Consider the following 70,753-nt stretch of genomic DNA (forward strand, 5'->3'; position numbering starts at 1 on the left):
TTGTCAAAGTCAAACTCTGAAGGAGTCAAAGCCAAAAACTGAAGTCTCAATGACTTAAAGCCAAATCAAGAATTCAATTAGATGGGCTTAAGTCAAAAGCCCACAAAGCTTAATTTTATCCTCAAGAAGGGGAAATTAGGTAATTGGTGTCCTATATAAACCAAAGAGATGTAAAGAATTAGTTATCCAAAGTAGTTAGGATCCAAACCAATTTTGGTTTGTATTTATTTTTCATACCCTATAATTAATATTTAGATTAACATGTTTTAATTAAAAAGTTTATTTATTTGCTTGTTTTCCATTTCATGTTCTCAAGTTTAGTTAATGAATTAAGTTTTGATTGTCTTCAATACAAAGTTTTCATTACTTCTTTTTAGTCTTGCATCAAACCTCAAAACACTAGTTATACTCATTTGACAAGTTCAAATGAGTATAATTTTGTGAGCAAGTTTTTCTTACCAACCCTTTCCATACATGTTTTCTTATTTCAATCTATGGTTTTAATTTTGTTTCCACCATTAACATCAAGAACAAGTTAAAGAAAGATTAGAAAAGTTTAGTAAGAGATTTTTCCAACCATCAAAACTATTCCTTCCTAACAAATGATCTAAGATGAACAACAAAACCCAATCCCACTTTCTCAACTTATGTTATATACATTCTTCAAACATTACTAGCTAATTCAATTGGTAATGGCAGAAAGTAGGACCAAAACCTAATTAACCTACTTACAGTAAAAGGTAATATATAACTTGTGTCATAGTCTATAAAACTGAAATTAAACAAACGTGTGAGATGCACGTGTATGGGTATTCTAGGTATGTATTAAGCTAAAATTGGACAGTTTGATCACAATCAATGTGTTTGACTAGAAGAAATAGGATTAAAATCTAATTTCCAACTATGAATGGACCAAGGCCTAATATCACTGCTATAAATAGGACCAAAGCCCTAAATGCCCCTATTATTAGACAATTAACGCTCTTAGAGCAAGTCCAATGAGGTGCTATATATATGGAGTGCTAAAGGGCCATATAACACTCCAAACACCAAAATGTCATTCCAATGGGGTTGTTAGAACGGTCTTAAATTTGGCTGGTGTGATAAACTCAGCTAAATTTGTGGCCTTATCTAGCAGCTGCCAAAATAAGTTGTCAGGGGATGGACGACATAGTTTCTACCGCACGTTTTAATTAAATGGGGACGGACGACAAAAACTCTGCCATCTGTACCTTACAGACGCAAAAACTGAAAGCACTTGTTCTTCTTTTCATATACAAATTCATTCCAATCATTCCACAACTCACCAATTCATTCCATTAAATCCACAATTCATTCCATTCATTCCAGAACTCAACAATCCACACATCCATTTAACTAAAGAAAATCCATTCATTAAACAAACATAATTCAATTAATTCATTAAATATAATCCATACAAACATCAATTAATACAACTATAAAAAAAATTCTAAACTAACTTCGGCTTGAACCCTCACCAGGTTGCCTCTTTTTTATTTACTCCCTTGTCGTGATTATCGCAATGTTATTTCTATCAACTGCGCTTCTAATTAACTCCGCGGCTCTATCCTATGACTTTTTCTTCTCTTCTCGCTCGGCCACCAAATAATGATAGTACTTGTCGATTGTAGTCATAAATGAGTCACACATCCCATGCATCATTATTTGTGACTTGGCATATCGAGCCCTAAGTGTAGTTTACAAAAAAATCAATAACTTTAAGAAAAATCATCACTATAAAACCAAATATAATTCAAGTTTCAAAATAAACCAAATACTAACCTCATCTAGAGTGTCAAAATCCGGGACAAGGTTCGAAGATAACTTTGATCAACGTGAGGTATAAGTATGGCGACATGGATTTCCTGAGATGTAACCATGCAACCATAACTCCATGTTGGGTTACCCAGATCGAAAGGAGGTGGAGCAAAAACCTCATAAGGACCTTGAGATAAAGAGTAGGGCTCATCGGGGTGGGATTTGCAGATGATCACTTCTAATAGCCTTTATGTCACAAAGTCCATGTTAGCAACTCTATACATGTTAGCAGACAATATAAGACATTTTGAGATGTGATCCCAATAATTGTCGTAGTCACCATTCAAATCTAAATATAGTGAAACCTGTGGCACAAGTTTTCATTATTTCTAAGGTAGAACCTCCACTGACTAGCTTTTTCTAATGGGCACATATTCTTCGGAGGAGGGTGTGGGATGAAAGGTGTTCCAACGATTTTGTGCCAACACCTATCTCCCAGGTACCACATGATGATACCACCAAACTCAAAGATGACTCGGCGCATTGTAAGATCATATGAACGACGTACCCACGAATCACCTTACGTATCTAACCATCATCCATAGTATCCCCTAACTACATCCTCAACATTTAATTACAAATACTTTGTAGTATACTATGGTGTCCACTATATCACCAATGTCGATCTAGTCTCGAGTTAGTTATGGTCTAAGTAAATGTTGTGGGGACCTTGACCAGATTGGCATTCTCTATAGTCATTCATCCATGCTTTAATCCATGGGATGATATCACAGTCCATGTTCGTTCTCAGAAGTGGAGCCATTGTAGGTACTTACTCATGCCCACCAATACTATAATAAAATAAATATAAAAACAAACTTGTAATTTAATATAAAATTATAATACTAAAAATTTAAAACTTACATGTAAAAGAGGGGTGAAGCCACCACATTGACCATTTGCAACATTATTATTAATTCGACACGCTTGATCCATTACGTAAATTAAAGCTCCAAACATAGCACCACTCCAATCAAACTCATGAATGTATTCTAACCATGACAAACACATTATCTAACCTAATCTTAGTGAACTATCACCCGTGGTGAAGAAACACTGCGAGATTAAGTAAAAATATAAAGTTCGCAAGTATCTCTTTCGATCTGTACCCGTTGGGCACCAACCTTTGTCACTCTCTTTAGTCTTGCCCATGAACTCATTCACAAAAAAAGAAGGTTTGATACCCCCTTTAGACCAATGCTCTGCCCTTTTATTGGGCTAACACTCCTCTGTGTAATCAAAAGTCGAGTATCGACATTCTCCAAACCTGACTACCTTTCCTTTTCCTACGCTCATTCTTGTGAGCATAGTGACATCCATTGGAGTGATGCTTAGCTATCTTGCCTTGCAGAAAGTAGAAAGTGTGAGTTGTGTCCCACCACCACTCGATCAAAATATATATTAAACCACGTTCAGCGTTTTGATAACCATATCGAAATAATTACTCAAATGGAGACTGTAAATTTTCATTTCATATGTCTGCAAAACAATCTCCTTTGACAACCATTATTTTCCACCAAGTGTTCATGGATGTCCAACAACACCGTAATTTCATATTCCCGCCACCTAAACATTTATTCAAAACACTTCATTCAAATAAAAGAAAACACAAATTAGGATGTTAAAAAAAAATCAAATTTAATGATCAAATGTTTACCAATTTACACTAACACGATAAGAGATGTGTGTTTCCGGGTTTCTAGCCAATATAGGATGTGTTAGTGGATCGATTAGGTCCGGAAATGGAAGAACTTGATGATTTTACAAATTATAGACTTTGTTTTCATCTTCATCATCGTTTAGTGTTGACGTTGACTCTTTTGTTAATCTACTAACTGATTTTGACCGAAAAATCGTTTACCCTTGTTACCAAGGGGGGCCTAGCGCAAAGTGATCAATGACGATAAGGTCAACAAATTAATAGAAAAACAACCATTACAAAATACACAATCAATAAATATTAGTATATGTTGTTGCATTTACATTAGTAATTAGTAGGATTTCTTATAGTTTTAAGTAATGTAATTTTGAGTAGATAAGTAGAATGGTCAATGGAGAAATTCTCATGATCTTGTTCACAGAAAGTTTAAGGAGTTAGATTTGGATAGTCTCATAGAGATTCTGGCCTAGTGCCTATTTCAATTTAAGTAAAAGATGTGATTTAACAAAAAAATAAAAAATAAAATATTATAAAATAATGCATTAATAAAAAAATTACCCAATTAACAAAAATAAGTATAGATTGTATGCATGTAAATAATCTACCTAGGTGGGCATCATTATTAACTAATATACTATTTGATTTTCCTCACAAAGTGTGGTTAATTTGTGGGCCTAAAAAAACATATACAGTACTACTATTTTTTCTTTTAACACAAATTAAGGGGAGGCCTATGCCCTACCTAGTCTGTACATAGTTATTTTGAGTGACACCTGCAATTCAATCAACATCCTTCTATTACTTCAAACAACAATTAAACAAAACACAACACTTCAAACGCATTTTAACGTCAACGTCACTAGTCACTACTTTAAACATATTTCAACATCAAACCATTTAAAAAATCACTACTTCAACCAATTATAGTATTAACATCAATCCAACAATTTCAACATTTATAATCAATTCATTTCACAAAACACCACAAAATTAAATAAATAATACAATTGAAACAAACAATATAAACACCACAAATTCCATTTCAATTTAACTACAAACAAACAATTTCAACATTTTAACACTCTTTAAATTAAATTTAACTGCAAACAAACTAATCAAAATAATCTTTACAATCAAAACAACTCAAAATCAATCAAATAAAATAACCTCAATAAAATTGAATTTCAATAGATAGAGAGAGAGAAAAACTTACTAGTATGGTGCAAAAAGTGGAAATTGAGAAGTGAAAGAGTGAGGAGATCGAGATAAGAGAAGAAAAAAATTGCGTTTTAGCGGGACTATATAGACAACACACTTTCTGCTGTCTGTTGCAACTTAACAAACGACAGAGTTTTCGTTCGTCTGTCTCCTGAATTTAACAACTGCTAAAAAATATTATTGGAATCCTATGTAACACGTTTTTAGCAGCCCAATTTAATAGCTCTCTATTAGACTTGCTCTTAGATAATTTTTGAGGTGATTTTCATATATGTCACGGGAGTGAGGGTCTTTTTTCGAGGTTTTGCATAAAGACAAATATGCTAGGTGCTGTCCACATTGATAATTCATATGAAAAGTGGTCCAGTCCTAAATACCACCATTTGCTCTTGTTCACGGAAAGGAGTGAGTCGTGATACGTGAGTGCTCTTCCAGCCTTTTTTTAAATGAGTGATAAGTGATGAACTGATGATGCCTTTTTCGATTATTACTTAATAAAATAATAATATCCAGCTCCACTAGAATCCGTTTTGCAGGTTCTAACAGAAAATAATATCAGCTAATTTTCGGAGCACAAACAAACGAGAGAGAAAGATGTGGCAAAGGCGGATTTTGTCGCCAAACGTGAGAATTGCAAAGCAAAATATAAATTTGCCACTAGTGTTTGATGGAGATATGCATGGTCTATTATCCACGTGGCAATTGTTATTTAGTTTGTGTGAGATGTAGTGTAACTCCGTGTGTTACGGTAGAACGTCTCTGTGTGTGGGCCACACATAGTTTGTTGAATGGAAAAGAGCGCCAGCTCTACACTTGTCAAACGCTTACGTAGGATTTGGAGGGAGCGCGCGTATATAAATACAATAATAATAGAGATCCATTCTTCTTCTTATTGTGATCTCAATTTGATTTAGAGATATAGAACATTATTTGATAGTTTTGAGGATACAGCAATGTTTGGAAATGGAGTTATTGGAATCCTATGTGAGTCTGGAAACAAGTGGGAAAGAAGAGCTCCTCTCACCCCTTCACACTGTGCTCGCCTTCTACACGGAGGAAGGGGTAAAGCTGGTGTCACACGCATAATCGTCCAGCCATCCACTAAGCGCATCCATCACGACTCTCTTTATCAGGATGTTGGCTGTCATTTATCACATGATCTATCAGAATGCGGTCTTATTTTGGGTATCAAACACCCAAAGGTGCATACTTCAATTCTTCATTTGTCATCAACAGATAGTCATCCACTACGTAATATATATAATTTTTTCTTTCATCTGGCTTCAGTTAGAGATGATTCTTCCCGAGAGGGCTTACACTTTCTTCTCTCACACCCACAAGGCGCAGAAAGAAAGCATGCCTTTGCTAGATAAGGTACCTACCTAGCTCCTAGCTTATTCACTAGTACAGATGCTTGCATTCTTTTTTTTTTAAATGAAATTCTGTAAACTGCAGATACTAGATGAAAGGGCGTCTTTGTATGACTATGAGCTTATTGTTGGAGACCATGGGAAGAGGTTGCTTGCATTTGGAAAATTTGCTGGTAGAGCTGGATTAATTGACTTCTTACATGGGTTAGGAAAACGTAGGCCCAAACCTTCTCTTTTTCTATCCGTCTGCGTCACCTAATATTGCATTCTTTAAAATCTTCATTTTTCTACTTTCAATACTCTGCCTCGGGTTAATGCTGTTTAGTAATTCATCAGTCTCACCAGATTCATTTGAAGCCACACATAGGGGATTCCTTACCAGCTTTGTTCTTTGTATAGTCGAATGGACCCATGAATTAGGCATTCTCAAAGAACAGTCTTCAAGGTTCATGAATCCGTATATACTTCTAATCTTAATAAAAACTCTTGTATTGATGTGTGGCAGAACGTACCGATATACATTACTATTAAAAGTATAGTCCACTCGACAATCTATTGGTGGTCATTCAGTAACTCTGTTTTCTTAATGTTTACAGATTCTTGTGTTGTGTAACTCTTGTATGTTAGAATGATAAGAGCGTGAATCTTTTCTACTATTAAATTTCAGGTTATCTAAGTCTTGGATATTCAACACCTTTCCTCTCACTGGGAGCATCTTATATGTATCCTTCTCTGGCTTCCGCGAAAGCTGCAGTGATTGCTGTTGCTGAAGAGATAGCCACGCTAGGACTGCCATCTGGAATCTGTCCTTTAGTCTTTATATTCACAGGATCAGGAAATGGTATTGATATACTACTTAAATTTTGACTTCCATTCTTGTTGTTTATTAGTTTCTAAATATTCCGGCAGCCTTTTTTTCATCAGATTTTATTCATTTTCAGCAATTAAATTCTTTGCCTGTAGTGTTATTATTATATATTAAGCATGCTCGTGGATATCAATTTTTAATTATCAATGCAGTTTCTCAGGGTGCTCAAGAGATATTTAAGCTCCTCCCTCATTCTTTTGTGGATCCAAGCCGACTACCAGGACTTTTTGAAAAGGTAACCGATGTCACCTATTGTTGTTTTTATCTGTTTTGTGCTCTTAAGTGTCTGATTCTGCACAGTTATTGTCAATGTTGGAAATGAATGTATATAGCAAGTAATAGAATATTAATTGAATAGAATTCATTAGATGAAATTTGTTGATAATGCTTCATCTTTTTTTGTTAAGAATATTTGAAAATTGTCGAATTTACATCGTTGTTTCCAGAGATTTCAATACCTCAGTCAGCCATAAAGATAGTCATGTATAATATTTCTTTCAGCCACATAAAGCATATGGATGATACCAACATTCATTATGTTACATTCTTATTAATGATCATCATTTGTCAAGCCTTGGAATGTTTGTTGGGCCTCTCGGGTTAAATTCCTACCTTCACCAGGGAACATAATATTCAAGGGGTCAAGGGAGTAAAGTTGTAACTATCAAAAAAGAAAATAAAAAATGGAATGATCATCATTTATAATGGATTGAGAGTGATCGAGTTCCATTGTTATCGCAAATCATCTATGGGCAAATAGTTTAATTGTTGGTGAATATGTTGGATTCCAGACATAGCTGGTTATGATCTGCAATGGAGTAAACTGTACTTTCATGACTCGTCATTGAGATCAATCAATATGATCTTCATATGTTTTTGTTTCCTTGGATGCTTTGAAGACCTATGGTCAACATCTGCCCATTACAAATATTATTTCAGACGTGAGTATATTTTCAATGCAGGGTGGAGATCTTGGTCAACATACACGCATGTCAAAGAGAGTATTTCATGTATATGGTTGTGTTGTGACTTGTCAGGACATGGTTGAACCCAAGGACCCTACCAAGAAATTTGATAAGGTAGATCATTTCGGATTTAGGTCTTGCCTCTTTGTAGTTGAAATGTGTTGATATTCATTATATTGTTATTTTTCTTTCTTTATAAATGAGCACATTTCAATTCTTCTTCTCCATATGAATGTTGTTGTCTGAATCCCAGATATGCATTCAAAACTGAAAAGACAAAAGAAGGGACTTAATCATTTTCCACGAAGATTGTATCATAATCAGTGTGGTGCTTTTATGATTTTCTCTATTGTCACCTCCCAAATTAAGCCTTGAATTATTTTATAGAATATAATATTTCATTGTAAGTAAAACAACAAGGTTGCAACTCAGCTGTCCTGGAGAAAAGTTGACAGCTCCTTTTACGTCGCTCAAGTCCAAACATATGAGTGTTTTTTTACATTCTGCCATTTGGGATAACAAACCCTCATTTTTACTGGAATATTAAGTCTAGGATTTAAATATATGGAGCACTGTTACTCTGTGTGATCGACTACTTCCATGATCCTTTATTTGCTCTCATTGGTTGAAGACACTGCCATCAGTTAAGTTCTATATATGTGCTTCTTTTCCAAGTTCTTTAAGTAGTATATAGAAGCAATGCAATTAGTCTCATCATTTAATGATATTAACTAGACACAGTACTACTCACTAGTCTTCTCAAAATGCATTGATCCTTGTAGCATGAATTTCAATATTTATTCCTCATGCAGGCTGACTATTATGCACATCCAGAGCACTACGTCCCCATTTTTCATGAACGAATAGCACCGTATGCTTCAGTAATTGGTAAGAAGGAAATGTCTGATGTATTTAGTTCAAATTTACCTACCATCTGCTAATTGTTACTTACTGGCCCCTTGAGTTACTTCATTGAGATTGGCAGTAGACTTCAACTACCGCTTGTTTTTTTAACATAAAATATGTGATTGCTATTATGTCCTTGCTCTCTTGTCCTCCTGGTCGTTTATACTCAATTGGATATGTAACTTTTACATTAATAGGCAAAGTCGGCATCACTGTTCCATGGGAATTTTTCTGTTTCATCTTGTTTCTACAGCATTTTCATAGTTGATTTTCAGACACTAAGATACTGCTTTTGAGGTGTTTTTTTTTTTTTTTTTTTTTTTTTCGGTTTAGTTTTGTTTATTTTATTGATTATACCTACATCATTGGTTTGAACATTTCTCAATATTTCATGTGCTGAAAAAATGTTTAAGAATAATTTTCTGAAAAATAGTACTACCACTAAAAATAAAACTCCTAAAATATTTTTCCATTTAAGAATAATTTTCTATAACAAAAATAACACAATATTTTCAATTGTAATTGAGGCAGTTAATTGCATGTATTGGGAGAAAAGGTTCCCTCGATTGATCAGTACTAAGCAGCTTCAAGAATTAATGAAAAAAGAAAGCCGGCTAGTTGGAATTTCTGACATAACTTGTGATATTGGTGGCTCAATAGAGTTTGTTAACCAATCCACACCAATAGAGAACCCTTTCTTCAGGTACAGTTCTGTCATACTTAGTTGATAACTGCAAGAGTATTTCATGTTGTGCATAGATATACATCCTCCCAGCTGATGATTGTATTGATGTTGAGTAACCGCATCACCCCTTGAGCCTTGTAATTGGTAAAAGTTATCTCTTAACATGTATTCTCTCAATTGTTCCGATGTCTCTAAGCTTTCTGATACATTTTCTCTATGGCAATCCTACTGATGCTTGCAGAAAACAGCTAAGCCATTCATTTCTCTAGTTACCACAATGTGTAGAAAGTCATACATTTATATGCATGGTTGCTAACATGGGGACTGTCGTTACATAATATTGAAAAGTCTGGTGCCTCTTGAACCAATTCTTACAAGCTAAACAAAATCTCCTTATTTTCTTTCTGAGAATCTAAAAAATCTACTCCTTGACTTTTCTTTTATCATAATTATTATCAGAATTAGCAAATTTCAATTTATATGCATAGTAAAACTAAATTTCTCATTATACATTGGTGAAACCTGAAATGCATTTATCTTCCATAGGATTGTTTCGTTTACTTGCGAGGTTCCAGGCGAGACTTGTTTTTCTAGCAGAACTCTATTTCATTGATTTTTAAACACTCAACTCATTTTTCATTGGAAGATTGCTGATGTGGTTTTTAGGTATGATTATGTGACTGATTCTTACCATTACGACATGGAGGGAAAGGGTGTAATATGTCTAGCCGTTGACATTCTTCCAACAGAGTTTGCAAAGGAGGTACTCATGTGGTTATTACTCATTTTTAACTTCAGATATGCAAGCTCTGTTGGATATTAGGGTCTACTAATGTCTGCTTATTCTTCTTGTCCTGTATCTTAATTGTCAAATATGGAAGGCTTCACAACATTTTGGAGATATCCTGTCCCAGTTTATTGGTAATTTAGCTTCGTCAAAAGATATTTCAGAACTGCCATCCCATCTCGTAAGAGCCTGCATAGCCCATAAAGGCGCACTTACTTCCTTGTACGAATATATCCCCCGTATGCGAAGCTCTGATACAGAGTAAGCTTTCAAGTTTAAACTCAATCTCATAATTTTCTTTTTTGTCCTTTTATTTGTCCAAATTAAGACTAGTGTATTTGAATTAGTTTAGTGTATTTTCTGGCTCTTTTGAGACTGTTGCTGTGAATGAACTGTGCATAGTTCGTTCTTGTTATTATGAAGTTATTATTTCGGTCTTTTCTCTCCTTGTTTGATCATACATATTGGTTCAGAAGGCTCATTTACCTTTAAGCACTGCTTAACAAGAATGAATGAAATGAGTAGTTAGAAAGATATGAATCTACTTTACTTAATCACTCTGTAAAAGCTCATAACTAGTTGGTTAGAAGCTCCTAGACCTTGATCAATTATGTAGTCCTTCACTTCATTTGTTCTGCCTGTAAATATTACTTCCTAATTTGCAGTTCTTCAGAAAATTGTGCAAGTGGGCAATCCAAAAAGAAGAAACACAATATATCCGTAAGTTTCTTTTGTGTTTGTTTGTTTTTTTATAGTAGAAAACATTTGTTCGAGGGGCCTGTTCCAATAAAATTTTACATTTTATTCGATATGATTTGTTTACGTTAATATGAATGCTTAGTTTATTTAACAAAAATTTAAAAGATAACAATTATTGTAAAATTGATCATAACATTGAATAGTCTCCCCACAAACATTTTTTTTATAACAAAAATTTAGAAGATAACAATTTTGGGCTAAAAAAAATGTGGGAAAGTGAAAAGGTTAAAAAAATTGAAAATTTGAATTGAAATCTCAAAGTTTCTATAGTCTATAATATAATCACTTTTTTGAGTGTGAGTTAGAATTGGAATTTTTGCCTTGATAAGAGATGGTTGAGCGAAGTCAAGTAATAGTCCCGGTCATTTAGCAAATTTTGTATTTAGGGATTGAGAAGTTGTGGCAATTTGTTGGGGATAGAAAGGAAATCTAATCAATCTCGATCAACATCATCATGATATCTCATGATAGACTATTTTTGATAGTGTTTTTGAGGGTCTTGGTATGGGTATCGTTAGTCCATGTTCTTATTTTGTTTGTCACCCGGTTTCTGTGGTATGCTCAAGATAATCGGGGGCCCTAAGCAAAGTTCGAATAAGGAATCTTCTATGATTAATATATACTAATAAAAATTGTTATATATATATATATATATGCTCACAAGACTTTCTTGAATAGTCTTACAAACTTGAACTTAAATTGATTTATTTAACAAAAAATTGCAAATTGTAGAATAATTATACACCAAATAAAACAAATATGGTAGAAATTTGTAAAAAAAAAAAATATGATATAGGTAAGATTGAATTGTCAAGTATATATATAATTATTTGTTAGGCATTGGACATTGAAGAACTTTAGTTATGCTGGTCTTTCTTTTTTGTCAGAAGGAGTTTAAGTGTTTAACACTACTTTAACAAATAAAAATTGTTACATCTTTTTAATTTTTTTCTCTCACAACATCTTATTGATTTGTATACATTATTTCATATGATCTGGTGGCTTTTTCTTTTTTCTTTCTTGAATAGTCTTAGCACAAAGAAATTTTAATAGATTTATTTAACAAAGAAGAGCTCTACACCAAATAAAACAAATATAGAAAGAAAAAGATATAGGGAAAACCATAGAAGACAAAAAAAAATGATATAGGTAAGATCGAATTGTTGGTGTTATATTTAATTATTTATTATTGATAAAGAACTTTAATTAGTTAGAACTTTAACAAATAAAAAATTGTTATATCTTTTTATTTTTTTTTTAATTGATTTGTTTACGTTATTTCATATGATCCAAACGCACAATAACTTCTATAGATTTATTTTTAATATAGAGAGAGAATCTTTTTGGAAATAGGTGATGAAGAATTTTAATTAGTATGGAGAATTAGTATGGAGATGTGCCATTTTTGCTAGTGTTTATGAAAGGAGTTTAAGTGTTTAACATGATTTTATAGTTCTCCAATTTGTCAAGTTTATCTCGATTTTATGCAATATAAAACGTTTAAATGAAAAACAATAGTGGGTTTTGGTTTTAATTTTTTATTTATTTCTCCACTAATTTACCAAGATTATATTGCCAACTTTGCTATATGGTTGAGCGGGCCCTGTACATGCTAGACTATTTTCTGATAGTGGTTGGTCAAGTCCTGCAGACTGATAATCTAATTTAAATTGACAGGTTTCTTTGAGTGGTCATTTGTTCGACCAGTTTCTAATAAATGAGGCATTTAGCTGCTGGTGGCTCTTTTCTTGAATATAACCCATATTCAGAACTTGAAGTAAGTTCACATCGACTCGATACACCCTTTTCTTCTTTTTTGGAAATAGGCTTTGCATGTGTAAATTGGTTGGTCATACATCTCTAATGCATGAATAAAATTCTTCTACATTTACCAAGCTGCCAACAGTAAGCAGATATATATTACAAAAATGGCGTGTACAATCTTGAATATAACCCATTACAAAAAGGCCCAAAGTCCACATTGCTCATTAAAAGCCCCATTTAATCCACTTTTTAATTGTCTTAGAAAGATCATTGCAGCTGCACATGGAAGAAGATGGTGCAATCCACCACTCGACCAATTCTCGGGTCAGTCAACACGCCACCAATATTGCCGCACCCATGCAAAAAGCTGGATTTCCACTTGTTTACATGATCTTTTGATGTTTAGAAATTAAAACTCTAGTTATTGTTCACAAAATGCAATGTGAGCTATAGACAACATATTGAATTTGGAAAATGTATGAGATTATGACTGTAATTTTTCTTGACAGGTTGGGGCCGATGATAGTGCAGTTTTAGATCAAATCATTGATTCTCTAACATCTATTGCAAATCCGAGTGAAGATTCTGAGGTTTTTAACACAAGTACAAAAAAATTATCTTTGAGGCTGGGTAAGGCCTCTGAGAATGTGGGAGAAAACGAGGACAACTTGAAGATTAGACCTGCTGTTCTGATTCTGGGTGCAGGCCGAGTATGCCGACCAGCTGCTGAATTCTTAGCATCAACTGGGAACAAGATGAGTAAAACATTATTAGGCGATGATGTTGAAGAACCTAAAGATATTCAAGTTATTGTGGCATCTCTCTATCTAAAGGATGCAGAAGAGGTACTTGTCAATTCTCGTTGAGGACTTACTTTACAAATTTTATTTTACTTTTTTTTCATCACTACGTCTCCTCATGTCCAAGGGATGAATGCCCTGAGAGAACATGCTAATTTAAGCAATTTATCCATTACATGATTCATCTGTTTCTGAAGGTAATGTTTGTTGTCTAGACTATTGAAGGTATTCCAAATGCAACTGCAATACAGCTGGATATAACGGATGAAGGAAGCCTTTCTTGGTATATCTCACAGGTAAGTTCCTTCAATCACATGTTTTGAATCAATAAAACTATTCAACAGACATTAAAGACAGTTATTGTGATCACTGTAATATAAAGGATTTAAGTAAATAAAGCTTAAATCCCAGGGTGTGTAGTTTCTTCTGGATCTCCTATAACTTTGTGTTAATTTTTTGACTTTTTTCTTTCCTAAATAGTGGTTTTGATGTTACCATTTTTCACTATATTTTTTTGATTTGTTACAGGCTGAGGTTGTTATTAGTTTATTGCCGCCTAGTTGTCACATTACTATAGCTGATACATGTATTAAGGTACTTTTCTTTTAAGCTTTCTGAATGAATTTCCGCTTTGAACAATTCCTACAATGAAATCAGATATCTTGTTATACATATGTTGATAACAACGTTGTTTTGGTTACTCTTCTTCCCACTGTAGCTCAAAAAGAATCTTGTCACTGCCAGCTATGTGGATGCTTCAATGTCAAAACTAGATGAAAAGGCCAAAAGCGCTGGTGTTACAATACTTGGTGAAATGGGTTTGGATCCAGGAATAGGTTATTTTCCATAACTATTTCTGAATTTTTTGTAGTATTCAAATCGTGATTTGCAACTTGAGTTGCTTGAGAAGGCTGACTAATAACATCTTTAAAAAAAAATTATCTGTATTTTGAATACCTCATCTGTGGATATTTTTGTCTTTTGTTTACTAAACTCTTTCTCGTAAGATAGCCTAGATATTCCTTTCTAATCCCTTGTCAGGAAATTCGATAACTCATTACATTGCAAATGGAATACAGAGTTGGCAAGCCTCAGAGCTTTTCAAGAACAAAGTAGTATTTTATTGCTATATGCTTTGAATGACCATTTTAAAACAGATGATGAATAATGTTGATGGCAGCTGGTTGTAAGTTGTCTATATAAAATTGCAAAAAGCCTCAAGTGTGTCAATCTCATCCAAAAGTGCCTTGCACGAATGATGATTCATACCTCTAAGTGGCCTGAGCACTAGACTGCATAGCATTTAGCAACAGGTTCTTCTTACTTCTCCAAGTGAAAGTATCAATACCAACAGATAACAACTACCTAAATAGATCCCCACTAAATGTGGTTTTGATGTTATGAATAGTTAAGGTGACTCACTGTTGTTAAACTTCGTTGCTTAAGAGTACATATATCTTATTTGTTCTATTTGTACTTCTTTTTTCCCCTTACCGTTTCTATTGACTGTAGGTTTTACTTAAAGACTGCTTATATATAGAAAAAGCTTCATGTGAAAATGTTTCTCAATTTGAATTCTTTGACTGTGATCACTATCTTTAAATCCCACAGATCATATGATGGCAATGAATATGATCAACCAAGCACATGTCAGAGGGGGGAAAATAAGGTCGTTCACTTCATATTGTGGTGGACTTCCGTCACCAAGTGCTGCAAACAACCCACTTGCATATAAGTTCAGGTATCTCTCCCACTCCAAAAGGGAATAAAACCCACTTGCATATAAGTTCAGGTATCTCTTTAGCCTCAAAGAGGGACATATGTCTTGCCTAGACTTTTCAAGATAAACATATGAGCATTTTCTGCACTGGAAGTTTTGGTGAGAATGATTACATTTTACTTTTATTAACAAGTCTTTAGATGTTTCACAGGAAGGAAGTGAACTAAAAGTTGAAAACAATCCTATAAGCATAGATTGCACATATCTACGTATAAAATATTCACAGTTTCGAGGAGTAAAATTGCTAAAGGCTAAAGTTGATCTTTGCTTTAGTCAAATACATTGGAATTGAATTGACCAGAGGAAGAACTGGGATACAAATTTCAGAATGTATATTAATCTATGAAGATAAATTCATCTCGTATTATCCTTTTTAGTTTTTGGCTATGCTCTTAGAGAAGTGGTCAATATCTACAAGGACACAGCTCATGTAGGAAAATAACGTAGATCTTTGCTGTGTCTTTTTTAGTGTTATCTTCTTCATTTCACATCCACTTTGTGTCTGAGTAGATTGAAGTGGAGAGATTCTAATGTAAAACACGCATGGATCACATTTGTGTACCTGCAGTCATATGGCAAATGCTTTATCACCCTATTTTCTTATTCTTTCCTAGGAGTGATGAATTCCAATAGAAAATGAGAGCCGACTACAAGGATTCTGAAAATCATATAACCTTATTACAATGTTAAGATAGTTCTGCTCCTACCAATATTTTGTTTGTTTGGTTTATCACTTTATCATATTATTTACCTCACATATGCGCCAGTGGAATTTCATTAAACTATGAAGGAAGTTACTCGTGGCTATCGAAATTTATGAAATTATGGGGAGAGTTGCTCATTAATACAAATTTCGATATTTTAGTTGGAACCCTGCAGGAGCTATTCGAGCAGGGCGCAATCCAGCAACATACAAGTCTCTTGGAGATATTGTACATGTTGACGGTAAGTTCTCTTCATATCTTGGAAAGAATTTCGTCTGCCATGCATAATCTTCTAGAAGTTTATGGTTAAATTCTATCGGGAGGGTATATATCTCCCCCCTCTCTAATGTTTAGAGCAATGACACAAACTCGCAGGGGACAAACTATACGACTCAGCCTCAAGATTTCGGATTCCTGATCTTCCAGCTTTTGCTTTGGAGTGTCTCCCAAATCGTGATTCATTAGTTTACGGTGATTTATATGGAATTGCAAGTGAAGCGTCGACTATATTCCGAGGAACTTTACGCTATGAAGGTATATAATTTGTTATTAGAACAAGGCTTCAAAAACAAATTATTCATCTAGGAAATGATCGTGTGAAAGAGATAGTTCCTTTTGTTTGTTTTCAATTAGTTTTTTTTGTGTTAATATTTTCTTTTATTTTTTTATTACTATTACTTTAAGAGAACAGTTCTCGTGCCTGTAAGTGTTGGATTGATTCATCCAGGCCTGCCTCGTGAGATGTGCTCTGATGCATTTTTTATGGACAATTTTTGTTTAGGATTTGGGGAAATAATGGGAAGTCTAGCAACAATTGGATTCTTTGATGCCGAAGTCCATCCTATGCTTAAAGAAGGGAACAGGCCCACCTTTGGTGCCTTCCTGGATGAACTTCTAAAGATTAAGACAAAAACAGTAGGAGACGAGAAGGAAATGGTGGAAACGCTAATTAGCCTTGAAATTTGCAAAAAAAGAGCTACTGCAGAGAAGACAGTCAGAACGATCAAGTACGTGTGAACTTGTTTTGAAGATTTTTCTGTTTGGTATAAGTTTATTCATTGAATTGAGAGCATTTCAAGTTCGTTCGGTTGATCACAACATGTATGCATTTTACAAGTATTATGTATACTTAATTTTCCATCCAACATCAGATTTCTTTACAATTTATCTTTCTGAAGTCATATTAGATGACATTTGATCACTGGAACTGGTATTCATGGTGGACTAGGTTTTTGGGACTTCACGATAAGATAGAAATTCCTGTATCCTGCCACAGTGCATTTGATGTAATCTGTCTCTGCATGCAAGAGAAATTAGCCTACTCCGATTCAGAGCAGGTACTAAATTTTCCTTTCTTCAATATACCCTGGGGCTTAGCTTCTACTTATCAGTTTACTCGATCATCTTCTGAAGATACTAAATATCTGTTTCTGCAATGGCTAAGACTGGCAAGGTAAAAGATGTAAACAACATTGCATCTCTAGCCCTGCTTGGATCACCGACACCAATATTACTTTAATTCGTATCACTTCTATTTATAATATCACTAATTGTTTACGGTGTGGAATGTCTTAGGATATGGTGCTTTTGCATCATGAAGTAGAGGTGGATTTTCCGGATGGCCGGCCCACAGAGACCCATCAAGCTACACTCTTGGAATTTGGAAGGACTGAGAATGGGAAAACAACCACTGCCATGGCTCTCACTGTTGGGATTCCAGCAGCCATAGGAGCTCTTGTACTACTCTGTCTCTTCAATATTGTTCCATGCCACGACCTATTTCACTTCTGACAATTATGTTATTCGTATTTTGCAGCTTTTAATGGAGAACAAGATACAGACAAGAGGAGTCTTAAGGCCTCTAGAACCAGAAGTCTATGTACCGGGTGAGTGCTCTTTTCTTGCTTGTACTGTAGAATTTCCTTCCCCATAAGGAATTTGGTGTCATTTGTGTTGTTCTGTAAGACCTGTAAAAGAGATACTTAAAAAGATGGTGATTCACTTAAAAGATGGTGATTCACTTAAAAGATGGTGATTCACTTGGTACGTCTCCATCATGTATGTGATTTACCAATTTAGGTACACAACTCCACAAGTTTCCCTTTCTCTTACAAATGCAAACTAATTCTGATATTGCAGCACTGGATATATTGGAAGCTTATGGTGTGAAGTTGTCGGAGAAGGTGGAGTAATCTGGGCTATGTACAAAACTTGTTGCAGCTTAGAGTTTTGTGGCACTTTGGCAGGTCCAAGACTTGCGACACTGAAAGAAGAAACTCGTGGTTTCTATTCTTTCAGTTTTCAACCATAATATCATTCTATCAATGGGATTGAAAGTGCCCTACATCTACAGAATCAAGGGTCTGTCGACTATCCAAAGCAAAAGAAGATGTAAAGGAACATATGTAGAAATAAAATAATTTGTATCCGACCAATAAATAAATAAATAATAATTTGTATAATATGCGTATGTTGTTTTCTTTTTGGACTGGAGTACTCGATTTTAGCCGGTTATGCCTTCCATGGACCATGGTTGCTGTTAGTCAAGACACAAATTCTTTAAAACCAGAGTTGTCATGGTAGTTGAATCTCTGTAGATTGTTGATGATAAAATATCAGAGGTTACAAGGCACGATGCAGGTTATGCCCATGGCTGAAATTAGAAATTAACTTTACTCAGTAACAACAATCATGCAAAATCACATTCAACCAAAAAAAAAAAGAATCACATTAACTTTAGTATGCAGGTTATCCCTATGGCTGAAACCGGAAATCACTTTCACTAAGGAATAAGGTCATGCTAGCGACAAACCTGGGTTGCATCAGAAATGGATAAACCACTTTCTCTGCTCTAATTAGCCAACAAGTAGTTAATTATCTCATTGTGCATGATGCAGTCTGTAATACTATATGCTGAAGATAATTTATCAAGGCGTATTTCATGCGACAACTATTCAGTTGGATGAACTGGGAGCAAAGAGAACCAGTTCTGTTTCCTTCAACAATTGTAGGTTGCTCGTCCAACCCTTCCAATGTTCATCTTGAATCATCTTATAAACCAGGATTAAATTTGCCATTGCAAGTGTAGTTGAGGGCAAATTGGCAGATAAAGGAAAGATAAGCTATACCACCCTATGTCAACACAATATCCTTCATCTATTATTTTGAAGATTAACAAAGAAAAGATTAAGAGGAAACATATCCTTCAGATATTATGTGTGAACCACGAAGAACTTACAAATCCTGAATACATATACCATTACTGGAGAACCTGCTTTTCTCATTCTGGAAAAGTAAGGTACGTGATCAAGGCCTCAGCTTTGGGAGCAAATGCAATGAGATCCGATCGTTTTGCCAACTCAAAATCTTCAAACTGGAAAGCGGGTGCACAAGTGCAACCGACCAGAGAATAGTGGTTCTCACTGTCTCTTGTTGGAGTTTTGAGGAGCGATTTTCCATCAGAAGAAAATGACTCTAGGTCCATTGTAGGATATGCACCAAACCACACATTCGGTGGAACTGTGTATTGGACTTTGTGACCAGCTTCTATGTCTGAACCTAAGACGGTCTGCTTGATATCCCCAGCATCAGTTAGCTCAAAAACCTGACAAAATGGTTGTATTAAGGCACAAGTACAAGTTTCAGTAACAGAGAAAACACCGACGGAAATTAGTGATTCAAATTACTTTATGAAGAGGCAACCACTGAAGCCTAAAGTTATATGGTCATATCTGCACAATTACTAAACTGAACAACGTAGACCTGTTCATAAACCATATCGTATGAGTTTATGTCGAAAATGTAGATGCAGACATACCGTTAGAGGATCTCCTTTGTAAAAATGCCAAGTCTCAGCACATGGGATTTTGTGGAGGTGCGAGACACTCCCAGAGGGTAGCATGAAGTAAATGCATGTACTGACAGGACGATCGACCTTGTCTGTATCGAAAAGCTCCAGTCAGATGACGAAATACACAATCTAAAGTTCTAAACTAAATAAATAAATAACAAGAAATATGCGGCAAGCCTCAAAAACTCTTAAATGATCATTGATGCTCAACTTCCACGGGACTTACAACCTAGATGGAGAGTTTGCCTAAGTTACATTATGTCAGAATCACCCCCATTTGGAGGGAGAGCAATGTTGCTGCTGATTTAGTTGCTAAAGCTGGCGCAGCTCTTCAACTGAATGGGAGTCAAGTGTTTGAGGGGAAGCCACCATGGATGCTAAATTGCTAAGATGGGAGGCTCCCTATGAGTTGTTTTTTAAGATTTGCTTGATTGTAATGTGAATATGCATTTTACATTTGATATAGGCAAGAGCATTCTAGAGTTGAGAGAAGCATTTGATGCATACGAGGAAACAAGGATAACAATAGCTTACAGTGGGGTGGGAGCTGGGATTTGAGGAGGGTAATAGAGGAATCTCGGAATGTTTCAGAGTAGAAACCTCCTTCAGGGTGAGTCTCCAGTTTCAACAGACCAGCTACCTCTGAAGCTTTCATTTTCGAATTGAAAACCTGATTCCAAAGTCCAAACAAAAAAGATAGCTTATTTGCAATCTCCTAAATATAAGATGCTTTAGCAATACTAGAAACACCCAAGCATAAGTTAAAATGAACAGGAGACGAAATTTAATTCATCATGATATATAGTACTAGTCGGGGGATGCTAAATTGAATAGTATTAAACAAAAAAAGTGAAAGCTAAATACTGATCATTGGTTCACTAATATGTATGTACCTTTGTTTTGGGCAGCAGTAGCAGTAGCAGTAGCAGTAGCAGCAGCAGGGGGAGTTAAAGTTGTGTGTCATTGGTTTTGTTTTATAGAAAGAGAAAGTGTGTCAAATATAATAATAATAATTTGTCATGTCAATAGTCAAAGAAGGTGAGAGTTACCTACCGTGTGCTTCAATTTACATCTCAATCTCCTACAATAGTCCTAAAGTCCTATTCAATAGACAGACATACGGATAGACTGGGCACGTTCTTCAATCAAGCTAGAATATTTAAGGGCCGAAACATACGGCGTAACGGTAGTGTGCAAGTAATTGATTCCCACTTCAATTTTTGATAATTAAAGGTAAGAAACAGCATCATCATCATCATTATAAAATATGAAGCCTATTAAGCTCCGCTCTATATCAGTCAGTCAAGTAGTAGTAGTGTTGTTTGAGCAAACGAAGAAAAAGGGAAGTCTAACAATATATATAATAATGTATGTATGTTTTGTTCAATGGTATGCTTTGTTTTGCTACTCAACCAATTCTCATTCCATGTCTAACTGCTTTTGCTGCTCATTTCCATTTTGGGTCCCCATCTTAAGCATTTCCAACAACCAAAGCTTGCATGGATTGTGCGTCTATATAAGTAAGCATAGTAATTGGGTGGTGGTAGACTGGTAGATGGTTTCACCTTCACCTGTTTCTCAAACAAGTTGAACATCTGATTTCTACTCCATCTTCTGGCCTTGTCTCCCTCTCTTGTACAGTCACACTGCCCGCTTTTTATTTTGCACACTTAACACTTTTATCATATCATTTATTGAAGCTTTCTGATACTTGTTTTACTGTGTTAGTTAGCTACCCTCTTATTTGTGTGACTTCCTTTAATTTGAATCTTTTTTTTTTTTTGTCTATCTGGACTCTGGACTCCTACGCATGTTTAATTTAGATGTGTTAATTAACTTGGTTGCATTTGGAATTTTCAGATAGATGATGAAGAAAATTTCGGTTTTTCCAAAATCTGAACCTGTGGATTACAATGGCCATTACTTTGATCCACAAGTTGATTTTTCACTGGTAAAAATACAGAAACTTTCTGGTTTTCTTTGGTTTTAGTTTGCTACTTTGTTAGTTGTTAAATCGTTTCTGTGTAGACATAATATGATGGGCCCTGGTAACTAATTTTTATAACTGTGACTTCGCAACTCAATCTGTTTTCAAATCCATCAAACATCTCCGATGCAGTGACTGGGTACCAATCTATCGTACTCTATCTTTACTTAGCTTAGATCCGGTGGAAAACCATCTTCCCACAGGCCACAGCCAAATAAAAATTGAACTTAAGATTGACATCAAGCAAGAAATGGCTATAGACCTGTGATTTTGTCCCGAGTTGTTATTTCAGTGGGCAAAGTCTTTGGGGTACTGGAACTTCCTAGTGAAAATTTAATTAAGGAACCAGTTTTCATTCTAGATGGCTTTCAAATTTAGATTTTTCGCGCTATAGATGCTCTCACAAGTCACACCACAATATTATATTCTCTTGTAAACACAGGCAGAAAGCAAAGTCAGTGGCGTTTTTTATGATGATTTTATAAAGAAACTCATGAATTAGTACTACTCTGAAATTTAATTTGTGTCAGTTCCTAGAAGAAGCAAGAAAGAATCGTTCAAGTATAATGCAGAATCAAGCTTCACCATTTCACCAAAAAGAAGCCCAAACAAAGATGTCTGATGAAGATAAAAAGAGCAAAAGATGGTGGAAAAGATGTTTGTTTTCCTGGTGGAAAGTCGATAAAAAGAGCAAGCCTCCAAGGCAATCTGCAAATAGTGTACGGGCATCAAATCTGAGACCCGGTTCTCTATCAGGTCCGATATATGGGAGTGAAAGAAAAGCAGGCCCGACATCGCAGGCCAGACGTCATACATCTGGTCCAATCACCAGTCTTTTTACTCCCGCAAGAGGGGAGGGGATAAGTTTACCATATGTGAGTCTAGATCAACTCAATCACCCAATTGTTTCTCAGGCATATGGACCTGTTTATTTGGTAACATGACCAACCCTGAAGATAGCTGTAGTAGAGGTCTGAAAAATTGAAGTAAACTGAGAAAACTCAAGCTAAGAGGCTGCAAACGGGTATGCACAAATGACACGGAGATGCAAGGGCTATATTTAACTTCCTGATGCAATAGAAGCCGGGACTTCATAGTATTCTTGCTGTAGTAGTTATGTAGTTGGATGAATGGAAAGATGGCAACTACCATTAGTTCAAGGGTTGATCAAGTCCTTTAATTTTTCTGCTTGTTTCAGATAAAAGTCTAACTTGTGTGCTTCCAGTCATTTAATTTAATCTTCCCGGTCAATTTAAAAGGGCCATGGATTCCAAGTTCTGAATTCCGACCATGCCAGTTCTTTACAAAGACACTAATTGACCAAGAAAATGGAAGTCCTTGCCCACTATGACAGAGGAAATTAAAGAAGAACCTTCCAAGCACAAAAGTTTTGAAAAAGATGATGTCATACATAATACAGTCATATTTTCTCTCGAGTCTATAATGGGGTCACATATAGTCTGTTCGAATTTTTCCTAGCCGAATCAGTTGGTGACTAGAGGGTTTACTTCCAATAAACCACCTATACTATGAGACTACCTAGAAAAAAGTGTGGGTGCATTGGAGTTGTTCTTCAAGTATAACCAACAAAAGCTCATATGGAGGAACACAAATATCAACAGCCATTGAACAATTACATTTTGAGAGAAAGAATACAAGAATGCTACATCTTCTGTAGAATAGGGATCGCTCCCTTGTAATCCCTTGAACAGAGAAGCTTACTAACTTTCTATACAACCATCTAGAAGTTCGTCACTAATACAAGAAAATACCTAGTATGAAAATGAATTCACTGGGGAGTTCCAAGTACTCACCATTTTTGGATACTATAAATCGAGAGAACACTGGGCAGTAATGTGGTGCCTCCTAGTTGGAGCCCTGCATTGTGTGATACGATGCACCAGTCTAATACCACTGTTCATAGTGCATTTACTTCATGAATCTGGACTCGACTTTGAACTCTGGCCTCTCCCTCCTTCACCTAGTTCAACATCAACAGAACTAGGACTGCAGGGGATAGGCCTTTTATCTCTACTCAGAAGTCTCCTCAATGACCTTAACCGTGTCGTCATAGGGGACTTCATTTCTTCTTCTGTGAATCTACTTGGCGAAGGCGACAAAGATGAAAACCTATCAGTTAAACTAGGTATTTCAATCATCAAACCCCCGTCTCGCCTAGGAGTACTTGACAAAATAGAAGTTGAAGAAAAGGTAGACGGTGACACTTCTCCTTGTCCAATGGTTCTGGTGCTAAGCAGAGTCTGATTTCCCCAAAACAGTACATTGGTTGGAAAATCCGGAGAATCTATTGAATAAGCAGTCGACGAACTGTCCTCCTCATGGGATTGAATTTGAGGACTAGGGTCCTTGGAATCAACAAGTGAGACAGTGTTTCTACAAAGAGGGCAGGTGGAATGGGATTGAAACCACATGTCAATACACTCCACATGATATCCATGGTTACATTTCGGTAACAAACGAGCTTTCTCTCCATCAGAGAGCTCAGAAAGACACACAGCACATTCAAGACCGTCCTTGAAATCATCAGGATGGAAGACCAAGACGGGAAGAGAGCGAACGACAGCGGGATCAAGTCCTGTGTGCAAGGCAACAGTAGGGTCTTGGGTTGGAGCAAAAACAAAACGGCGTCTTGGCCTCCTGGTATGGTAGTGGTGAGTTTCATCCTCAACATCTCCTCTTGGACCCCAAAACCATTTGGCATATAGATGGAGGAAGAGAATGAAGACAATGACCAAGAAGAGAGCGACAATTGCAGCTATCATGACATTGCCACTTATTCGTTCCGTGGAACCAGAGGTGTTGCTGTTGTTGTAGTCGTCAATCATACTAGTATGTGAAGAAGTATTATCTGCCATTTTGACTGCTAAAATTCCTCTTCTTTCTAGCTTTCTCAAAGGATTCTTGAATTCGTCAACTCTAAAGATTTCTGCAATAACGAACTCAATATTGAGAGAAGTAACCCACCCAACCCAACCCAGATGATCAGAATGAGTTTATAAGATCGAGCTGAAAACCGAGAACTCGCATGTGAATCTTGCTGAATGATCCCCCGTCAAAGTAAACAAACTGACTCTTTGGAATCACAGCTTCTTAGAATGAATGATAGATAAAGAAGAAGTTTTTATAGTGGAGAAGCAAACAGGAAACGAAAGAACATTCAAAGTTTGGAAAGTTGAATGAAAGAGAAAGAATAAGAGGAGTACGTCATGACAATGAGTGAAAATTATGTTGTCCTTTTTCGGGAGACTCAAAGAAAGGTCAAATGAAGGGAAACAAAATACGACTCCGTCTTTCTTTCACTCTCTCTTCTTTGTTGGATTTCTGCTTTTGACTTCTCTTTTGTGTTCTGACGACAAAAACGTGTATAATTTGGGCATTTACCATGGGTTTAATTTCATAAAACATACAAGTAGACAATTAGGAGTCATAAAACATAGATGTACTGTATGAAATGTCTCTCTTAGTTGTACTTGCAAAGTTGTAATCACATATATTTGACTTAACAAAAGCCTTTTGAGCTAGTGTAAAATGTCTAGGTGGTTCACTTTTGGCTGGTGTCCTAGTTTGTGAGCCAAGATAGCTTAACTTCACGATTAGCCTGCGTACAGTAACTCATGTTTGAAAGGACTTTTTGGTCACGGGACTGACCACATTTTCAACATTCATTTTATGTTATCTGTATTATCCTAGACTATTTTTGTGGTATTTACCTGCAAAAAAAGTGGTATAAACATGGTCATCTGTTGAAGCATATAATAAGGGGGTCATCTGGTGTGGTGGGAGACAATTTAGGGGAGACTCGAGAGGGTTAGTACTTAGTAGGGAAGAAGGGTGGGGAAATGCGGGACACACGCATAAGAAGAAGCCAAGAAAGAATTCATTACTCAAAGTTTTGAACCCAAACGACACGCCCCACTAACTTTGTAATTTAATTCAAAATGACTATTCTCCTTAATTAAGTCCCCAGTTGATGGGAGGCGACGTGTGTATATGGACGAATTCTTCACTGATGGGAGTCACGCGGTGTTGCAATTAAATGAAACAATACTGCCTGAGGACTATTATTCTACAACTCATTGACCTTAACAGTGCCACTACCAATAATGATGTCGCATCCAATCTCTCAAGAGATATCATGTCATTCGCATAAGATATTAGTTGGAATAGGATCTCAGTTCCTTGCAAAATAATGGATATGATGCTCTCTGAAATAGATTTTGACATATATATTTATTATCGATCATCTTATGATTGGCTTCAACCAAACCCTTTACATTCAGCAATACTCATTATACGCCAGTACTAACTTGTCACCCTCAACGGTCATACCTTAAGATTCCTGCTTCTGTCCCTGCCCCCTGCCTTACGGTCAATATTTTTGGTAGAGTAGGACAACAACTTGAAGAATCCGGTAATATTCAAAGTTTCTGACCATACAAAAAATGACTACTTTTGTCAGTGAATTTTGAACATTAGCTTGTAGATGTCTCAGTGCATCTTCAATGGTGATACAAGCTCAAACATGAAACATCAATACCAAATCTTCTAAAATTTGATGACAAACATATTCAGCCATGCACCAACCATCCATCAGCACCCAAGTGGTTTATTAAGTGTAAGGGTGGAATTCGAGCTAAACAAGCCAAGCATATACAGTCCAATGTACTTTGTCCAGTTTAAATTCCCTTGAACTCGGTAAGGATCAAAGGTATTCCATAGCCAAAACTTCATGCTCTAAATCAACTGAGGGGATTTGCTTTGATACAGGTATTGCGAACGAGTCTGGGAGAGATGCAATGGAAGAATGGGAAAGGTGGCCCTGTGGTGATGCTGGTGAAGCCATGCACCCAGATGAAGAGAACTTGGATGAATCAGCTAGGCAAAGGAAAATATTTATCATACATCGCACCATTTCTTCTGAGAGCTGATTAGGTTGTTCCCTCAGGTTCTCCAGATAGGAATACTTATTCCCCTCCATTTCATCTGTCTGTAGAAGCAGGTCATCCAGCGTCATACCCTGTCCGTTTCGTTTGCTTGGATTTGCAACCTACATCAGTAAAAACTTATATTCGTTACTTTTGCATCTACCACAACAGCAAACAGGCTCTACTATACCAGATTACATGTTCAGAGAAGATCAATAAAGTCATACTGCCAATGTATCAACTTGACCAGATAGATGTTGCAAATCTCACTACTCAGCAATCATTAAAAGGAACCAACTGGATAACTAAACAATAAGAAATTTTGAAGAGACGATTATAAAAAGAGCATTTTCTAAATTCAAAAAGAACAAACTGATAAAACAAGAAGCACATAGAGATAAAGATATAGGAAGAGAGAGAACCAGTTGTTCTGGAGAGAGGACAGTAAGGGAGAGGTGATGGTAAAGAAGATGGAAACTGTCTCAAACAGTACTCAGCAAGACAGCGCTCATTCCACTCTTGACTAAGCTGAAAATGCAACGCAACCAATTCCTCTTCAAGCTTTGATACAGTAATCTCCAGCACAGCTATGTTAGTCACAAGCTCCTGAGCCTGCAATTGGATCATCATATAGTGCGACGCGGACTCGAAATATTGGAAATCAAGTTTTGAATTAGATAGACTAACCTTATCTGGGAGGTGATCAATAGAATTCGAGAAAGTAGCATTGGAGTGGTCAACTGCACTTGCGAGCGCTAAATGTAAATCAATCTCTTCTTCGAGCTGCCTCTGCAATGCTGTAATCTACAAGATATGGATAGTTACAAATTTCAGGAGACCAAGTGTTGCATTATCCTTCGTTCGAAATTTTCCATTGCTGGTCTATAAACCGTGTAATATACATATCCAAGTGTCCTTGTTGGACACACACGGAAACATATTGTATGTAATATACCTCAGTTTTTTGATATTGTATGTAATTGCTGATTGGTTAACAGACACTTCGCATCCGTGTCGGATACGGACACATGTATCCGTGTCAATGCAAGTCAGCCTAGGAATGATCAGATGAGTAAAAATCATTTTACAATACACTCAACGAAACTGAGAGTTCAGGGTGCTTGCAATTCCTATTAGTATGGTATTTGGTGGGACAACCCACCTATATTTTCTAGTTGGGTACTCGGTGCGAATCTCATTAGGTCAATGCCTAAAAGTAACGAGATTCAGATTCGATGAGCATTAATTTTTATTAATAATCTAATCTACAATAATTGGGCAGAAGTTGGGAAAGGTATCATTTGTTGGGCAGCAAATAACCTGTTGTACCACTACGGCACTACCTCACAGGACAAGTACAAGGTTTCTAAGACACTATGGGAAATAAGTCTGACATGTGTACTCAGTGGAAGTCGAATAGAGAGCAGAGATTGGATAACAAAACTAATTTCAATCCGAGTTGAATTGGATAATGAGGAGAGATTGGAGTGTGCTCATAATAGTGACCAGTTATGACACGAACACATGAAAGATTGACGAAATGTTGTGAGAACAAATTAAGTGAATTTCATTGGATGAAATGAAGATTTACTTACATCTTGTTCAAGTAGGGATCGCGTCTTCCTGCTCCTCTGTTTTCCATCACTTGCCTTAGGATCCTGGATAGTTTGTAATATCAAAAGTCAATATATAGTTAGTAATGAGGGGAAATGCGCCTAGGCATCCTAATAAAACAGTAATTTTGATGCATTAGTGTTGTGTTTGAATAAAATTTTCTTGTTCAAGTAATTGGCATTGTCAAGGACAAAAACTTGAGAAAATAAATAGATAAAAGTAGCAAAAATTAATTGCTTGTTTCTAGTTTGTAATAGAAAAGTATAAGTAAAAGGATAAGGTACCTCATCGTCCAGTAGTAGTGGTCCGAATGAACAAGTGGCGGGAGAAGCATTTAAGGATACAGGAATTGGAGACGGCTACTTCCAACTCTTCCCCTTCCTTAAATATCTCTGGATAGTGTTCCCACTGACATTCATTCATTCATTCAGCTAATATTTGCCCATTTAAAAGCCAGTAAGGGCGTGCTTGATAAATTTTCTTGGGCAAATAAATAATGGGAAAATAATTTCCGACTTAAAAATTTGCCAGACAAATACAAGAACTGGATTGATACATTTATTTGGTGCAAGACTGCAAGAGTAAATAAGGGTTCTTTCAGTACTCAGTTTCTTAATTATTACAGATCAGCTGGCCAAACCTAAACTCAATCCTGACCCTAACACTCTTAGGAGGTTTTGCACCTTACCTGTCTTGAACAACATTAAACTTTGGGGCCCCTTCAACGAAACTGACATCCTATAAGTCAACCAAAGATCTTACTGAGGCACTACTCGTACTTTTTAGTACGGTGGTGTCCCAATACCCCCTATACGGACTAAAATACTACTTATATATAAGATCTTACAGTCATCCAAGTTTACCAAAAGAAAGAAAGAAAAAAAATGTGAGGCTGTGACCAAATTGAAGTTATCTTAGGAAATTCCAGCTTACATTTCATTTGAAAAAAGGAAAGGAAAATGAATCTGCGATAGCCACAGCCATCAAACCATAACCGTCAATCAGTAAAGAACAGTATTGACAGATGACGGATCAAAGCCAACTAAAGTCTTGCACACATACACTTGCAACATAGGTTGGTCTTTGCTTGGTAGATAGCCTTTTGGAATCAAGAGGAGCATCATCTCCGCACTGTTTTCAAGATGCTGGTTGCCAATTCCTTAACCAATCTGTCAACATGCCCACATTTCTACTAATGTCATCAACGGAATCACTCTGTAATGCTATAACTATTTCCTCAGGATAACTGGTTTTAGCCTCTTCAAGTAACACTTGAAAGATTTCACATTCGATATTGTTTGACAGCTTCGTCCCCATGTAACCTCTGAAGAAAATAAACAGTAAATATTTAGTGATGTACATATTAGACAATAGAGTTAAGGGCAACGTAGTGTAAATATGAAGTTAAACCTGTTACTCAAGCGATCATACAACACAGAGTTATTTGTTTGAAGGACAACCACACGATCAAACCAGCGTTGAGGAAAGAAATCACAACCATGGTAATCTACAATGTTGCCACCTTCTTCCATCATGTCCTCAAGCTCGTCGCATACCTGTAAGTCATGGATAAATGTTAAGAAAAGACCGCATCAAGCAATTTTTACTAGGGACTATTGCAATAACCTATTAGATATGTGTTGCACCTACGTTTGAACAGTCAAAACACAGTTGAGACACTCAAATAAGAGAAGTTAATAGCAAGGGCAGCATATATAGTGGCAAAATCAAACTTAAAAACACCTACTAATCAGCTACCTATCAATTACAATAAGTTAGACAGATAAGAATTGTATAAAATTAATCGAAACCCAATTCAACATACAAGGTCTTCGTTGATGACGTGGCAATGGAAATCTTCGTCCCAACCATCATACAAGTTGTTTTGTTTAACCAGTTCGCCTATATTTATGTGACGTAGTTGAGTAGCGTCAGCGAGTAAAGATGACGTGGTCGTCTTGCCTACTCCCGGTGTACCCGTTATCAGTATGTTCGGTTTCTTCCTCGGATTTTGCGCCATTACTATCCCCAGCCTCAATTTTCCTCAATAACCTAATAATAATAATAGGAAAAAAGGGAACACAATAAAACCAAATATTTACTACTAAACACAAGCACAAACAGATCGAGTGTACCACAATAATACAACTTAACAAAATTAACCATAAACCAAGCAAACGAAACAAAATCGGAATGTGTCTAAAAGAACTAATAACCAATATTTAACAGAGACGAGACTTTAAAATTAATAGTTATCATGCTAAAATGAGCTGGTTGTAGTAAAAATAAAAAAAATTACTACAGTATCCTAGTCAAATTTCCCTTAATTAATTTCTGGAATACTACGTACAAGATCCTCCTTTGCAAAAAATTATTGATTAAAACGATTTTTTATTTTGCAAAACCTTCACCCTATATCTGATAATTGCGGTCTTAAAACCCTAAACTTTCACATGGCTTCTTACAACAATTAAAATTAGAAAAAATAAACAGATAAAAAAAAAAATCGAACCTGGTCTTCGTGTCTGAGGGAAAAAATAAAGCCAATCTTCACCTTGTGTTTGCTAACAAGTGGGTGAACTAAAATAAGGGTGAGCTTGGCTCGTTTAGCTCGGCTCGAACCCGTTTATTTAATAAATGAGCCCAGCTTGAGCTTTTATTATAGCTCATATAACCTAACAAACGATGTTGATGAAACTAGGCTCAATAAGCAAACTCTTCGGGCTCGTTCATATATTATATAAACCAAACTTGATCTTTTTTCAAAGATCTTTATGAGGCACTACACCTAGATTTTTATTACTATTTTTTCTTTTTTATTTGACTAAGTTATTTACATAGGATTATCTTTTAATGTAGAAATAATATTAATTTTAAATGTTCTGAAAAAAAAAAAAATAAAATAATAACTAAATAAATAAATCGAAGTTCCAAAAACTCGCTCAGCTTTCAAAGTATATCATTTGGAGCAGCCTTAAAGCTAGCTATTTGGCTTATTTCAAAACCCTAGCTTAGTTGTGCAGGTCTTTTCTTTTAGGTTTTGATGTGTGGGTTTTGCTGTCATGTCTATAATATCTAGATTCAACTTTTACCTAATTTACAAGAAAAGGTAGTTACTTTGGCTAAGGTAATATATTATTTAACAATAAGTGTATCTTGAGTATACCTTTAAGCATTCTTATTATAAATGATTTTCTTAACCTTCAGGCATGGCTATATGAATATATCCCCCGTATGCGAAGCTCTGATACAGAGTAAGCTTTCAAGTTTAAACTCAATCTCATAATTTTCTTTTTTGTTCTTTTATTTGTCCAAATTAAGACTAGTGTATTTGAATTAGTTTAGTGTATTTTCTGGCTCTTTTGAGACTGTCCCTGTGAATGAACTGTGCATAGTTTGTTCTTGTTATTATGAAGTTATTATTTCGGTCTTTTCTCTCCTTGTTTGATCATACATATTGGTTCAGAAGGCTCATTTACCTTTAAGCACGGCTTAACAAGAATGAATGAAATGAGTAGTTAGAAAGATATGAATCTACTTTACTTAATCACTCTGTAAAAGCTCATAACTAGTTGGTTAGAAGCTCCTAGACCTTGATCAATTATGTAGTCCTTCACTTCATTTGTTCTGCCTGTAAATATTACTTCCTAATTTGCAGTTCTTCAGAAAATTGTGCAAGTGGGCAATCCAAAAAGAAGAAACACAATATATCCGTAAGTTTCTTTTGTGTTTGTTTGTTTTTTTATAGTAGAAAACATTGACATACATCTCAGGGGCGGCTCAAGGCAATCGAGGGCCCTAAGTAAAGTTCCAATAAAATTGTTACATTTTATAGATCGATATGATTTGTTTACGTTATTTCATATGAATGCAAACGCTTAGTTTATTTAACAAAAAATTTAAAAGATAACAATTATTGTAAAATGGATCATAACATTTTCTTTTTTTCTTTCTTGAATAGTCTCCCCCCACAAACATTTTTTTTTATAACAAAAAATTTAGAAGATAACAATTTTGAAAATAGGCTAAAAAAATGTGTGGGAAAGTGAAAAGGTTAAAAAAATTGAAAATTTGAATTGAAATCTCAAAGTTTCTATAGTCTATAATATAATCACTATCACGAATTGAGAGTGGCGCCAGTTAGAATAGATAAATGGAATTTTTAGGAGCCTTGATAAGAGATGGTTGAGCGAGTCAGTAATAGTCCTGGTCATTTAGCAAATTTTGTGGCAGATTTAGGGATTGAGAAGTTGTGGCAATTTGTTGGGGATGCACGTGTTGTTTTGGAAAGGAAATCTAATCAATCTCGATCAACATCATCATCAGCTACATCTCAATTGGATCTCGCTATCTCAACAGCTAAATTGAAAGAGGAAAAATTGAAGTCGTTTTATGAGGGTACTGGTATGGGTATCGTTAGTCTGGGCGTTCTTATTTTGTTTGTCACCTAGTTTACAGGGGCGGCTCAAGATAATCGGGGGCCCTAAGCAAAGTTCGAATAGGAAATCTTCTATGATTAATATATACTAATAAAATATATGATTAATATATATTATAAAATATATAATAAATATATATATATATATATATATATATATATATATATATATATATATATATATATATATATATTTCTCACAACATCTTATTGATTTGTTTACGTTATTTCATATGATCCCAACTTTCTCTTTTTGTCTTTCTTGAATAGTCTTCACACAAATTTGAACTTCAATTGATTTATTTAACAAAAAATTGCAAATAGAGAGAGAATGTAGAATAATTATACACCAAATAAAACAAATATAGAAAGAAATAGAAATTATAGGAAAAAACCATAAAAGGCAAAAATATGATATAGGTAAGATTGAATTGTTGGCGTTATATATACTTGATTATTTGTTATAGGGTGATGAAGAACTTTATTAAGTTATGGAAGCGTGCTACTTTTTGTTGGAGAAGGCAAGGGAACCGAAGGAGTTTAAGTGTTTAACACTACTTTAACAAATAAAAATTGTTACATCTTTTTTAATTTTTTTCTCTCACAACATCTTATTGATTTGTATACATTATTTCATATGATCCCAGCTTTTTCTTTTTTCTTTATTGAATAGTCTTCGCACAAAGTTGAAACTTTAATAGATTTATTTAACAAAGAATTGCAAATAGAGAGAGAGAATGCAGAATAATTCTACACCAAATAAAACAAATATAGAAAGAAAAAGAGATTATAGGGAAAAACCATAGAAGACAAAAAAAATGATATGGGTAAGATTGAATTGTTGGTGTTATATTTAATTATTTATTATGGGGTGATAAAGAACTTTAATTAGTTATGGAGGTATACTATTTTCTGTTGGAGAAGGCGAGGGAACCGAAGGAGTTTAAGTGTTTAACACTACTTTAACAAATAAAAATTGTTATATCTTTTTTATTTTTTTTTCTCACAGATGTTATTGATTTGTTTACGTTATTTCATATGATCCAAACTTTATCTTTTTTCTTTCTTGAGTAGTCTTCGCACAAATTTGAAACTTCTATAGATTTATTTAACAAAGAATTGCGAATATAGAGAGAGAATGCAGAATAATTCTACACCAAATAAAACAACATGATTCATAATTGAAGTTTATAATTCATAATTGAAAAAAAAAAAATAAAAATAACAAGTTTAGATATAAAACAAATTATTATTTTAGATTTTGACATGTTTGATTACATTATTTTAGATTTTGATATGTTTGATTACATGTTTTAATTTGATTATATAGATACTATGCTATGTCATAACAGATAAAGAGTGCTAAGTGCATGTAATTGTGTTGATACAACTAATTGTGTTGTTTCTAACCCAATTTTTTAAATTGGATATCAATTTTGCTAATTCAATTGGGATGTGTTGATAATTGATCATTACTAATTCAATTTTGCAGATTATTGTTTAAATAAATTATTGTACAATTATGATCGATTAATGATTTTGTATTATAAGAAAAGTGTTCGGTGTTTATGTATAAGAAAAGTGTAATTGATGTTTATGTAATCAATTTTTATTGGTTAATCGGGCTAATCATTGGTTAATCAGGAGTTTCCTTGGTTAATCGGGTTAATCAATTATTTTAGTCCAAACGACTCACACAAACCCCCATAGTAGTCCCAAATGACCCAACCATACTGCTTGCATATGATACTAAATGATATGGCGGTATAACGATATGACGATATCGTTTGAGTGTATTATCAAACGACATGGTAAGGTCGTTTGAGTGTACACTCAAAGGACCGGAGGTTTCATTGGCGAGACCAATTGAATTGGTTGTTGAGTCTGGATTTTGATGGCAAACTTGTAATATGACAAATTTGCAATTTTTTTTTTTTGGGTTGCCGAATCAAATTTGATGAGTGCCCAATTAAATCACCTAAATTTTATACTGAGCTTTATATTTGAATAGTTTAGGTGCAACAGATGCAACTTGCAAAATCAACATAGGACTAAAGCTATATAGGACTCATGGATGAACCATTAATCATTGGACAAGTATACAGTTGCAATCCTCGATGGAAACTGTTTGTACTGTCTCTTGCTTTCTACATCCTTTTCGTTCGGATATATCTCGAGACTGTTGGAGGCGTATTCTGTTACCGTCTCTATTATCCTTATTCAAACCTAAAAATAAATATCCATGGCTGCTTTTGTGGTTTGCTGAACCCAAATTCCATGAAAATGAACAAATAATATGACGAGAGGTAGGATCTCCACATAGTTGACGAGGAGATTCAATAAAAACTCTCCTCTTTTCCATGGATTTGGTTAGACTGAACGAAACAGAACCCATGTATCAGTAATATGTCGATTATAAGTTTATTATTTGGAGGAACAGAAATGAAAACCAGTATAGAGAGCATGATTTGGTAAAATGAATGGAAGCATCCTATTCACTATTCAAACCTCTAGAAGCTTTTACGCTCGCCAAAATGAGCTCCAAAAACATAAAACAAGTGACTAAAATACAAGGGGCCCCAAAATATAAACATACTTGCTACTATCATTTAAAAGGAACTTGTTTATAATGTCGATTCCAAGTTACATTACAAAACATTCCCAGAACCTCTCTCTGCTGTTATGATTTTACAAAAAGTCAACAACACAACTTGCAATATGACCCTCCAGAGGAAAACAACTCACCCTTCGTATCCGTCAAAAGGAACCAGCAAGCGACAACAAACTCTCATCAAGATTTATCAGGAAAATATTGCATGCAACTTAAAATGTGTATTCCTGTATATCTGATTCCTCAGTTTGCCTGGGCGTCCCTTGTCCATCTCCAACTGTCCGCTTGCTCATATTTGCTCGCTGCACTAATCGAACCAGCGCTTGGACCACTTCTGACATCGGTGGTCGGAATTCTGGCTCCGGCTGTGGATCAGTGTAAGATAACATAAATTAGAATCATTTTTCATTAAAGGATATGACCACTTCAGATTGCAAGTCAAATTCTGCTTAGATTTCTCCCAAAAATGTTACCTGGACGCATAAAGCCACCACATCAGCAAACCGAGAAAGAGACTTAGCAGGATAGAGCCCTTTAAGTGCTGGATCCACCATCTTAGCAAGAGAATCGATGTCATGGAGTTGAGGTGATGCCCACCGAACCAAAGACTGTTCCGATCTTGCCCTTGAACTATCAACACATTCATACAAAGGTGAGAAAGTAACAAGAGTATCAGAGTCTCGATTAATCAATTAAAGATTGCCTTAAAATTTGGAACACGCAACTCGAAACCAATTGGAAAGTGGTCCCAGAAACTTAATATATACTATTACGCAAGACTTTAAATCTTCTTTTAACAGGTTAAAATCAATCCACTGGTAGTATTAGAGACTTTTACCTTTCAAATGGTTTCCGGCCTGTAAGAAGCTCCAACATAACAATTCCAAAGCTGTATACATCACTCTTCAAAGTATATTGGCCGGACATGGCGACCTCTGGTGCACTGTATCCAGAGCTCGAGTTCTGTTCTGATGCCTAGATAGTTTAAACAATTATTTGGAAGCAAATATAGTGAAAATTACTTTATGAAAAGTTAAACACCTTAAACCAACCCATCACACATCAGCCTAAAATTTCCATCCATTCTACAAGATTCTTTGATGAAGGGTAGGTTCATCACATGTCTTGTGACCTTAAACATTTTCTTTTGTTTGACACGCATGTAAGATATTATTACATAGGTCCCATTTAGTTGTTCTGATAGGAAATAAACAATCTCATACAGGCAAAATTGGATGAGAAGTGCAAGTGTTGGTTCTCTGACTTTGGCATAATTTATGAGATTTTGATGAAACCTGTTCTATAGGCAAAGGTATTATCTTTCAGAAAGAATTAAATAAAAATATTTTATATGATAGTGAGACATGGATTATATACATGATGGATGGAATATGTTATGATTTCCAACTCCTATACATGCGGGACAATCTTCATGCTCAAGAGATTATTAATTTACCATACAGAACTGTCTTTAATTAGTAGAGGTATTGCTCATGAATACGGATATAGCTTTAGGTGTTCAGTCATGCCCTGTTAACAGAAACTTAAACTGGCCAAAATATTACCTGGTGATCTGCATTCGGGACAAAGCTTGCCAACCCACAATCCGAAAGGTGAGGGTTGAGCTCCATGTCAAGTAAAATATTGGCTGATTTGAAATTTTTATGAACAACTGATGGTGAACAAACCTCATGTAAGTACCTGAGCAGATTAAATGTTTTAGTCTTGTAAACCATAACTTTCATTTCCACTAGACAAAAGGGAAATGTTGCTTCAAGGGGAAAAATCATTATTCTGAAACACATAATGACTGAAAAACGTGGTCTTGCAAGTGAAGCATTGCAAAGAATATTGCAGTGCTGAAGAAATACTCCCCAAAGGAGGAGTATAGAGAATCAAGCTGATGGTCACGTATGACCTAGATAATAATTCCGAAAATAACATATGCTAAAAACATCAAAACAACATCTAAACATAATTAGAAATAGTCCTAATAATATATGAACCAATATAGAACTAAAACAAGGGTTTGGAACCCTTAGATGCATCACAAGCACTAGATTATCTATTTCCCTTTTATTTCTCTTTAAAGATAATAAGAAGTGCCTAAGATAGAATCACAGAGAAATCCAAAAGGCAAACATATCCGAATATCCGATCACCAGCATTCTAATATAGTCTTCTGATTTAAATATTATTTATAGCACAAGTTCTTTCTTCATCACCTCTGCTTGTTTTAACCATTTAATTTTCAAAAACAGCAACTTCAGTTTTTTCATTAACCCTATCTGGATCTCTATCGACCATTTGATCTCAATTCACCATGGTCTTTTGTTAGAGGATGCGTTTTGAAAACCTGGTTTTTAAAACCCTTAAAAAATTGTGCTATAGTATTATGTTATCCGAAGTACTATAATGTTTACTGATAATAAATTTCGTGACTCAGGTCATAGTGATAGCATATTCCACATATTGCTAAAGAGGAAAACGAGAACCTTCATCTATGGAACAAATATATCCAGTATCACATGAACAAACTTACTCTAGTCCACGTGCAGAACCCAAAGCAATTTTGACGCGAGTGTTCCACGTCAAGGAGTTGTTATAGTCGTCTGAGAGGTGCAAGAAGTCATGAAGGGAACCGTTTTTATGGAACTCGTAAACTAGTAGATTTTGTCCATGCTCGGAACAATATCCCACCAACTCAGTCACATTGGGATGATGCAAGCGAGAAATGTCTGATACTACCTCAATGAAATCATCTGACGATTGGTTTGGCAAAGCAGATGAATGAATTTTCTTCACCGCAAGAACCTAAATGCCATCATTATGATATCGGAAAAGAACTGTTAAAACAATGTATGAAGATTCACTAAAACTTTAAAGGTCATTCATGCAACTGTGAAGGAAATGACACATAACAATTTTACTCAGTGACATAGAAAGGAACGAAAGCATCATAGAAGGAAGCCTACCTTCCCATCATCAAATTGAGCCCGATAAACGCGTCCAACCGACCCCTCTCCAATGAGATTTTCTGCACTAAAGCTTCCTGTAGCCATCTGCAGGTCTGCTATTGAATACACAGTAGCACTGATTGGAGTAGTAATGGATTTCTTGACAACAACAGGCTTGTATGAAAAATCATCTTCATCAAATGATTTGTGGCGATCAATGGGTGGAGGTCTAAGGTTCATTGATGCAGAATTTTCAAATGTCTTCGTATTAGCTGCTGAGGAAGTTTGAATAGACTTCATTTCTACAATAGAATATTATAATCAGTACTCATAACTGTGAGGCGCTAGAAACATGATTAGAGATAAATGTCAGACTGGAAGTGGGACAGATTATAACGATAGAATAAGTATATATCTTCATTACGGAAACAAAATTTGACATTAATGTGAACGAAACACATAGGGAATGTTAGAAACCTTTGACTTCATCTGAAGCGAGAGGAGTGAAAGGCCGGTCATTTTCAAGCTTTTCGATGTCTGGGGAGGGTTTTCTTGTTTTCCTTTTTAACAGAAAGAAAGCCAGCAGAGCGCCAACAAGTAATATAGATATTACAATTCCTGCTATGGCTCCACCTCCAATGCCTGACTTCTTTCCACCTCCATTGTCAGATGGGCTGCTATTGCTACCAGATTGGCGATTTCGGTTGGGTCGTCCACCAGATGAAGGTGTACCAGGTGGAGGGGGTGGTGCGGGCCCTGAGGCCCATGAGTTACCATCAGTCCTGTAAAATAAAAAATCAAAATGATTAATAATATCTTTTCAAACTTAAAATAAATAATAAGTTCCAAAATGCTCACCGGAGGTTATTTATTTTTTTCAACCGCTCAGGAATCCATCCACTAAAATGATTATTTGCAACATTCCTGTGAAACATGGAGAATGTAAGGTTAAAGAAAGCAAAATTTAAGACAACATAGAATAGAAAAAGTTCAGACAAGTTTTAGCTTAAACTTGACTATGGTACTCACAAATTTTGAAGGGGTAGACCAACAAGGACATCGATTAAACCTGTAAACTGGTTGTTTTGCAAGTACCTGGAGAACATGGACAAAATACCAACTTAACGGATCAAGAGCCAACTTAGATTATCTAAATTACTTAAAACATCTTTTAATTTGCTTACATGCTGTTCACACTTGAAAGAGAACTAAGACTTTCAGGGAGGTTTCCAGTGAAAGCATTTGAAGAGACGTCCCTGAACCATGTATTTTAGTATATAATTATTCAAAGGAATAAAAGTTTACATGATGTATGAGATGCAAGAAATTTTGGGGGAGGGCTAATCTCACAGTGTGGTGAGTGCAGAAAGCTGGCCGAAGAAGTCACCCATCTGGCCCTGAAGTTGATTATGAGCCATGTTCCTAGAACCATTAAGAAAGGAGAAAAGAAAAGTGAAAACCTCCACTTTCTGGTGATGTTCCTTTAAATTAGATGGGGGAAAAACATAGAGATGTGAATAGAAGCAGGACTGACAGGTATTTAAGAGAAGCCATCTGAGTAATGGAATAAGGAATTGAGCCAGTGAAAGAGTTTCCAGCAAGATTCCTGCAACAAGAATTTAATCAATAGAGAGTAATAAAAAGTAGCTAGATTTGCCACCCTGTCAATCTTCAACACGAAAGGAAGCATGAAGTGGCTTACAAATGCTGCAAATTAGGAGGAAGTTGATATGGAATCTGGTTTCCGAGATTGTTGTTGCTTATGTCCCTGCATAAATTTTGATCATCACTTAACTGAAGTAAAGCTAAGAGCAGAGCAGAGCAGGATTGATGTTTACAGAGTGGTCAATGACGTTAGACTTGAAAGCTGGTAGCCCATGGATCCAGCGAGACCAAGACCTGATAATTTTCTGATGAAAAGAAGAAGAAGGTTTCATAAAAGCAGCACCCAAGAGGTGGAATGTACAAGGACATGAAGAAACTAACATTTCTGTAACTGCGGAGCCGGAGCAGGTTACCCCTTTCCAAGATTGGGCACATGGATCACCGCCAGTTGAGGTCCAGCCCGTGAGCTGAGGTGCTGAATTTAGGCTGCTGTACATGACATTGAGAGCAGAAGCTGCAATTCAAAGTGAGAAGAGAAAGATGAGTACACTGAAAGAGATTGTATGTAAAAAGGTTCCCCGGCCCAATCAAGGAGAAAAGGCAAAAAAAATTTCATTGAAAGATCTGATCGAGTGAAGATGATGTATAAATAGTCCTAGTATAAGAAAAGGTGAGAGAGAGAGAGATACCATCAGCTTGATTAGTGTCGGCATTGACACAAGGAAGACAAATGCAGCTGCTGACTAGGAGGAAAAAGACCAACATCTTCTTCTCCTCCAACATCTCCAAATCTGCTGTTCTTCTTCAATAATATAAAGTATAAACTAGAAACAGAGGGACGAAGGAAGAAGAAATGAGCTTCCTTTTTTATCTTCCTCTCTTCCCCAAACAAACAAAATATATTCCTGCCCGAGAAAAAGAAATCTCAGAAATGTGAAGAGCTCCACAGTCCAGACGAGGCACTTTTGGCCTCTTTTCTTTAATCATTTATATTTATTTATTTAAAACAACACGCTTTCGTTTTTATTTGCATCTTTTTTTGAAAAACAAATCCAACAACACACAGTGCGAGTGTGTGACACAGAAGAACAATTCTTACTGACAGGCTAAATAAATAAAGCCTATAGTTCACGAGACTCACCCACGATATAATATAGAAACAAATTAATTAAGTGGTCTTTTGTTTTGAGCCCCTTATAATTAAAATTATTACGTCATCTCATCCCTCTGCATTTATTTATTTATAATAATAATATCACAGCTGGAAATTAATTTTTTTATTACTTACCTTGTAAGCCAGTCACATTATCTTTTGATTTTTAAGTTAACCCCGGCCCACAATCTTTCTTATTTATTTATTTTCAAAAACATAACTTACGTACATCCCGCCATCTTTACAAACAAATCCTACTATATATATTCCTTATTTTACTCCATATATATATTCCTCCTATATCTCGCTAACAAACTACTATCGACGTATTGGACTCGGTACTCTTACCTCCTCACTTTCCTAATCATTTGCCACTAAGAGTAGCAGTTGAAGTTGAAAAATTCCGGGGTGACACGTTTTATGTGCGTAGGACACAGGTTGTCACTTCACCAGCAGCAACGTCTTTCTGTCGGTGGCGTTTTCTTCTCGTTGACTTTAGCCCGTCCTACTGTTTGTTGATTACTTTTGTTTCACACAGTCGATCCATCATTTCACATTAATCATCATAATTAAGTTTTGATTCGACTTAACAATTGGCGTGGGCCCAAGATTAATTGATTGGTTCATGGATGGTCATCATTTAGACACACTTTGTTAGATTTTCATGCTTAGATAGTTAGGTTATGAGCTTAATCTTCGTGGTAGTTAGTTCTTACTTCGCTTGAAGGCATGATGTAGATCAGAAAAAAGTATGTCACGGTAAGTAGATCTGATAGAGTAGGTTAGCATCAAAACAAAGTGCAAACCAACAAGTCTGATAGATACGACGGCAACCTATGCGTATCATGCTCTTTATTAGCTATATATATAGATGGTAACTCCATTTATTATTCTTGACGTGTTGATCAATAATCCCATAATTAAAAGCCTATCTATCTCTATAAATAGGGAGAACTAAATCAACTAATAATACCCAAGTGGCTGATTTAAGTAGATCCATCGATTGGTCTTTCTTACAAGGTCATTTGTCATTTATAAATCTTCGAGAAAGACCTCAACAGAAAAAGCTTCAACATTCGTTCATTTATTTAAGTACTTTACTTTAGGTTTTATCATTTTTCTAGTGGAGCCTAACGATATCATTAATTCTTTTTGTCTAATTTACCTTTACCAAAAACAGAAATCTCACCTACAGCAATAAAAAACACAACGAATTCAAATGGGTTCAAGCGAAACAATCACATACCCAGGGGCGGATCGAGGATTGCCATTCAAGGGGGATTGCTACAACTAACATATATTGCAAATACATATTTTGGGGTGAATTTAGGGGTGCAAGTGGATATCCAAATATTCGAATCCGATTCGAATTTGTATTCGAAAAATCGGATATTTATCTAAAAATTTCAGATATCGGATTCGGATTCGGATAATTTTTTTATGTCCGAACTGGTTTCGGATACGGATTCGAATACTGCCATATTTGAATCCAAAAATATCCGATCCGATTTCAAAAATTAATAGTTATTATATATAATTAATTAATTAATTATTGTATAAAATATTATATAAAATCATAAACTAATAATATAAAACTATAATAACAAAATAATAATAATAAATGACAAATATATATATATATATATTTATAATAGTTTTTATAGTGGTAAAATGAATTATTCAGAGCAAATAAAATTTTAATTAATATTCATTTTCGGATAGGATATTTATCCGATATTCGATTCGGATAATTTTTTTAATATCCGTCGGGTTTGGATTTGGATTCGGATATTGGTATAAATTCATGCTACTTATCCACCAACTTCATGTTTAGTTGTATTTAGGTTTTGAACAACGCATTGTTGGACTAAAAAAATATGATTTATAGGATTTAAAATAATATTTTCAAGGTAAAAAAATTAATATTTTCCCATTTTAAAAACTCAACTGGTGGGAAAGATTGATTTGTAGGTTAAATTTTCAGACACTATAGTAATTAGTGTAACAAAAATAGGAGGGACTAAAAATTATGGTTAACCCACGGAAGTCCCCATCAAGGAACCGAATTTGGGAATTGGACGATTGTCAAGTTGTTAAACTTTTCATCATTATTATATATATGGGTTTATTCGATTTTGGCCCCATTTTTAATAGGTATTCAGCGTTTGGCTCCTGGAAGTTGCTTAATTCGTTTTTGGCTCCAGTTATGTTAGTTGACTGAGTAAACTTTAACTGTTCCATATGTTTTGCTGCTCATAATTTCAAAATAGCTTAAATACCCCTCACATGTGCCACACGTGATTTTTTTTTTAAACAAAACAAAATGACACGTGTCAAAATCTTACGGTTAGCATCCAAGGATTATTAGCTACTAACTTATGGAGTTTTGAATGTCGCTCCCATAGTCCTTTAATGGAGGAGGGGCTAAAAACTTAAAAGTTTTGTTAAGAGGGGCCAAAAATAAAAATATATTTAAATTGAATATATTTTTTTTAAATATATATACTAAAATCCCACAAATTCAATAGACTTCAATACTTCATAGTGTTCACTTTGCAAAATAGAACCCTAATTGGATAAAACCCCTAATTTGTTACGTGTAATTAGGGCCAATTTATCTTCAATAATATACACAATATAGCCCTAATTTGACGAAAGCCCATATTCGTGTACATGTAATTGGGGCCAATTTATGCACAATATGCACAATAGAAGTCTAATTTGACAGAAGCCCCAATTTATACAGTATAATTTGGGCCAATTTATGTTCAATTTTACAAATACATTATAATTGGAAAAAACCCCCAAATTTTGTAAGTAACCTTAAACCCTAATTGTTAGGGTAATTGTTAATTAGTCATTTTAGTACCCTAATTATAAACTAACTCTTTCTTGACTTCTCGTGATATGTAAAAACTAACATCCAAGCCGTCGATTTTTTAATTTAGATGGTCATTTAAATTGAAATCAACGAAATGAAATTGTATTGGAATTCAATATCGAAATAAATTGAAACTGAAATTTACAAGTTCCATGTGCAAGTCATGTGAAGGGTAAAATTGCCATTATGAAAATATGATACGAAACAGTTAAAGTTGACTCAGTCAACTGACAGAATTGGGGCCAAAAACGAATTAAGCAACTTACAGGAGCCAAACGCTGAATATTCTATTAAAAGTGGGGGCCAAAATTGAATAAAGCCTATATATATTATATATAACTTTTTTTTTGGGTATTTAGTTTTTGGGCAACTTTTTAATTAGAAAATTTGTAGTTGGTTGTTTATTTGCGTTTGGCCCAAAATTAATGGTTGACTGTGTTGATTTTAAGTTGACCGTCTTGCTCCATCTATAATTTTATATAACCGGCTAAAATGTTATGCACATGTCACACACGTGACTTATTTGTGGACCAAACACAAATATTACTATTAATAGTATGACCAAATACTAAAAAAACCAAATAATAGTCAGACACTTAACAAGATCTAAGATTTGATTTAATGGCCATATAAGAATCTTTTTGCGACCACAACTAGGGCAGGCTCAAGCCAAGATGTGGCATAGGCAAGGCCTTCATTTCTTAGGCCATCTATAATCACAAAAAAATTAACTATATATTTATAATTTTATTATAAATTAAGAGCCAAAATATAGTATTAAGACTCAAATCAAATGAAAATGATGAGAACGTAACCAAATAAACATCAAAACTATAAATAAATAAGATAATAGATTCATATTGAAATAAAATTCGGTAAAACCTTTGGGTGATGATATCAGAGGTCTGGGGAACAAACCCCGCCAGCATCAAAGAGTTACTGATCTCATTTAAAAACAGACTTACCAAACCAAAAAACATATATATATATATATATATTTTTTTTTTATATATATATATATAGAAATAAAATTTAAAAGAAAAATCAAGTTTCACAAGAATTGTGAGTATCAGATGATGAATTGATGATTAACCGTTTAGAACTCAAAGAGTGAAATTGACAAATGGTTAAACTTGAAATTGGTGAAATAGAACAAGTGAGAGAGAAAGATTTAATGAGAGAAGTGTAATGGCAATTTCTTTAATTAAGATAATTTAATTAAGAAAGAGAAGAAGAAAAAGTATAGAATGTGGAGATTCTTTCACTAAAAATGGGATTTCCCAATTTGTTTTTATTCTTCCAATGAAACAATTTGATTAAATGAGTACACTCCTACAAAAACTAAAATTACTACGCGCTTGTAGCCATTGGATTCATATTAAGATTTCGAGATGTCATTTGTGTGGTGGACTATTGGATTGTATACACTCCAAATTAATTAACTTCGAAATTTAGTGCGTGGATAGAAAACACATTTGTAAACAAATTGACTATCATATCCTTTTTTGGTGTTTTTTTCTTTATAAAATTAGGTAATAATAAACAAATATGTGGATAAATTAGGAAATATGAGGCCTTCTAAATTTGAGGCCTTAGACGGCCGCCTAACTTGCCTAAGGGTTGAGCTGGCATTGACCACAACTTACATCCTGCACCTAAGCCAAGTTAATTAACATACACACGCAAATACAACCCAAAAATGATGGGTTGAAGCAAAACAAAATGTATATTATTAATTTTTGCATAATTGTACGAATTAAATAGTCTAGATCATATTACACATTTTTTTTGTGGTAAGAGCAAAATGAAACTTCACGAATATTGTTATGAACATGTTTGAGGTGGTAATAATTCAATTGTTATATTTAGAGGTTAGAAGGTGTTTAGAGGTTAGAAGGAGTAGCTCAATAGACTGTTGTTCAAAGAACCCAAAAGGGTCGAAAATGAATGGTATAAAACAATGCAGGTTAGCCCTACAAGCTTCCCCATGTTTCTCCATCTTACCTGTTGCTGCCTTTTTAGCAACTACTCTCACCTTAAAGTCACCATTCCCCAACCCTACCAACGGAGAGACTCTAATTACATCTACACATGCTTGTTTTCTCTAGGACCAACTGTAAATCAAGACATCTGCAAGCCGAAGTGTCGATCATCCCTCATTCGGATCAGTACGAAAGCCTCTTTCTTCACTATTACCAAATCCCTCCAAAATGTATCACGCAAAATGTCTCAAACATGATCATGTCTCCAAAACCTTTTTTTTTGGATTTGTAGTTTATACTCTATCAATAATTTTTTTTTTGTAGTATTATTCTCTTTGAATAAAAGATTTTTTTATTAGGTGGAAATTTTATTGATAATGATTGATAACGAATTTTACAAATAATTATGACAAGCGTGCAACATGCTGCACCACAAGTCCTTTCTGAATAGCAAATCTAATCCTTCTAAAAACAAACTTGTTAGAACCAGCTGTCATAACGTTACTGTCCATAACTTTCAAAAGTCTCTTGAGTAGCTCAATAGACTGTTGTTCAAAGAACCCAAAAGTGTCGAAACTGAACGGAATAAAACAATGCCGCTTAGCCTTACAAGCTTCTCCATGTTTCTCCATCTTCCCTGTTTCTGCCCTCTTAGCACGTACTCTCACCTCAAAGTCACCATTCCCTAACCCTACCAACAGAGAGACTCCAATTACATCAACACATGCATGTTTTCTCTCGGACCAACTGTAAATCAAGACATCCGCAGGCCGAAGTGTACATCATCCCTCATTCGGATCAGTAAGAAAGCCTCTTTCTTCAGTTGTATTCCAAAATGCATCACGCATAATGTCTCAAACATGATCACGTCTCTAACATTTTTTTTTTGGATTTCTAGTTTATACTCTATCATTAATTTTTTTTCTTATTTTTTTGTAGTATTATACTCTTTGAATAAAAGATTTTTTTTTGAGTGGAAATTTTATTGATAATGAATGATAAAGAATTTTACAAATAATTATGACAAGCGTGCAACAAGCTGAGCCGCAAGTAATTTCTGAATTGCAAATCCTATACTTTCTAAAAACAAACTCGATAGAACCAGCTGTCATAACGTTACTGTCCATAACTTTCTGAAGTCTCTTGAGTAGCTCAATAGACTGTTGTTCAAAGAACAAAAAAGTGTCAAAACTGAACGGAATCAAACAATGTCGGTAAGCCCTACAAGCTTCCCGATGTTTCTCCATCTACCCTGTTGCTGCCCTCTTAGCACCTACTCTCACCTCAAAGTCACCATTTCCCAACCCTACCAACGGAGAGACTCCAATTACATCAACACATGCATGTTTTCTCACAGACCAACTGTAAATCAAGACATCCGCAGGCCGAAGTGTCGATCATCCCTCATTCGGATCATTGAGAAGGCCTCTTTCTTCACTTGTACACTAGCCCTCCAAAATGCATCACGCAAAATGTCTCAAACATGATCTCGTCCCCAACATTTTTTTTTATTTGGATTTGTAGTTTATACTATATCAATAATTTTTTTTTGGTAGTATTATACTCTTTGAATAGCAAATCATATCCTTCGAAAAACAAACTCGTTAGAACCAGCTATCATAACATTATTGTCAATAACTTTATGAAGTCTCTTGGGTAGCTCAATAGACTGTTGTTCCAAGAACCCAAAAGTGTTGAAACTGAACAGAATAAAACAATGCCTTTTAGCCTTACAAGCTTCCCCATGTTTCTCTATCTTCCCTGTTGCTGCCCTCTTAGCACCTACTCACCTCAAAGTCACCATTCCTCAACCCTACCAACGGAGAGACTCCAATTACATCAACACATGGATGTTTTCTCTCGGACCAACTGTAAATCAAGACATCCGCAGGCCGAAGTGTTGATCATCCCTCATTCAGATCAGTAAGAAATCCCCTTTCTTCACTATTACCCCAGCCCTCAAAAATGCATCAAGCAAAATCTCTCAAACATGATCACGTCTCCAACACTTTTTTATTTTTTTTTGGATTTGTAGTTTATACTCTATCAATAATTATTTTTTTTTGAATTTGTAGTTTATACTCTATCAATAATTTTTTTTTTTATTTTAGTATTATACTCTTTGAATAAAAGATTTTTTTTAAGAGGAAATTTTACTGATAATGAATGATAAAGAATTTTACAAATAATTATGACATGTGTGCAACAAGCTGAGCCGCAAGTAATTTCTGAATTGCAAATCCTATCTTTCTAAAAACATACTCGTTAGAACCAGCTGTCATAACGTTACTGTCCATAACTTTTTGAAGTCTCTTGAGTAGCTCAATAGACTGTTGTTCTAAGAACCCAAAAGTGTCGAATTTGAACGGAATAAAACAATACCTGTTAGCCTAACAAGCTTCCCCATGTTTCTCCATTTGCCCTGTTGCTGCCTTCTTACCACATACTCTCACCTCAAAGTCACCATTCCCCAACCTTACTAATGGAGAGACTCCAATTACATCAACACATGCATGTTTTCTCTCGGACCAACTGTAAATCAAGACATCCGCAGGCCGAAGTGTCGATCATCCCGCATTCGGATCAGTAAGAAAGCCTCTTTCTTCACTTGTACCGCAGCCCTCCAAAATCCATCACGCAAAATGTCTCAAACATGATCACAACCACAACACTTTTTATTTTTTTTTTTTTTTTGGATTTGTAGTTTATACTCTATCAATATATATATATATATATATATATATATATATATATATATATATATATATATATATATATATATATATATATATTTTTTTGTAGTATTATACTCTTTGAATAAAAATTTTTTTTAGTGGAAATTTTATTGATAATGAATGATAATGAATTTTTCAAATAATTATGACAAGCTTGCAACAAGTTGAAGCAAGTAATTTTTGAATTGCAAATCCTATTCATCTAAAAATAAACTCGTTAGAACAAATTTGTCATAACGTTATTCGTCCATAACTTCTCAAGTCTCTTGAGTAGCTCAATAGATTGTTGTTCAAAGAACCCAAAAGTGTTTAAACCGGCGAATAAAACAATGCGGTTAGCTCTACAAGCTTCCCCATGTTTTCCATCTTCCCTCATTCTTCTGCCCACACCTACGCTCACCTCAAAGTCACCATTCCCCAACCCTACCAATGGAGAGACTCCAATTACATCAACACATGCATGTTTTCTCTCGGACCAACTGTAAATCAAGGCATCCGCAGACCGAAGTGTCGATCATCCCTCATTCGGAACATTAAGAAAGCCTATTTCTTCACTTGTACCCCATCCTTCCAAAATGAATCTCGCAAAATGTACCAAACATGATCACGTCTCCAACTTTTTTTTTTCTTTTTTGGATTCGTAGTTTATACTCTATCAATAATTATTTTTTTTTGAATTTGTAGTTTATACTCTATCAATAATTTTTTTTTTAATTTAGTATTATACTCTTTGAATAAAAGATTTTTTTTAAGAGGAAATTTTACTGATAATGAATGATAAAGAATTTTACAAATAATTATGACACAAGCTGCAACAAAACAAGAGCCAAGCAAGTAATTTTTTTGAATTGCAAATCCTATCTTTCTAAAAACAAACTCGATAGAACCAGCTGTTATAACGTTACTGTCCATAACTTTCTGTAGTCTCTTGAGTAGCTCAATAGATTATTGTTCAAAGAACCCAAAAGTGTCAAAATTGAACGGAATAAAACAATGACGGTTAACCCTACAAGCTTCCCCACGTTTCTCCATCTTTCCTGTTGCTACCCTTTTAGCACCTACTCTCACCTTAAAGTCACCGTTCCCCAACCCTAATAACGGAGAGACTCCAATTACATCAACACATGCATGTTTTCTCTCGGACCAATTGTAAATCAAGACATCAGCAGGTCGTAGTGTCAATCATCCCTCATTCGGATCAGTAAGAAGGCCAATTTCCTCACTATTACCCAAGCCCTCCAAAATGCATCACACAAAATGTCTCAAACATGATCACGTCTCCAACATTTTTTTTTTTAATTTTTAGATTTGTAGTATAAACTCTATCATTATATATAAATATATATATATATATATATATTTATTTATTTATTTATTTTTTTTTTGTAGTACGATACTCTTTGAATAAGAGATTTTTTTTTTAAGTGGAACTTTTATTGATAATGAATTTTACAAATAATTATGACAAGCTTTGCAACAAGTCGCCGCAAGTAATTTCTGAATAGCAAATCTTATCCTTCTAAAAACAAACTCGTTAGAACCAAATTTGTCATAATATTATCGTCCATAACTTTTTTCAAAGTCTTGAGTAGCTCAATAGATTGTTGTTCAAGAACCCAAAAGTGTCGAAACTGAACAGAATAAAACAATGTCTGTTAGCCTTACAAGCTTCCTCATGTTTCTCCATCTTCCCTGTTGCTGCCCTCTTAGCACCTACCCTCACCTCAAAGTCACCATTCCCAAACCCTACCAATGGAGATACTCCAATTACATCAACATATGCATATGTTTTTCTCTCGGACCAACAGAAATAAAGACATCCATTTGGGGGAAGTGTCGATCATCCCTCATTTGGATCATTGAGAAGGCCTCTTTCTTCACTTGTACCCCAGCCCTCCAAAATACATCACCAAAAATGTCTCAAACATGATCTCGTCCCCAATATTTTTTTTTTGGATTTGTAGTTTGTACTCTATCAATAATTTATTTATTTATTTATTTATTTTTTGTATTATTATACTCTTTGAATAAAAGATTTTTTTTTTAGTGGAAATTTTATTGATAATGAATGATAACGAATTTTACAAATAATTATGACAAGCGTGCAACAAGTTGCGCTGCAAGTCCTTTCTGAATAGCAAATCTTATCCATCGAAAAAGAAACTCGTTAGAACCAGCTGTCATAACGTTACTGTCCATAACTTTCTGAAGTCTCTTGAGTAGCTCAATTGCCTGTTGTTCCAAGAACCCAAAAGTGTCGAAATTGAATTGAATAAAACAATGTCCGTTAGCCCTACAAGCTTCCCCATGTTTCTCCATCTTCCCTGTTGCTGCCTTCTTAGCACCTACTCTCACCTCAAAGTCACCATTCCCCAACCCTACCAATGGAGAGACTCCAATTACATCAACATATGCATGTTTTCATTCGTACCAACTGTAAATCAAGACATCCGCAGGCCGAAGTGTCGATCATCCCTCATTCAGATTAGTAAGAAGGCCTCTTTCTTCACTTGTACTCCAAACCCTACCAAAAATGCATCACGCATAAAATGTATCAAACATTATCACGCCTCCCAATATATATATATTTTTTTTGGAGACGTTATAATGTTTGAGAATTTTTGGATTTTATATATATATATATATATATATATATATATATATATATATATATATATATATTTTTTTTTTTTTGGATTTATATTTATACATTATTTTTTTTTTTTTTTTTGGGATTTGTTGTTTATACTCTATTAATATATATAAAAATATATATATTTTTTTGTAGTATTATACTCTTTGAATAAAAGATTTTTTTTTAGTTCAAATTTTATTGATAATGAATGATAACGGATTTTACAAATAATTATGACAAGCGTGCAACAAGCTGAGCTGCAAGTAATTTCTGAATTGCAAATCCTATCCTCCTAAAAACAAACTCATTAGAACCAGCTGTCGTACAGTTACTGTCCATACCTTTCTGAAGTCTCTTGAGTAGCTTAATAGACTATTGTTCCAAGAACCCAAAAGTGTCGGAAGTGAATGGAATAAAACAATGTTGGTTAGCCTTACAAGCTTCCCCATGTTTCTCCATCTTCCATGCTGCTGCACTTTTAGCACCTACCCTCACCTCAAAGTCACCATTCCCCAACACTACCAACGGAGAGACTCCAATTACATCAACACATGCATGTTTTTCTCGGAAAATCAGAATAAAAACATCCCAAGCAAGGCGAAGTGTCGATCATCCCTCATTCGATCAAGAAGAAGGCCTTCTTCTTCACTTGTACCCCAGCCCTCCAAAATGCATCACGCCAAAAATGTATCAAACATGATCACGTCTCCGTTTTTTTTTTTTTTTTTTTTTTTTTGGATTTGTAGTTTTTAAACACAATTTATTTTTTTTTTTTTGGATTAGTAGTTTATTTTAAAAATAAATTTTTATTATATGATCTTTGAATAAAACATTTTTTTTTTAGTGGAAATTTTATTGATATTGAATGATAATGAATTTTACAAATAATTATGACAAGCTTGCAACAAGTCGAGCATGAAAGTAATTTCTGAATTGGAAATCCAATCTTTCTAAAAACAAACTCGTTAGAACCAGCTGTCATACCGTTACTGTCCATACCTTTCTAAAGTCTTTTGAGTAGCTCAATAGATTGTTGTTCCAAATAAACCCAAAAGTGTCGAAACTGAACAGAATAAAACAATGCCTGTTAGGCCTACAAGCTTCCCCATGTTTCTCTATCTTCCCTATTGCTGCCTTCTTAGCACCTACTCTCACCTCATAGTCACCATTCCCCAACCCTACCAATGGAGAGACTCCAATTACATCAACCAATGCACGTTTTCTCTCGGACCAACTGTAAATAAAGACATCCCGGACCAAGTGTAAATCATCCCTCATCCAGGGCCTTAGAAGAAAGGCATCTTTCTTCACTTGTACCCCAGCCCACCAAAATGCATCACGCAAAATTTCTCAAACATGATCACGTCTCCAACTTTTTTTTTTTTTTTTTTTTTGGATTTGTAGTTTATACACTATCAATAATTTTTTTTTATTTGTAGTATTATACTATTTGAATAAAAAATATTTTTTTTTTTAGTGGAAATTTTGAATAAAATATTTTTGAATGAAATTTTATTGAATGAATGACAAATGAATTTTGAAAAGTGTGCAACAAGCTTTGAACAAGTAATTAAAGTAAATTTCTGAATTGCAAATCCTATCCTTTTAAAAACAAACTCGTTAGAACAAATTTGTCATACCATTATTTGTCCATAATTTTTGAAGTCTCTTGAGTAGCTCAACAGACTGTTTTTCACAGAACCCAAAAGTGTTAAAGTGAACGGAATAAAACAATGCCGGTTAGCCCTACAAGCTTCCCCATGTTTCTCCATCTTCCCTGTTGTTGCTGCTTTTTAGCACCTACTCTCACCTCAAAGTCACCATCCCCAACCCTACCAATGGAGAGACTCTAATTACATAAACACATGCATGTTTTTCTCGGACCAATCAGTAAATAAAGACATCCAGCAGGCCGAAGTGTCGATCATCCCTCATTCGATCGATCAAGAAGAAGGCCTCTCTTTCTTAACTTGTACCCCCCAAAATGCATCCATAAAATGTATCAAACATGAAACGTCTCCAACTTTTTTTTTTTTTTTTTTTTTTGATTTGTGTAGTTTATTTTCAATTTTTTTTTTTTTTTTTTTTTTGGATTTGTAGTTTATACCTATCAATTTTTTTTTTTTTTTTTTTTATTTTTTTTTTTTTTTTTTTGTAGTATTATGATCTTTGAATAAAAATTTTTTTTAGTAGAAATTTATTGATAATGAATGATAACGAATTTTACAAATAATTATGACAAGCGTGCAACGAGCTGAGCCGGAAGTAATTTCTGAATTGCCAATCCTATCCTTCTAAAAACAAACTCGTTAGAACCAGCTGTCATAACGTTACTATCCATAACTTTCTGAAGTCTCTTGAGTAGCTCAATAGACTGTAGTTCAAAGAACCCAAAAGTGTCAAAACTGAACGGAATAAAACAATGCCGTTTAGCCCTACAAACTTCCCCATTTTCTCCATCTTCCCTGTTACTGCCCTCTTAGCACTTACACTCACCTCAAAGTCATCATTCCCCAGCCCTACCAACGGAGAGACTCCAATTACATCAACACATGCATGTTTTCTCTCGGACCAACTGTAAATCAAGACATCCGCAGGCCGAAGTGTTGATCATCCCTCATTCAGATCAGTAAGAAATCCATTTTCTTCACAATTACCTAAGCCCTCCAAAATGCATCAAGCAAAATGTCTCAAACATGATCACGTCTCCAACATTTTTTTTTTTTTTTTTTTTTTTGATTTTAGTTTATAAAAAATTTTTTTTTTTGGATTTTAGTAGTTTATATTCAACTAAATATATATATATATATATTATATATATATATATATATATATATATATATATATATATATATATATATATATATATATATTTTTTTTTGTAGTATGATACTCTTTGAAAGTTTTTTTTTTTAAGTGGAAATTTTATTGATAATGAATGATAATGAATTTTACAAATAATTATGACAAGCATGCAAACAAAGTTACCAAAGTAATTTTTGAATTGCAAATCCTATACTTCTAAAAACAAACTCGTTAGAACCAATTTGTCATAACGTTATTGTCCATAACTTTTCAAGTCTCTTGAGTAGCTCAATAGATCTGTTGTTCAAGAACCAAAAAAGTGTAGAAATTGAACGGAATAAAACAATGCCGGTTAGCCCTACAAGCTTCCCCATGTCTTTCCATCTTCCCTGTTACTGCCCTCTTAGCACTTACTCTCACCTCAAAGTCACCATTCCCCAACCCTACCAACGGAAAGACTCCAATTACATGTACACATGCATGTTTTCTCTCAGACCAACTGTAAATCAAGACATCCGCAGGCCGACGTGTCGATCATCTCTCATTCGGATCAGTAAGAAGGTCTCTTTCTTCACCTGTACCACAGCCATCCAAAATGCATCACCCAAAATGTCTCAAATGTGATCACGTCTCCAACATTTATTTTTATTTTTGGATTTGTAGTTTATACTCTATCAAAAATTTTTTATTTATTTATTTATTTATTTTTTGGATTTGTAGTTTATACTCTACCAATAATTTTTTTTTTCTAGTACGATACACTTTGAATAAAAGATTTTTTTTAAGTGGAAATTTTATTGATAATGAATGATAATGAATTTTACAAATAATTATGACAAGCGTGCAACAAGCTGCGTCGTAAGTCTTTTCTGAATAGTAAATCTTCTCCATCGTAAAACAAACTCGTTAGAACCATTTGTCATAACGTTACTGTCTATAACTTTCTGAAGTCTCTTGAGTAGCTCAATTGACTTTTGTTCGAAGAACCCAAAAGTGTCAAAACTGAACGGAATAGAACAATGCCATTTAGCCCTAGAAGCTTCCACATGTTTCTCCATCTTCCCTGTTGCTACCCTCTTAGCACCTACAGTCACCTCAGAGTCACCATTCTACAACCCTACCAACGTAGAGACTCCAATTACATCAACACATGCATGTTTTCTCTCGGACCAAATGTAAATCAAGACATCAGCAGGCCGAAGTGTTGATCATCCCTCATTCAGATCAGTAAGAAATCCTCTTTCTTCACTATTACCCCAGCCCTCCAAAATCCATCAAGCAAAATGTCTCAAACATGATCACGTCTCCAACACTTTTTTTTTTTTTTTTTTTTTTTTGTAGTTTTGTAGTTTATATTTTTTATCAATAATTTTTTAATTTTTTTTTTTTTTTTTTTTATTTTATTTTTTACCAATATATTTTTTTTCTTTTTTTTGTAGTATGATGCTCTTTGAATAAATTTTTTTTTAAGTGGAAATATTATTGATAATGAATTATAATAAATTTTACAAATAATTATGACAAGCAAGCAACAAGCTGCGCCGCAAGTAATTTCTGAATTGCAAATTCTATACTTCTAAAAACAAACTCGTTAGAACAAACTGTCATAACGTTACTGTCCATAACATTCTGAAGTCTCTTGCGCAGCTCAATAGAGTGTTGTTCCAAGAACCCAAAAGTGTCGGAAGTGAATGGAATAAAACAATGCCGGTTAGCCCTACAAGCTTCCCCACGTTTTTCCATCTTCCCTGTTGCTGCCCTTTTAGCACCTACTCTCACCTCAAAGTCACTATTCCAAAACCCTACCAACGGAGAGACTCCAATTACATCAACACATGCAAGTTTTCTCTCGGAACAACTGTAAATCAAGACATCCGCAGGCCGAAGTGTCGATCATCCCTCATTCTGATCAGTAAGAAGGTCTCATTCTTCACTTGTACCCCAGCCCTCCAAAATGAATCACGCAAAATGTCTCAAACATGATCACGTCTCCAACATTTTTTTTTTCTTTTTTTTGGATTTGTAGTTTATACACTAACAATTTTTTTTTTTTTTTTTTTTTTTTGGATTTGTAGATTATAGACTATCAATAATTTATTTATTTATTTTTTGGTAGTATTATACTCTTTGAAAAAAAGATTTTTTTTTTGTTGAAATTTTATTGATAATGAATGATAACGAATTTTACAAATAATTAGGACAAGCGTGCAGCAAGCTGAGCCGGAAGTAATTTCTGAATTGCAAATCCAATCCTTCTAAAAACAAACTCGTTAGAACGAGCTGTCATAACGTTACTGTCCATAACTTTCTCAAGTTTCTTGAGTAGCTCAATAGATGTTGTTCAAAAAACCCAAAAGTGTCAAACTGAACGGAATAAAACAATGCCGGTTAGCCCTACAAGCTTCCCCATGTTTCTGCATCTTCCCTGTTGCTGCCCTCTTAGCACCTACACTCACCTCCAAGTCACCATTCCTCAGCCATACCAATGGAGATACTCCAATTACATCAACATATGCATGTTTTTTCTCGGACCAATCAGTAAATCAAGACATCCCGCAGTCGAAGTGTTGATCATCCTCATTCGGATCAAGAAGAAATCTTTCTTTCTTAACTATTACCCCAAAAGCCCTCCAAAATGCATCAAATAAAATGTCTCAAACATGATCACATCTTTTTTTTTTTTTTTTTTTTTTTTGTAGTTTATTTTTTTATCAATAATTTTTTTTTTTTTTTTTTTTATTTTTTTTATTTTAACAAATATTTTTTTTTTGTAGTATGATACTCTTTGAATAAAAATTTTTTTTAAGTGGAAATTTTATTGATAATGAATGATAATGAATTTTACAAATAATTATGACAAGCATGCAACAAGGCACAAGTAAGTAATTTCTGAATTGCAAATCCTATCCTTCTAAAAACAAACTCGTTAGAACCAGATGTCATAACGTTATTGTCCATAACTTTCTGAAGTCTCTTGAGTAGCTCAATAGACTGTTGTTCAAAGAACCCAAAAGTGTCAAAACTGAACGGAATAAAACAATGCCGGTTAGCCCTACAAGCTTCCCCATGTTTCTCCATCTTCCCTGTTGCTGCCCTCTTAGCACCTACTCTCACCTCAAAGTCACCATTCCCCAACCCTACCAATGGAGAGACTCCAATTACATCAACACATGCATGTTTTTCTAGGACCAATCAGTAAATAAAGACATCCCAGGCGAAGTGTCGATCATCCCTCATTCGGATCAAGAAGAAAAGGCTCTTTCTTCACTTTACCCCAGCCCTCCAAAATGCATCAATCAAAATGTATCAAACATGAAAACGTCTCCAAACTTTTTTTTTTTTTTTTTTTTTTTTTTTTTTTTAGTTTATAAAATAAAAATTTTTTTTTTTTTTTTTTTTTTTTTTTTTTTTTTTTTTTTTTTTGGATTTATAGTTTTTTATAAATTTATTTTTTTTTTTTTTGTAGTATTATATTCTTTGAATAAAAGATTTTTTTAAGTTTAAATTTTATTGATAATGAATGATAACAAATTTTACAAATATTTATGACAAGCGTGCAAAAAGTTGAGTCGCAAGTAATTTCTGAATTGCAAATCCTATCCTTCTAAAAACAAACTCGTTAGAACCAGCTGTCAAAACGTTATTATCCATGAACTTTCAAAGTCTTGAGTAGCTCAATAGACTGTTGTTCAAAAAAACCCAAAAGTGTCAAAACTGAACGAAATAAAACAATGCCGGTTAGCCCTACAAGCTTCCCCATGTTTCTCCATCTTCCCTGTTGCTGCCCTCTTAGTACCTACTCTCACCTCAAAGTCACCATTCCCCAACCCTACCAACGGAGAGACTCCAATTACATCAACACATGCATGTTTTCTCTAGGACCAACTGTAAATAAAGACATCCAGCGAGGCGAGTGTCGATCATCCCTCATTCACGATCAAGAAGAAAGGCCTCTTTCTTCACTATTACCCCAACCTCCAAAATGCATCAATCAAAATGTCTCAAACATGATCACGTCTCCAACTTTTTTTTTTTTTTTTTTTTTTTATATTTATAATTATATATATATATATTATATTTATTATATATATATATATATATATATATATATATATATATATATATATATATATATATATATTTTTTTTTTTTTTTGATTTGTAGTTTATTATTCCTACCAATATATATATATATTTTTTTGTAGTATGAAACTCTTTGAATAAAAGATTTTTTTTAAGTGGAAATTTTATTGATAATGAATTATAATGAATTTTACAAATAATTATGACAAGCATGCAACAAGCTGCGCTGCAAGTAATTTCTGAATTGCAAATCCTATACTTCTAAAAACAAACTCGTTAGAACCAGCTGTCATAACGTTACTGTCCATAACATTCTGAAGTCTCTTGAGTAGCTTAATAGATTGTTGTTCCAAGAACCCAAAAGTGTAGAAATTGAACGGAATAAAACAATGCCTCTTAGCCCTACAAGCTTCCCCATGTCTTTCCATCTTCCCCTTTGCCCTCTTAGCACCTACTCTCACCTCAAAAGTCCCATTCCCCAACCCTACCAATGGAGAGACTCCAATTACATCAACATATGCATGTTTTTCCGGACCAATCAGAATAAAGACATCCGCCGGGGGAAGTGTTAATCATCCCTCATTCGATCAAGAAGAAGAAAGCCTCTTTCTTCACTTGTACCCCAGCCCTCCAAAATGCATCACTTAAAATGTATCAAACATGATCAACGTCTCATTTTTTTTTTTTTTTTTGGATTTGTAGTTTATACTCTATCAATAATATATATATTTTTTATTTGTAGTTTATACTCTACCAATATATATATATATTTTTGTGTAGTATGATACTCTTTGAATAAAAGATTTCTTTTTTAAGTGGAAATTTTATTAATAATGACTGATAATAAATTGTACAAATAATTATGACAAGCGTGCAAACAAGCTGCGTCGCAAGTCCTTTCTGTATAGCAAATCTTATCCATCGAAAAACAAACTCGTTAGAACCAGCTGTCATAACATTACTGTCCATAACTTTCTGAAGTCTCCTGAGTAGCTCAATTGATTGTTGTTCAAAGAACCCAAAAAGTGTCAAAACCGAACAAATTAAAACAATGCCGGTTAGCCCTACAAGCTTCCCCATGTTTCTCCATCTTCCCATTCTTTGCCCTTCTTAGCACCTACTCTCACCTCAAAGTCACCATTCCCCAACCCTACCAATGGAGATACTCCAATTACATCAACATATGCATGTTTTTCTCGGACCAACTGTAGAATAAAGACATCCGCAGTCGAAGAGTCGATCATCCCTCATTCGACAAGAAGAAGGCCTCTTTCTTCACTTGTACCCAAAGCCTCTCCAAAAATGCATCAAGCAAAATGTATCAAACATGATAACGTCTCCAACATTTTTTTTTTTTTTTTTTTTATTTTTTTTTTTTTTTATTATAGTTTATTTTTTTTTTTTTTTTTTTTTTTTTTTAGGATTATTTATCAAATTTTTTTTTTTTTTTTAGTAAGTTTGATACTCTTTGAAAAAAAGATTTTTTAAGTGGAAATTTTATTGATAATGAATGATAACGAATTTTACAAGTAATTAGGACAAGCGTGCAACAAGCTGAGCCGCAAGTAATTTTTGAATTATAAATCATATCCTTCTAAAAACAAACTCGTTAGAACCAGCTGTCATACAGTTATTGTCCATACCTTTCTGAAGTCTCTTGAGTAGCTCAATAGATTGTTGTTCCAATAACCCAAAAGTGTCGGAAGTGAATTGAATAAAACAATGCCGGTTAGCCCTACAAGCTTCCCCATGTTTCTCCATCTTCCTTGTTGCTGCCCTTTTAGCACTTTATCTCACCTCAAAGTCACCATTCCCCAACCCTACCAACGGAGAGACTCCAATTACATCAACACATGCATGTTTTCTCTCGGACCAATCAGAATAAAGACATCCCAGATCGGAAGTGTCGATCATCCCTCATTCTGATCAGTAAGAAGGCCTCTTTCTTCACTTGTACCCCATCCCTCCAAAATGCATCACGCAAAATGTATCAAACATGATCACGTCTCCAACACTTTTTTTTTTTTTTGGATTTGTAGTTTATACTCTATCAAAAAAAAAAATTTTTTTTTTTTTATTTTTGGATTTGTATCAATTTATTTTTCAATGTAGTTTTTTTTTTTTTTTTTTTTTTTTTATATACTCTTTGAATAAAAGATTTTTTTTAAGTGGAAATTTTTATTTAATGAATGATAATGAATTTTATAAATAATTATGATGACAAGCTTACAAACAAAAGTCACCGCAAGTCCTTTTTCTGAATTGCAAAATCTTATCCTTCTAAAAACAAACTCGTTAGAACCAAATTGTCATAACATTTATTGTCCATAACTTTCTCAAGTCTCTTGAGTAGCTTAATAGATCTGTTGTTCAAATAACCAAAAAAGTGTCAAAACCGAACGGAATAAAACAATGCCGGTTAGCCCTACAAGCTTCCCCATGTTTCTCCATCTTCCCTATTTTGCGCCATCTTAGCACCTACTCTAACCTCAAAGTCACCATTCCCCAACCCTACCAACGGAGATACTCCAATTACATCAACATATGCATGTTTCTCTCGGACCAACAAGAAATAAAGACATCCGCAGGCAAGTGTCGATCATCCCTCATTCGGATCAAGAAGAAGGCCTCTTTTTTCTTCACTTGTACCCAAGCCTTCCAAAATGCATCACGCAAAATGTCTCAAACATGATCACGTCTCCAACACTTTTTTTTTTTTTTAGATTTGTAGTTTATATTTTATCAATCAAATATATATATATATATTATTATATATATATATATATATATATATATATATATATATATATATATATATATATTTATATATATATATATATATATATATATATTTTTTTTGGATTTTTTTTTTATATCAAAATTTTTTTTTAGTATTATATTCTTTGAATAAAATATTTTTTAAGTTAAAATTTTATTGATAATGAATGATAATGAATTTTACAAATAATTATGACAAGCTTGGAACAAGTTAAGCTAAGCAAGTAATTTTGAATTGCAAATCCTATCCTTCTAAAACAAACTCGTTAGAACCAAATTGTCATAACGTTATTATCCATAACTTTTAAAGTCTCTTGAGTAGCTCAATAGACTATTGTTCAAAGAACCTAAAAAGTGTCAAAACTGAACGGATTAAAACAATGCCGGTTAGCCCTACAAGCTTCCCCATGTTTCTCCATCTTCCCTGTTGCTGCCCTCTTAGCACCTACTCTCACCTCAAAGTCACCATTCCCCAACCCTACCAATGGAGATACTCCAATTACATCAACATATGCATGTTTTCTCTCGGACCAACTGTAAATAAAGACATCCGCAGGCCGAAAGTGTCGATCATCAATCATCCCTCATTCGGATCAAGAAGAAAGCCTCTTTCTTCACTTAACCCATCCCTCCAAAATGCATCAAACGCAAAATGTATCAAACATGATCACGCCTTTTTTTTTTTTTTTTTTTTTTTTTGGATTTGTAGTTTATAGTTTATCAATATATATATATATATATATATATATATATATTTATATATATATATATATATATTTTTTTTTTTTTTGGATTATATTCTAGTTTATTCTCTATCAATATTTTTTTTTTTTTAGTATGATACTCTTTGAATAAAAGATTTTTTTTAAGTGGAAATTTTATTGATAATGAATGATAATGAATTTTACAAATAATTATGACAAGCTTTTGCAAAAAGTAAACCGAGCCAAGCAAGTAATTTTTGAATTGCAAATCCTATCCTTCTAAAAACAAACTCGTTAGAACCCAATTTGTCATAACATTATCGTCGTCCATAACTTTTTCAAGTCTCTTGAGTAGTAGCTCAATAGATATTGTTCAAATAACCCAAAAAAAGTGTTGAAACTGAACGGATTAAAACAATGCGGTTAGCCCTACAAGCTTCCCCATGTTTCTCCATCTTCCCTATTTTTTGCCCTCTTAGCACCTACACTCACCTCAAAGTCACCATTCCCCAACCCTACCAATGGAGATACTCCAATTACATCAACATATGCATGTTTTCTCTCGGACCAACTGTAAATAAAGACATCCGCAGGCCGAAGTGTCGATCATCCCTCATTCGATTCAAGAAGAAGGTTTCTTTCTTCACTTGTACCAAACCCTCCAAAATGCATCACATAAAATGTATCAAACATGATCACTTCTCCAACAATTTTTTTTTTTTTTTTTTTGGATTTTATTTTATACACTATATATATATAATATATATATTTTATTTTATTATTATTATATATATAATATATATATATATATATATTTTTTTTTTTTTTTTTTGGATTTGTAGTTTATATCTATAAATTTTTTTTTTTTGGTAGTCTGATACTCTTTGAATAAAAATTTTTTTTTAAGTTGAAATTTTATTGATAATGAATGATAATGAATTTTACAAATAATTATGACAAGCTGCAACAAAACAAGTTGCGCCCAAGTAAATAAAATTTCAATTGCAAATCCTATCCTTCTAAAACAAACTCGTTTTGAACCAGATGTCATAACGTTATCGGTCCATAACTTTTCTGAAGTCTCTTGAGTAGCTCAATAGATTGTTGTTCAAATAACCCAAAAGTGTCAAAAACCGAACGGATTAAAACAATGCCGGTTAGCCCTACAAGCTTCCCCATGTTTCTCCATCTTTCCCTTTGTCACGCCTCTTAGCACCTACTCTCACCTCAAAGTCACCATTCCCCAACCCTACCAATGGAGATACTCCAATTACATCAACATATGCATGTTTTCTCTCGGACCAACTGTAAATAAAGACATCCGCAGGCCGAAGTGTCGATCATCCCTCATTCTGATCAATAAGAAGGCTTCTTTCTTCACTATTACCCCATCCCTCCAAAATGCATCAATCAAAATGTTTCAAACATGATCACGTCTCCAACCTTTTTTTTTTTTGGATTTGTAGTTTAAACTCTATCAATTTTTTTTTTTTTTTTTTTTTTTTTTTTTTTTTTTTTTTTTTTTTTTTTTTTTTTTTTTTTTTTTTTTTTTTTATTTTACAAATTTTTTTTTTTTTTTTTTTGTAGTTTGAAACTCTTTGAATAAAAGATTTTTTTTTAAGTGGAAATTTTATTGATAATGAATGATAATGAATTTTACAAATAATTATGACAACAAGCTTGCAACAAAATGCCAAGCAAGTAATTTTGAATTGCAAATCCTATACTTCTAAAAACAAACTCGTTAGAACCAGCTGTCATAACGTTACTGTCCATAACTTTCTGAAGTCTCTTGAGTAGCTCAATAGATTGTTGTTCAAATAACCCAAAAGTGTAGAAATTGAACGGATTAAAACAATGCCGGTTAGCCCTACAAGCTTCCCCATGTTTTCCATCTTCCCTGCTTCTTTGCCCTCTTAGCACCTACTCTCACCTCAAAGTCACCATTCCCAACCCTACCAATGGGAGATACTCCAATTACATCAACATATGCATGTTTTCTCTCGGACCAATCAGAATAAAGACATCCCGAGGTCGAAGTGTCAATCATCCCTCATTCGATCCCGAGAAGAAAGCCTCTTTTTCCTTGTACCCTATTGGGTCCAAAATGCATCACGAAAAAAATGTCTCAAACATGCCTCCAACTTTTTTTTTTTTTTTTCCATTTTTTTTTTTTTTTTTTTTTTTATTTGTAGTTTATACATTTATTTTATCAATTTTTTTTTTTTTTTTTATTTGTAGTTTATTCTATACCATTAATATTTTTTTTTTTTTTTTTTTGTAGTATGATACTCTTTGAATAAAAATTTTTTTTAAGTGGAAATTTTTTAATGAATGATAATGAATTTTACAAATAATTATGACAAGCTTGCAAACAACAACGCAAATAAGCAAGTAATTTCTCGAATTGCAAAATCTATCCTTCTAAAAACAAACTAGTTAGAACCAGCTGTCATAACGTTACTGTCCATAACTTTCTGAAGTCTCTTAAGTAGCTCAAAAGACTGTTGGTCAAATAACCCAAAAGTGTCGAAACTGAACGGATTAAAACAATGCCGGTTAGCCCTACAAGCTTCCCCATGTTTCTCCATCTTCCCTGTTGCTGCCCTCTTAGCACCTACTCTACCTCAAAGTCACCATTCCCCAACCCTACCAATAGAGATACTCCAATTACATCAACATATGCATGTTTTCTCTCGGACCAACTGTAAATAAAGACATCCGCAGGCCGAAGTGTCGATCATCCATCATTCTGATCAGTAAGAAGGCCTCTTTCTTCACTTGTACCCTAGCCCTCCAAAATGCATCACGCAAAATGTATCAAACATGATCAATTCTCTAACATTTTTTTTTTTTTTTTTTTTTTTTGGATTTGTTGTTTATAAAAAATCAATAAATTTTTTTTTTTTTATTTTTGGGATTTGTAGTTTATTATACTCTATCACTAATTTTTATTTTATTTTTTTTAGTATTATACTATTTGAATAAAAGATTTTTTTTAAGTGGAAATTTTATTGATAATGAATGATAAATGAATTTTACAAATAATTATGACAAGTTGCAACAAGTTCGCCACAAGTAATTTTTTGAATTGGCAAATCCTATCCTTCTAAAAACAAAAACAAACTCGTTAGAACCAGCTGTCATAACGTTACTGTCCATAACTTTTTTGAAGTCTCTTGAGTAGCTCAATAGACTGTTGTTCAAATAACCCAAAAGTGTCGAAACTGAACGGATTAAAACAATGCGGTTAGCCCTACAAGCTTCCCCATGTTTCTCCATCTTCCCTGTTGCTGCCCTCTTAGCACCTACTCTCACCTCAAAGTCACCATTCCCCAACCCTACCAATGGAGATACTCCAATTACATCAACATATGCATGTTTTCTCTCGGACCAATCAGAATAAAGACATTAGCAGTCAAGTGTCAATCATCCCTCATTCGGATTAAGAAGAAGGCCTCTTTTTCACTTGTACCCAAGCCCTCCAAAATGCATCAAACATAAAATGTATCAAACATGATTTCGCCTTTTTTTTTTTTTTTTTTTTGTAGTTTTTATTTTATTAAAAAATATATATATATATATTTTTTTTTTTTTTTAGATTATTTTTTTTTTTTTTATAGTTTATATCAAATATTTTTTTTTTTTTTTTTGTAGTATGATACTCTTTGAATAAAAAGATTTTTTAAGTGGAAATTTTATTGATAATGAATGATAATGAATTTTTACAAATAATTATGACAAGCTTGCAACAAGTTGCGCCGCAAAGTATTTTTGAATTGCAAATCCTATACTTTTTAAAACAAACTCGTTAGAACCAAACTTTCATAACATTATCGTCCATAACTTTCTGAAGTCTCTTGAGTAGCTCAATAGACTGTTGTTCAAATAACCCAAAAGTGTCGAAACTGAACGGATTAAAACAATGCCGGTTAGCCCTACAAGCTTCCCCATGTTTCTCCATCTTCCCTGTTGCTGCCCTCTTAGCACCTACTCTCACCTCAAAGTCACCATTCCCCAACCCTACCAACGGAGAGACTCCAATTACATCAACATATGCATGTTTTCTAGGGACCAATCAGTAAATAAAGACATCCGCAGGCCGAAGTGTCGATCATCCCTCATTCTGATCAGTAAGAAGGCCTCTTTCTTCACTTGTACCCCAGCCCTCCAAAATGCATCACGCAAAATGTATCAAACATGATCACGTCTCCAACTTTTTTTTTTTTTTTTTTTTTTTTTTTTGGATTTGTAGTTTATACACTATCAATAATTTTTTTTTTTTTTTTTTTTTTTTGGATTTGTAGTTTATTCCCTATGAATATATATATATTTTTTTTTTGGTAGTATTATACTCTTTGAATAAAAGATTTTTTTAAGTGGAAATTTTATTGATAATGAATGATAATGAATTTTACAAATAATTATGACAAGCTTGCAACAAGCTGAGCTGCAAGTAATTTCTGAATTGCATTTCCAATCCTTCTAAAAACAAACTCGTTTGAACCATATGTCATAACATTACTGTCCATAACTTTATGAAGTCTCTTGAGTAGCTCAATAGACTGTTGTTCAAAGAACCCAAAAGTGTCAAAACTGAACAAAATAAAACAATTCCGGTTAGCCCTACAAGCTTCCCCATGTTTCTCCATCTTCCCTGTTGCTGCCCTCTTAGCACCTACACTCACCTCAAAGTCACCATTCCCCAACCCTACCAACGGAGAGACTCCAATTACATCAACACATGCATGTTTTCTCTAGGACCAATCAGTAAATAAAAAGACATCCAGGCGGAAGTGTTGATCATCCCTCATTTCGGGATCAAGAAGAAGGCCTCTTTCTTTACTATTACCCCAGCCCTCCAAAATGCATCAATCAAAATGTCTCAAACTTGATCACGTCTCCAACACTTTTTTTTTTTTTTTTTGATTTTTGTAGTTCAATTTTTTTTTTTTTTTGGATTTGTAGTTTACCAATATTTTTTTTTTTTTTTGTAGTACGAAACTCTTTGAATAAAAGATTTTTTTTTAAGTGGAAATTTTATTGATAATGAATTATAATGAATTTTACAAATAAATATGACAAGCATGCAACAAGCTGCGCCGCAAGTAATTTCTGAATTGCAAATCCTATACTTCTAAAAACAAACTCGTTAGAACCAGCTATCATAACGTTACTGTCCATAACATTCTGAAGTCTCTTGAGTAGCTCAATAGATTGTTGTTCCAAGAACCCAAAAGTGTAGAAATTGAACGGAATAAAACAATGCCGGTTAGCCCTACAAGCTTCCCCATGTCTTTCCATCTTCCCTGTTGCAGCCCTCTTAGCACCTACTCTCACCTCAAAGTCACCATTCCCCAACCCTACCAACGGAAATACTCCAATTACATCTACACATGCATGTTTTCTCTCGGACTAACTGTAAATCAAGACATCCGCAGGCCGAAGTGTCGATCATCCCTCATTCGGATCAGTACGAAAGCCTCTTTCTTCACTTGTACCCAAGCAGTCCAAAATGCATTAGGCAAAATATCTCAAACATGATCACGTCTCCAACTTTTTTTTTTTTTTTTTTTGGATTTGTAGTTTATACTCAAAAAAAAAATTTTTTTTTTTTGGATTTGTAGTTTATACTTTATACTCTATCAATATATATATATATATATTTGTAGTAATATACTCTTTGAATAAAAGATTTTTTTTAAGTTGAAATTTTATTGATAATGAATGATAACAAATTTTGCAAATAATTAAGACAAACGTGCAACAAGCTGAGTCGCAAGTAATTTCTGAATTGCAAATCCTATCATTCTAAAAACAAACTCCTTAGGACCAGCTGTCATAACGTTACTGTCCATAATTGTCTTAAGTCTCTTGAGTAGCTCAATAGACTGTTGTTCAAAGAACCCAAAAGTGTCAAAATTGAACGGAATAAAACAATGTCGGTTAGCCCAACAAGCTTCCCCATGTTTCTCCATCTTCCCTGTTGATGCCATCTTAGCACCTACTCTCACCTCAAAGTCACCATTCCCCAACCCTACCAACGGAGAGACTCCAATTACATCAACACATGCATGTTTTATCTCGGACCAACTGAAAATCAAGAATTCAGCTGGTCGTAGTGTCAATCATCGTTCATTCGGATCAGTAAGAAAGCCTCTTTCCTCACTATTGGGTCCAAAATGCATCACGCAAAATGTCTCAAACATGATCACGTCTCCAACACTTTTTTTTTTAAGTGGAAATTTTATTAATAAAGATAACGAGTTTTACAAATAGTTAGGACAAGTATGATACTCTTTGAAAAAAGATTTTTTAAGTTGGAAATTTTATTGATAATGAATGATAATGAATTTTCCAATTAATTATAAATACAAAACTCGTTGGAATTTTTGAATTGTCATTACATTTCTAAAAAACAAACTTTCTGCAATGTCATAAGGAGCTCAGTCCATAACTTTTGGGCTCAAGAAACCAAAAGTGTCAAACTGAAAGGAATGAACGGATTAAAACAATGCTGGTTAGCCTCTACAAGCCTCTCCCCATGTTTCTCCATTTTCCCCCGTCTTTGCGCTCTATTAGCTGCTTCTCCCACCTCAAAGACTCCATTCCCAAGCCCTACCAATGGAGAGGCTCCAATTACATCAACACATGCATGTTTTCTCCTCCAACCATTTAGAATAAAGACATCCGGCAGTCAAGTGTCGACCATCCCTCATTGGGATCAATAAGAAGAAACTTTTAAACCCTCCAAAATGCATCACTTAAAAATGTTCAAACATGATGACGCCTCCAACTTTTTTTTTTTTCATTGGATTTGTAGTTTATACTCTATCAATAATTTTTTTTTTGTAGTTTATTTTCTACCAATAATTTTTTTTTTTTTTTTGATTTGATACTTTGAATAAAAGATTTTTTTTTAAGTGGAAATTTTATTAATAATGAATGATAATGAATTTTACAAATAATTATGACAAGCTTGCAACAAAAGTGCAAGCCGCAAGTAATTTCAATAGCAAATCTTATCCATCTAAAAACAAACTCGTTAGAAACAAATTTGTCATAACATTCGTCCATAACTTTCTCAAGTCTCTCTTGAGTAGCTCAATTGATTGTTGTTCAAAGAACCCAAAAGTGTCGAAACTGAACAGAATAAAACAATGTCTGTTAGCCCTACAAGCTTCCCCATGTTTCTCCATCTTCCCTGTTGCTGCCTTCTTAGCACCTACTCTCACCTCAAAGTCACCATTCCCCGACCCTACCAATAGAGAGACTCCAATTACATCAACATATGCATGTTTTCTCTCGGACCAACTATAAATCAAGACATCCGCAGGCCGAAGTGTCGAACATCCCTCATTCTGATCAGTAAGTAGGCCTCTTTCTTCACTTGTACCCCAGCCCACCAAAATGCATCACGCAAAATGTCTCAAACATGATCACGTCTCCAACTTTTTTTTTTTTTTTTTTTTTTTGGATTTGTAGTTAATACACTATCTATAATTTTTTTTTGTTTTTTTTTTTTTTTTTTTTTTTTGGATTTGTAGGTCTATCAATAATTTTTTTTTTGTAGTATTATACTCTTTGAAAAAAAGATTTTTTTTAGTGGAAATTTTATTGATAATGAATGATAACGAATTTTACAAGTAATTAGGACAAGCGTGCAACAAGCTGAGCCGCAAGTAATTTCTGAATTATAAATCCTATCCTTCTAAAAACAAACTCGTTAGAACCAGCTGTCATACAGTTATTGTCCATACCTTTCTGAAGTCTCTTGAGTAGCTCAATAGACTGTTGTTCCAATAACCCAAAAGTGTCGGAAGTGAATTGAATAAAACAATGCCGGTTAGCCTTACATGCTTCCCTATCTTTCTCCATCTTCCCTGTTGCTGCCCTTTTAGCACTTACTCTCACCTCAAAGTCACCATTCCCCAACCCTACCAACGGAGAGACTCCAATTACATCAACACATGCTTGTTTTCTCTCGGACCAACTGTAAATCAAGACATCCACAGGCCGAAGTGTCGATCATCTCTCATTCTGATCAGTAAGAAGGTCTCTTTCTTCACTTGTACCCCATCCCTCCAAAATGCATCACGCAAAATGTCTCAAACATGATCACGTCTCCAACACTTTTTTTTTTTTTTTTTTTGGATTTGTAGTTTATACACTATCAATTTTTTTTTTTTTTTTTTTGGATTTGTAGTTTATAGTCAATCAATAAATTTTTTTTTTGGTAGTATTATATACTCTTTTAATAAAAGATTTTTTTTAGTCTAAATTTTATTGATAATGACTGATAATGAATTTTACAAATAATTATAACAAACGTGCAACAAGCTGCGCCGCAAGTCTTTTCTGAATAGCAAATCTTATCCATCGAAAAACAAACTCGTTAGAACCAGCTGTCATAACGTTACTGTACATTACTTTATGAAGTCTCCTGAGTAGCTCAATAGACTGTTGTTCAAAGAACCCAAAAGTGTCAAAACTGAACGGAATAAAACAATGCCGGTTAGCCCTACTAGCTTCTCCATGTCTTTCAATCTTCCCTATTGCTGCCCTCTTATCACCTACTCTCACCTCAAAGTCACCATTCCCCAACCCTACCAACGGAAATACTCCAATTACATCTACACATGCATGTTTCCTCTCGGACCAACAGTAAATCAAGACATCCGCAGGCCGAAGTGTCGATCATCCCTCATTCGGATCAGTACGAAAGCCTCTTTCTTCACTTGTACCCAAGCCTTCCAAAATGCATCAGGCAAAATGTCTCAAACATGATCACGTCAACACTTTTTTTTTTTTTTTTTTTTTTTTTTTTTTTGGATTTGTAATTTTATACAATATATATATATATATATATATATATATATATATAT

General features: G+C 34.3%; 6 protein-coding genes and 2 long non-coding RNA genes across 10 annotated transcripts; 1 reads left to right on the forward strand and 7 right to left on the reverse strand.

The window, feature by feature from the left end:
- Positions 1-1,349: 1,349 nt before the first annotated feature.
- Positions 1,350-5,017, reverse strand: LOC147473485 (uncharacterized). Its single transcript, XR_015210416.1, has 2 exons — positions 4,713-5,017; positions 1,350-3,425 (listed from the first exon to the last, which is right to left on the reverse strand). It is a non-coding gene; the product is annotated as an uncharacterized LOC147473485 (long non-coding RNA).
- Positions 5,018-5,613: 596 nt separating this feature from the next.
- LOC147473486 (lysine-ketoglutarate reductase/saccharopine dehydrogenase bifunctional enzyme) lies at positions 5,614-18,567 on the forward strand. Its single transcript, XM_086587382.1, has 25 exons — positions 5,614-5,919; positions 6,005-6,091; positions 6,173-6,302; positions 6,755-6,928; positions 7,108-7,190; positions 7,918-8,034; positions 8,733-8,808; positions 9,358-9,529; positions 10,178-10,274; positions 10,393-10,559; positions 10,964-11,018; positions 12,735-12,779; positions 12,823-12,834; positions 13,331-13,666; positions 13,837-13,917; positions 14,150-14,215; positions 14,340-14,457; positions 15,233-15,362; positions 16,267-16,346; positions 16,481-16,639; positions 16,887-17,112; positions 17,334-17,442; positions 17,681-17,842; positions 17,922-17,991; positions 18,245-18,567. The coding sequence occupies exons 1-25, from the start codon at positions 5,671-5,673 to the stop codon at positions 18,295-18,297; spliced, it is 3,054 nt and encodes a 1,017-aa protein (XP_086443508.1). The 5' UTR covers positions 5,614-5,670; the 3' UTR covers positions 18,298-18,567.
- Positions 18,568-18,714: 147 nt separating this feature from the next.
- LOC147473487 (uncharacterized) lies at positions 18,715-19,043 on the reverse strand. The gene is made up of 2 exons (XR_015210415.1): positions 18,918-19,043; positions 18,715-18,758 (listed from the first exon to the last, which is right to left on the reverse strand). It is a non-coding gene; the product is annotated as an uncharacterized LOC147473487 (long non-coding RNA).
- A 199-nt stretch (positions 19,044-19,242) lies between these two features.
- On the reverse strand, positions 19,243-20,972 carry LOC147473488 (RmlC-like jelly roll fold protein). Its single transcript, XM_086587386.1, has 4 exons — positions 20,849-20,972; positions 20,490-20,625; positions 19,923-20,044; positions 19,243-19,709 (listed from the first exon to the last, which is right to left on the reverse strand). The coding sequence occupies exons 2-4, from the start codon at positions 20,608-20,610 to the stop codon at positions 19,386-19,388; spliced, it is 567 nt and encodes a 188-aa protein (XP_086443512.1). The 5' UTR covers positions 20,611-20,625; positions 20,849-20,972; the 3' UTR covers positions 19,243-19,385.
- A 2,574-nt stretch (positions 20,973-23,546) lies between these two features.
- On the reverse strand, positions 23,547-25,093 carry LOC147473489 (RING-H2 finger protein ATL3-like). The gene has a single exon (XM_086587385.1). It carries the CDS (start codon positions 24,816-24,818, stop codon positions 23,877-23,879), a length of 942 nt encoding a protein of 313 aa, XP_086443511.1. The 5' UTR covers positions 24,819-25,093; the 3' UTR covers positions 23,547-23,876.
- A 1,066-nt stretch (positions 25,094-26,159) lies between these two features.
- Positions 26,160-29,239, reverse strand: LOC147473490 (uncharacterized). The gene is made up of 6 exons (XM_086587383.1): positions 29,186-29,239; positions 28,787-28,861; positions 28,484-28,546; positions 27,576-27,692; positions 27,311-27,500; positions 26,160-27,010 (listed from the first exon to the last, which is right to left on the reverse strand). Exons 1-6 carry the CDS (start codon positions 29,237-29,239, stop codon positions 26,964-26,966), a joined length of 546 nt encoding a protein of 181 aa, XP_086443509.1. The 3' UTR covers positions 26,160-26,963.
- LOC147473491 (adenylate kinase isoenzyme 6 homolog) lies at positions 29,039-31,426 on the reverse strand. Of its 2 annotated transcripts, XR_015210414.1 has the most exons (5): positions 31,015-31,201; positions 30,328-30,554; positions 29,913-30,058; positions 29,565-29,826; positions 29,039-29,075 (listed from the first exon to the last, which is right to left on the reverse strand). XR_015210414.1 is itself a non-coding variant. In XM_086587380.1 (4 exons), the coding sequence occupies exons 2-4, from the start codon at positions 30,520-30,522 to the stop codon at positions 29,640-29,642; spliced, it is 528 nt and encodes a 175-aa protein (XP_086443506.1). In that variant the 5' UTR covers positions 30,523-30,554; positions 31,015-31,426; the 3' UTR covers positions 29,039-29,639. The 2 variants fall into 2 exon arrangements, 1 of the variants encoding a protein (XP_086443506.1); XM_086587380.1 differs by having other exon boundaries at positions 29,039-29,826; positions 31,015-31,426.
- Positions 31,427-35,522: 4,096 nt separating this feature from the next.
- Positions 35,523-41,164, reverse strand: LOC147473492 (protein STRUBBELIG-RECEPTOR FAMILY 6-like). Of its 2 annotated transcripts, XM_086587378.1 has the most exons (16): positions 40,803-41,164; positions 40,495-40,627; positions 40,347-40,418; positions 40,211-40,276; positions 40,043-40,114; positions 39,859-39,930; positions 39,693-39,764; positions 39,538-39,603; positions 39,367-39,432; positions 38,986-39,290; positions 38,527-38,810; positions 38,094-38,365; positions 37,117-37,252; positions 36,390-36,526; positions 36,025-36,181; positions 35,523-35,916 (listed from the first exon to the last, which is right to left on the reverse strand). In XM_086587378.1, exons 1-16 carry the CDS (start codon positions 40,894-40,896, stop codon positions 35,764-35,766), a joined length of 2,157 nt encoding a protein of 718 aa, XP_086443504.1. In that variant the 5' UTR covers positions 40,897-41,164; the 3' UTR covers positions 35,523-35,763. The 2 variants fall into 2 exon arrangements, with proteins under 2 accessions (XP_086443504.1, XP_086443505.1); XM_086587379.1 differs by lacking the exon at positions 40,347-40,418 and having other exon boundaries at positions 40,803-41,048.
- Between the last annotated feature and the right edge of the window lie 29,589 nt (positions 41,165-70,753).

Source organism: Coptis chinensis, unplaced genomic scaffold (genome assembly GCF_015680905.1).
Source record: "Coptis chinensis isolate HL-2020 unplaced genomic scaffold, ASM1568090v1 utg2490_pilon_pilon, whole genome shotgun sequence".
In the NCBI taxonomy this organism is placed as follows: Eukaryota; Viridiplantae; Streptophyta; class Magnoliopsida; order Ranunculales; family Ranunculaceae; genus Coptis; species Coptis chinensis.

Excerpts from the sequence above, each read along its gene's own strand:
- LOC147473486 (XM_086587382.1), top strand. The coding sequence starts at position 5,671 with ATGTTTGGAAATGGAGTTATTGGAATCCTATGTGAGTCTGGAAACAAG. Across the intron at positions 11,019-12,734 it reads AGAAGAAACACAATATATCC|GTTTCTTTGAGTGGTCATTT; the intron begins GTAAGTTTCTTT and ends TTAAATTGACAG. Across the intron at positions 17,992-18,244 it reads ACCAGAAGTCTATGTACCGG|CACTGGATATATTGGAAGCT; the intron begins GTGAGTGCTCTT and ends CTGATATTGCAG.
- LOC147473488 (XM_086587386.1), bottom strand. The coding sequence starts at position 20,610 with ATGAAAGCTTCAGAGGTAGCTGGTCTGTTGAAACTGGAGACTCACCCT. Across the intron at positions 20,045-20,489 it reads ATCCCAGCTCCCACCCCACT|ACAAGGTCGATCGTCCTGTC; the intron begins GTAAGCTATTGT and ends TTTTCGATACAG. Across the intron at positions 19,710-19,922 it reads ACAAAGGAGATCCTCTAACG|GTTTTTGAGCTAACTGATGC; the intron begins GTATGTCTGCAT and ends CCATTTTGTCAG.
- LOC147473489 (XM_086587385.1), bottom strand. The coding sequence starts at position 24,818 with ATGGCAGATAATACTTCTTCACATACTAGTATGATTGACGACTACAAC.
- LOC147473490 (XM_086587383.1), bottom strand. The coding sequence starts at position 29,239 with ATGTCAGTTTCGTTGAAGGGGCCCCAAAGTTTAATGTTGTTCAAGACA. Across the intron at positions 28,862-29,185 it reads TGTTGTTCAAGACAGGTAAG|CCGTCTCCAATTCCTGTATC; the intron begins GTGCAAAACCTC and ends AGTTGGAAGTAG. Across the intron at positions 27,011-27,310 it reads TCCTCTCTCCAGAACAACTG|GTTGCAAATCCAAGCAAACG; the intron begins GTTCTCTCTCTT and ends TTACTGATGTAG.
- LOC147473491 (XM_086587380.1), bottom strand. The coding sequence starts at position 30,522 with ATGGCGCAAAATCCGAGGAAGAAACCGAACATACTGATAACGGGTACA. Across the intron at positions 30,059-30,327 it reads ACGTCATCAACGAAGACCTT|GTATGCGACGAGCTTGAGGA; the intron begins GTATGTTGAATT and ends CATGACTTACAG. Across the intron at positions 29,827-29,912 it reads TATGATCGCTTGAGTAACAG|AGGTTACATGGGGACGAAGC; the intron begins GTTTAACTTCAT and ends TATTTTCTTCAG.
- LOC147473492 (XM_086587378.1), bottom strand. The coding sequence starts at position 40,896 with ATGTTGGAGGAGAAGAAGATGTTGGTCTTTTTCCTCCTAGTCAGCAGC. Across the intron at positions 40,419-40,494 it reads GGCTCCGCAGTTACAGAAAT|AAAATTATCAGGTCTTGGTC; the intron begins GTTAGTTTCTTC and ends TCTTTTCATCAG. Across the intron at positions 39,433-39,537 it reads GGTCTACCCCTTCAAAATTT|GAATGTTGCAAATAATCATT; the intron begins GTGAGTACCATA and ends CATGTTTCACAG.